Source organism: Coregonus lavaretus, assembly GCF_964263955.1.
Source record: "Coregonus lavaretus genome assembly, chromosome: 6".
NCBI classification, from domain to species: Eukaryota; Metazoa; Chordata; class Actinopteri; order Salmoniformes; family Salmonidae; genus Coregonus; species Coregonus lavaretus.
Genome location: NC_139993.1, coordinates 46,935,467 through 47,007,555, shown reverse-complemented (window position 1 = coordinate 47,007,555; position 72,089 = coordinate 46,935,467). Strand labels below are relative to the sequence as shown.

Here is a 72,089-nt window from a genome sequence, read left to right as displayed (position 1 = left end):
TCAATACAAATAGTCCGGATGGCCATTTGATTAATTGTTCAGCAGTCTTAAGGCTTGGGGGTAGAAGCTGTTAAGGAGCCTTTTGGACCTAGACTAGGCACTCCGGTACCACTTTCCGTGCGGTAGCAGAGAGAACAGTCTATGACTTGGGTGACTGGAGTCTTTGACAATTTTTTGGGCCTTCCTCTGACACCTCCTAGTATATAGGCCCTGGATGGCCTGAAGCTTGGCCCCAGTGATGTACTGGGCTGTACGCACTACCCTCTGTAGCGCCTTATGGTCGGATGCCGAGCAGTTGCCATACCAGGCGGTGATGCAACCGGTCAGGATGCTCTCGATGGTGCAGCTGTAGACCTTTTTGAGGATCTGGGGACCCATGCCAATTCTTTTTAGTCTCCTGGGGGGAAAAGGCATTGTCGTGCCCTCTTCACGACTTTCTTGGTGTGTTTGGACCTTGATAGTTTGTTGGTGATGTGGACACCAAGGAACTTGAAACTCTCGACCCGCTCCACTACAGCCCTGTCGATGTGAATGGGGGCGTGTACGGCCCTCCTTTTCCTGTAGTCCACGATCTTCTCCTTTGTCTTGCTCACATTGAGGGAGAGGTTGTTATCCTGGCACCACACGGCCAGGTCTCTGACCTCCTCCCTATAGGCTGTCTCATCGTTGTCGGTGATCAGGCCTACCTCCGTTGTGTCGTCAGCAAACTTAATGATGGTGTTGAAGTCATGCTTGGCCACGCAGTCGTGGGTGAACAGGAAGTACAGGAAGGGACTAAGGAGTGGGTCTAGTGTTACCGGGATGATGGTGTTGATGTGAGCCATGACCAGCCTTTCAAAGCACTTCATGGCTACCGACGTGAATGCTACGGGGCGGTAGTCATTTAGGCTGGTTACTTTCACTTTCTTGGGCACAGGGACTATGGTGGTCTGCATGAAACATGTAGGTATTACAGACTCGGTCAGGAAGAGGTTGAAAATGTCAGTGAAGACACTTGCCAGTTGTTCCGCGCATGCTCTGAGTACACGTCCTGGTAATCCGTCTGGCCTCGCGGCCTTGTGAAAATGGATTTAAGTTTGCCCGCATTAAAGTCCCGGGCCACTAGGTGCACCGCTTCTGGATGAGCATTTTCTTGTTTGCTTATGGCCTTATGCAACTCTTTGAGTGTGGTCTTAGTGCCAGCGTCGGTTTGTGATGGTAAATAGACGGCTACGAAAAATATAGATGAAAACTCTCTTGGAAGATAGTGTGGTCTACAGCTTATCATGAGGTACTCTACCTCAGGCGAGCAATACCTCGAGACTACCTTAATATTAGACATCGCGCACCAGCTGTAATTGACAAATAGACACAAACCCCCACCCCTCATCTTAACGGACGTAGCTGTTCTGTCCTGCCGATGGATGGAAAACCCAGCCAACTGTATATTATCCATGTCGTCATTCAGCCATGACTCGGTGAAGCGTAAGATATTACAGTTTTTAATGTCCTGTTGGTAGGATAGTCTCGAACGGAGCTCATCCAGTTTATTCTCCAGTGATTGCACGTTGGCCAATTGAATGGATGGTATAGGCGGGTTACCCCCTTGCCGACGAATTCTCACAAGGCACCCTGATCTCCGCCCCCTGTATTTCCTTATTTTCTTCATGCTATTGACAGGGATTTGGGCCTTGTCTGGGAGCAACATTATATCCTTCGCGTCAGACTCATTAAAGAAAAAATCTTTGTCCAGTTTGAGATGAGTAATCACTGTTCTGATATTCAGAAGCTATTTTCGGTCATAAGAGACGGTAGCATCAACATTATGTACAAAATAAGTTCCAAAAAAACACACAAAATAGCCCAATTGATTAGGAGCCCTTAAACGGCAGCCATCCCCTCCAGCGGCATTCTTCAAGCTACACTTTGTATGGTGTATCAATACACCCAGTCACTACAAAGATACAGGTGTCCTTCCTAACTTAGTTGCCGGAGAGGAAGGAAACCACCCAGGGATTTCATCATGAGGCCAATGGTGACTTTAAAACAGTTACAGAGTTTAATTACTGTGATAGGAAAAAACTGAGGATGGATCAACAAAATTGTAGTTACTCCACATTACTAATCTAAATGACAGAGTGAAAAGAAGGAAGCATGTACAGAATAAACATATTCCAAAACATGCTTCCTGTTTGCAATAAGGCACTAAAGTAGTACTACAAAATAAATGAACTTTATGTCTTGAATACAAAGCGTTATGTTTGGGGCAAATCCAACACAACACACCACTGAGTACCACCCTTCATATTTTCAAGCATGGTGGTGGCTGCATCATGTATGGGTATACTTGTCATCGGCAAGGACTAGAGAGTTTTTAAGAATAAAAAGAAACAGAATAGAGCTAAGCACAGGCAAAATCCTAGAGGAAAACCTTGTTCAGTCTGTTTTCCAACAGACACTGGAAGACAAATTCACCTTTCAGCAGGACAATAACCTAAAACATACAGTAAGGCCAAATATACACTGGAGTTGCTTACCAAGACGACATTGAATGTTCCTGAGTGGCCTAGTTACAGTTTTGACTTAAATCTGCTTGAAAATCTATGGCAAGAAATGAAAATGGCTGTCTAGCAATGATCAACAACCAACTTGACAGAGCTTGAATAATCTTTTAAAGAATAATGTGCAAATATTGTACAATCCAGGTGTGCAAAGCTCTTAGAGACTTACCCAGAAAGACTCACAGCTGTAATCGCTGCCAAATGTGTTTCTAACATTGAATAATTATGTAATCAAGATATATTAGTGTTCTATTTTTCATTAATCCTTTATAAATGTCAGAATTAATCTTCCACTTTGACATTACAGAGTATTTTGTGTAGATCGTTGACAAAAAAAAGTCAATTAAATCCATTTTAATCCCACCTGCGAACACAAGAATATATGGAAAAAGTCAAGGGTTGTGAATACTTCCCAAAGGCACTGTAGATATGATAATTTGAATATTATTAGCTAGGCCCTACAAGACTCCCCAAACATATCCCTGAGTGATACCGGGACAGCCTAGAGCTCAAACATGACATGGAAAAACACTGAGCAGCAGATGCCAAGAGCAGTGACATAGACTATAGTAATAGTGACAGCTAAATCACCTGTCTATTTCCTCATACAAACATCAGTTCTACCAACCAGACCGTTAGTATGCTTTACTGACTTTAGGTCTGAGTTCAGACAAGGCCCTAAATCCCACTTTAATTATGTTGACCCCCCCCAACGACACCCTGCTTGTAGTACTAAACAAGTGGGTGTAATTAAAAAAGGTACAATGTCCTTGGTGTAAGAGCAAGACAGACATATCAGATATGACTGGGGAGGAGTTAGGAGGAGCAATAGAGCATGATTTAGGTCTGTGCAGTCAGTAGGAAATGTGGGTAAGAGAGCTGTCTTTTATGTTTTTATGCTGCAATAACCTCTCATGGATAAAAGAGAAAAGGTCTCATAATTAATTGTTTAATAACCAGAGTACAGTGAAAGAGACTCATAAAACGAGTTAATGTCTACAGGCTGGGGGAATGGAAAACACTGTAACTGATGCACTCACACAGCCACATGACTGATGACGACACCAAACAAGCTCTTCAAAGGCTTGATTATTGTCTAATATGGATTCAGTGGGTGTGTAATTATTCAGTTATGAAGGGAGTCTAAGTTTAACACACACACACACACACACACACACACACACACACACACACACACACACACACAATGGCCTTTAGGGCATGCACAGGCCTCAGGACAAAGGAGATCACTGTTATTCAACAGCTAACAGAGCCAGTCTGAGTGACTACTCTCTCTGAGTGGCAGTGGTTAACTAGCAGCCTTAACCCACGGCCCAGGATAAATGAGGGTTAGACAGTGAGGGCCAAAACAGCTCTTCAGTAGTGAAGTCCTTCAATACAACCAAAAAGGGAGGGCTGATTTATACAAATCTTTCTAGATATGATCCGCATAATATTTATTGAAAAGGCTAATATATTTGCCTGTTGTCCAAAGAGTTTTACAGACACCACATTAAAAGGTAATGACCTATCTGAGACGTGTCAATATTAATTATCACACAGTTGACTTGAGTGTGTTCAGCCAAAACATACTGCCTGTCCAATGCCCAAGGGCTAGCTAGCATTTGTTTCTCAGGCCACATCTGTTTCAGTACAGTAATACGTTGACTTCTGTCTAAAGAGAGGAAGAGAGGCAAGTTGCACAAACTAATCTGGATGTGTCTGAACCTTCCTACCGAAACAAGAGCACTTTCCTGAGTGAGACCTAAAATGACAGGGGGCTGACAGGTCATTACTGCGCACAGACATCTGGCTTATTTCACTTCACTGACAGCAATCTAACAGTTAACAGAACAGGACAGTGAACTGATTAAATTCGTAGTGCAGAAGATCTACATTGTAGCGCGGTGGAAATTGAAAGGAAATGTTTCCGCTGCATATGTTGGCTGAATCTGAAATTACCTTTGAATTCAACCGCGCTACAACGCAGATCTTCTGCGCTATAGATTCAATTGAGCCCCCGACGTGATGTTATATCACTTACTTATCAATCACAATGTTCTATGAGTTGGAAAGGAACATGTTCCCTCCACAAATGAATGTGTCCCAGTTTCAGATTCAAGTCAAGCTGATCCATAATGTCGCTTGACTGTCCCAACCTCCAACCTACTATTATAGTATCCTGGGCTTTGGGTTACACTTAGGTGTGACTGTCCCAGCTGGCCAGCCAGGACGAGACCACAGGTTTTCCTTCAACCCCTGACCATCCAGTCAGACAGACTGTCATTAGCACAATATGTGGAGGGGCAGAGGGCCCATCAGGAAGAGATTGTTTGAATTCCACAGCCCAGTGCACTCATTATTGGATCCATTGCACTGTGAAAACACACATGTTAGTGACACCCCTTCACAGCACTTACTTAGCCATAGGATTTACAGCGGAAATGTGTTTGATTGAAAATAGAATATACAGGATTATACAGAGATCATAAAAATATAAAGGGTTATCCAACATTATCAGGTACTGTAATCCTATATAGAAATGAAGTATAAAAACACATGTATTTATTTATTTCTCACAGGGTAAAGGTCATCACACCAAAATTCACTGGAAACTTCATACCTTGTCCTTTGTGACCTCTCACGCCTGCCGTTGAATCATGAATAAGTGGACAGGTGATATACCCACACCTACTGGAATGTTCCATGGTGAAGCATTCGCCATAAACAATCCAAACACTTAAGCTAAACCTTACGGCACCTTGGGAAAAGATTTAGCAGGAATTGCAAGAGAAGACCTGTTATCCACAATCTTAGTAGTGGTATTTGAAAAAGTGCCCACACTAAACACAATCCCTTGCTAGAGCTAAGTCTACTGATCCAGCCTTCAGCAGGAGACTCTCATTCTGCCATATACGCAAGAAAACAAAAACAAAGCCAGCTTACCCTGCACTCTGTAGTTCCTAGGAATTTAAAGGGAGAAACAGGACGTGTTGACCAACATCTCTGTTCAATGGTAGTGAAAACTTCAGTCAGCAGCTCTTAGCAGCTCACCTGGTCCTAAGATGCCCATTGGAGAATTCGGTACAGAGGGTTGAAAAAACACCTGACAAAATGCTATCAGTAGCACACAACGTCTCTGTCATACATTCTCTATACCACCATGTTAGGAAGAGATGGTAATGTGATGAAGAGAACAGGGTACAAGTGCTTCCCCTTTGCCCATGCAGTGGCATTTATTTACAGTATATCTGAGAGGAACAAGCCAGCACTTTATACAGGCCATGCCAAATAACAAACAAGTTCAAGAATTATGATACACTAAACATGAAAAGAGATCGGCTGCTTCAAAATATGTAATATTTGTTTGATATAGAGGCTCCTGCTGACGCTCCTCCATACATCTATATTAATGTTGGCCAACTGACTGAATAATGCTAGTGTGCCAACTGAGAAACAACATAGGCATCAATGTATCAAGGTCATTTGATGGTAATTTAATGAAACTCACGGGACATTATACGTACAGTATGTGAAATAAATTGTACAAAACATGTTTTCCTGAGGGAATGGTGGGCTCAGTTACACACAAATACTAACATAATGTACAGAATAAGATAGTAATAAAGTGTGCTGCACCTTTTATAAGAAACATGGATAACTTTTGGCAAATGGATGTGAAACTCATCAACACAAGGATCCCTTGTGTGAATTCTGTCTGTCAACACAATCTCTCTCAACATACCGCAATTTAGATGGCACTTTAATCCAATCTCAAATGTTTGGTTCAGGTCCAGGAAAATGTACCGACTGTTGAGGAAAGCCAGCCAGGTTCCCATGGGGCCCAGATCAGATTTGGAGGAACACCCAGCTGTCAAGCCTGGGGTGAGAGGTCAAAGGTCAGATGGCAATGTTAGATTAACCTTGTCACAACGAACTGACGACATCTCTTATCATCACTGCTTCCAGGGGTTAACTAAAACACACCAGTCCTCCCAGGCAATCCACCTCACTCTGGACTTCTAATCCTACACCTGGAAACAACATGAGGGTTATTCATCATGTTTGAAAATAGTATGATTATGACTATTTCAGCTTTTACCTAGTAGCAATGTCTTAAATTACATACCAAACACAATCATCTGATCTTTATAGTGCAAACTTTCAAATGTTAGGTCATGATGACATGCTTATGAGCGCACATTTAAATATAAAGCACAGAGAGAAAGCATATAATGAAGAGAGGTATTCCAATTTCAACACAGTCTCAGTGTAGTCCCCATTTATTGATTTATCTTTACTGATGTACTGTTGTTCTTGGTCCTCCCAGACTGGGACTGTGTGTACCCTGTGCCCTCCCTATGTCTATGTGTGTACGCACAGGGGGCTGAGGGAAGGAGGGAGCTGTCTGGATTACCACAGGAGGAAGTGCAGTGTACCTTAGATAAATGAAGCTTACTCCCCCGCCCCCTGTTCCTTGGTGCCCCCTCACCCCTTTCTCTCCTGTACCCCCCCTGCGGTCTCCATATCTTCAAGCTTCTGGCTGGCAGGCTGTGGTGTCACCCCCAGGTCACACCAAGCCCACTGCCCGTCCTCACACAGTCTCCACACACACAGAGGCACATGTTTCCTGAGCAGCTGGGTGAAAGACGGAAGTGGTGGTGACCCACAAACACACCCATATGTGACACCTACCCCCTTCTCCACTACTCACCGTTAAACTGATAAAACTCAAGAATGATCAACCAAAAAATAAGAGAAGATATACAGCAGAGAATCAACATGTACAGTGCAGCAAATCCTCTTTACTTGTTGTCACCTGTTAATTTAAGTGGAGTACAGGCAGAGGTTTTTCACAATACCAAGAGTGTGCAAAGCTGTCATCAAGGCAAAGGGTGGCTACTTTGAAGAATCTCAAATATAGAATATATTTTGATTTGTTTAACACTTTTTTGGTTACTACATGATTCTATTTGTGTTATTTTATAGTTTTCATGTCTTCACTATTATTCTGCAATGTAGAAAATAGTAAAAATAAAGAAAAACCCTTGAATGAGTAGGTGTGTCCAAACTTTTGACTGGTACTGTACGTATTCACCCACTAAGTCAATACATGTTAAAATCACCTTTGGCAGCGATTACAGCTGTGAGTATTTCTGGGTAAGTCTCTAAGAGTTTAGCACGGTACAATATTTGCACAATATTTTTTGTTTTAATTCTTCAAGCTCTGTCAAGTTGGTTGTTGATCATTGCTAGACAGCCAATTTCAAGTCTTGCCAAGTTGATTTAAGTTAAATCGGCCACTCAGGAACATTCACTGTCTTCTTGGTAATCAACTCCAGTGTATATTTGGCCTTCTGTTTTAGGTTATTGTCCTGCTGAAAGGTGAATTTGTCTCCCAGTGTCTGTTGGAAAGCAGAGTGAACCAGGTTTTCCTCTAGGATTTTGCCTGTGCTTAGCTCGTCCTTGCAGATGACAAGCATACCCATAACATGATGCAGCCACCAACAGAAGAGTGGTACTCAGTGATGTGTTGTGTTGGATTTGCCCCAAACATAACGCTTCGTATTCAGGACATAAAGTTAATTTCTTTGCAAATTTTTTTGCAGTTTTTGCATTTTTTGGAATATTTTTATTCTGTACAGGTTTCCTTTTTTTCACTCTGTCAGGTTAGTATTGTGGAGTAACTACAATGTTGTTGATCCATCTTCAGTTTTCTCCTATCACAGCAAACTCTGTAACTGTTTTAAAGTCACCATTGGCCTCATAGTGAAATCCCTGACTCTCCGGCAACTGAGTTAGGATGGAGGCCTGTATCAATGTAGTGACTGGAAGTATTGATACACCATCCAAAGTGTAATTAATAATTACTTTCAAGGAGTGGGACTCTAACCTGGATGCTTATAAGAAATCCCGCTATGCCCTCCGACGAACCATCAAACAGGCAAAGAGTCAATACAGGACTAAGATTGAATCGTACTACACCGGCTCTGACGCTCGGATGTGGCAGGGCTTGAAAACTATTACAGACTACAAAGGGAAGCACAGCCGCGAGCTGCCCAGTGACACAAGCCTACCAGACGAGCTAAATCACTTCTATGCTCGCTTCGAGGCAAGCAACACTGAAGCATGCATGAGAGCATCAGCTGTTCCGGATGACTGTGTGATCACGCTTTCCGTAGCCGATGTGAGTAAGACTTTTAAACAGGTCAACATTCACAAGGCCGCAGGGCCAGACGGATTACCAGTATGTGTACTCCGAGCATGCGCTGACCAACTGGCAAGTGTCTTCACTGACATTTTCAACATGTCCCTGACTCAGTCTGTAATACCAACATGTTTCAAGCAGACCACCATAGTCCCTGTGCCGAAGAACACTAAGATAACCTGCCTAAATGACTACCGACCCGTAACACTCACGTCTGTAGCCATGAAGTGCTTTGAAATGCTGGTCATGGCTCACATCAACACCATTATCCCAGAAACCCTAGACCCACTCCAATTTGCATACTGCCCCAACAGAACAACAGATGATGCAATCTCTATTGCACTCCACACTGCCCTTTCCCATCTGGACAAGAGGAACACCTACGTGAGAATGCTATTCATTTACTACAGCTCAGCGTTCAACACCATAGTGACCTCAAAGCTCATCACTAAGCTAAGGATCCTGGGACTAAACACCTCCCTCTGCAACTGGATCCTGGACTTCCTGACAGGCCGCCCCCAGGTGGTAAGGGTAGGTAACAACACATCTGCCACGCTGATCCTCAAAACGGGGGCCCCTCAGGGGTGCGTGCTCAGTCCCCTTCTGTACTCCCTGTTCTCCCATGACTGCATGGCCAGGCACGACTCCAACACCATCATTAAGTTTGCAGACGACACAACAGTGGTAGGCCCGATCACCGACAACGATGAGACAGCCTATACGGAGGAGGTCAGAGACCTGGCAATGTGGTGCCTGGATAACAACCTCTCCCTCAACGTGATCAAGACAAAGGAGATGATTGTGGACTACAGGAAAAAAAAGGAGGACTGAGCACACCCCCATTCTCATCGACAGGGCTCTAGTGGAACAGGTTGAGAGCTTCAAGTTCCTTGGTGTCCACATCACCAACAAACTATCATGGTCCAAACACACCAAGACAGTCGTGAAGAGGGCATAACAAAGCATATTCCCCCTCAGGAGACTGAAAAGATTTGGCATGGGTCCCCAGATCATCAAAAAGTTATACAGCTGCACCATCGAGAGCATCCTGACTGGTTGCATCACAGCCTGGTATGGCAACTGATCGGTCTCCGATCGCAAGGCACTACAGAGGGTAGTGCGTACGGCCCAGTACATCACTAGGGCCAAGCTTCCTGCCATCCAGGACCTTTATACCAGGCAGTGTCAGAGGAAGGCCCTAAAAATTATCAAAGACTCCATCCACCCTAGTCATAAACTGTTCTCTCTGGTACCGCACAGCAAGCGGTACCGGAGTGCCCCCGCACATTGACTCTGTACCGGTACCCCCTGTATATAGCCTCCCTACTGTTATTTAATTTAATTTTACTGCTGTTCTTTAATTATTTGCTTTTTCATTTTTTTTACTTATCTAAGTAAGCATTTCACTGTAATGTCTACAACTGTTATATTCGGCGCATGTGGCAAATACAATTTAATTTGTTTGGATTTAATTTCACCATGAGCAAATTCAATGTCTGCTTTTAATAAAAAAATGTATCTACCAATAGTTGCTCTTCTTTGCAAGGCATTGGAAAACATCCCTGGTCTTTGTGGTTGAATCTGTGTTTAAAATTCATTGCTCAACTGAGGGACCTTACAGATAATTGTATGTGTGGGGTACTGAGATGAGGTAGTCATTCAAAAATCATGTTTTACTCCTGAACTTATTTAGGCTTGCCATAACAAAGGGGTTGAATACTTTTGACTCAAGTCATTTCACCTTTTAATTTTTAATGAATTTGTAAAAATTTCTCAAAACATAATTCCACTTTGACATTTTTGGGTATTGTGTGTAGGCCAGTGACACAAAATCTAAATGTAATACATTTGAAATTCAGGCTGTAACACAGCAAAATGTGGAAAAAGTCAAGGGGTGTGAATACTTTCTGAACTGTAAAAGCAGGTGAACTGGTTCTACTCTATTTGCAATTTTCTGGTGTTTTGTGGAGTAAAACTGAGCGGTGGTTCGAGCATAACACATCAACCCAGTTACCCATAGATAGACAGGCTAGAATTGTTTTTAAAAAATTTTTTGTGAAGCTTGTATTCCATTGCCGCTCCATGTTGCACACAACAAGCTTCCTTCCCCTGTCACAAGGGGATTTATGGCTGATTTAAGATGAATTTGTCAACCCTGCTACTTTATTTGTCTGTGCCTATGTATTATTGGATTCCGTTGCAGTGTAATTGCCAGGGATGTTTGTTTCCCCTGTGACTGTTTCGTTGATTGCTATTAGAGCGCATTTGTGTGTCAACGAAGGAATAAACTCTGTATTCGGTGATTACCCTCCTGCGCCTGACTCCTTTCACCACACTCACCACAGAATCACCCACCCGTTATGGAGTCAGCAGGAGAAGAGCGCATGCCTGGAGTTGTGGCACGGGTCCAGGAGCATTCCACGATGCTGGCCAGCTTGGGGGAAGCGATGGATCAGGTTCTTCAGGTCGTCCAACGCCTGGAGAGGAGAGGACCCGATCTGTCGAGACCAGCTGGCCAACCGGATCCAGCCATCTACACCCCAGCACCCGGAGGGATCCAGATATCCCGACCACCGGGAAAGCCCTGGAGTGGGCCAACGCGGTGTGGAACGAGGGAGGAGCCGCGTTGGAGGACTACAGGGAATTCGCTCGCCTCTTTCAGGCGGTCTTCGATCACCCGCCCGAGGGTCGAGATGCGGGTGAGCGGCTGGTCCACCTGAGGCAGGGGACGAGGACCGCGCAGGACTTCGCGTTGGAGTTTCGGACGCTGGCAGCGGAGTCCGGGTGGAACAAGCGGGCCCTGATCGACCATTTCCGGTGCCATCTGCGGGAGGACGTCCGACAGGAGCTAGCCTGCCGGGACACCATGTTGTCCTTCGATAAACTGGTGGACATGGCCATTCGTTTGGACAACCTGCTGGCAGCCAGAGGACGTCCTGATAAGGGTCTGCCCGTTTCCACCCCGGACGACTCGGATCCCAAGCCGATGGAGCTGGGTGGAGCTGCCGGCCGAGAGAGCGGAAGAGGACAGCGACAGTGCCACTCTGGTGGCACGACAGGACAGTACACCACACATCGTAGTCAACGTTTTTTGGGGGCGGCAGGCAGGGCACTCACGCCTCACCCCAGGTATCGAACACCCACACTTGTTCAGAGCCCTCTGTTGCACACTGTACCCTACCTATCCACTTTCCTGATCACATGGTGGTTCCCCAGTGTAAGGCGCTAGTCGATTCAGACGCAGCTGAGAACTTTATGGACAGGGCATTCGCACGCCGTCAAGGCATTTCATTGGTTCCCCTCTCCATTCCACTCCCCATCAGAGCACTCGATAGTCAACGATTAGGGTCCGGGTTTGTTACGGAAGTCACTATACCGGTCACCATGATCACCCAGGAGACTCATTGTGAGCAGGTAATTTTTTTCGCTAATTGAATCTCCTGCTTTCCCTGTGGTATTAGGTATCCCTTGGCTAGCACTCCACAACCCCACCTTCTCATGGCCGCAGAGGGCTCTCACGGGGTGGTCGCGTGAATGTCAGGGTAGGTGTCTAGATGTTTCCGTTGGTGCAACCACGGTGGAAAGTCCAGATGGTACCTCCACCGTGTGCATTCCCCCTGAATACCTCAATTTGGCGCACGCATTTTCCAAGATGCGTGCTACTAAATTACCACCTCATCGGGTGGGGGATAGCGCGATAGACCTTCGGGTAGACGCTGTACCTCCCAGGAGTCATGTGTACCCCCTGTCGCAGGCTGAAATGGAGGCTATGGAAACATACGTCTCCGAGTCCCTGGGCCAGGGGTACATACATCCCTCGTCTTCACCCGCCTCCTCGAGTTTCTTCTTTGTGAAGAAGAAAGACGGCGGTCTGCGCCCGTCCATTGATTATCGATTTAGTTATCCTCTCCCCATCATTCCTTCAGTGATCAAGTCAATGCATGGGGCGCGCTTCTTCACAAAGCTAGATCTCAGGAGTGCGTACAACCTGGTGCGTGTTCGGGAGGGGGATGAGTGGAAGACGGCATTCAGCACAACCACAGGGGCATTATGAATACCTGGTGATGCCCTACGGTTTGAAGAATGCTCCATCCGTCTTCCAGTCCTTTGTCAACGAGGTGTTTCGGGACATGCTTGGTCGTGGTGTAGTGGTCTACATCGATGACATCCTGGTGTATTCCGCAACTCGCGCCGAGCATGTGTCCCTGGTTCGCAAAGTGCTGGCCAGACTGTTGGAAAATTGCGTATGTTTTTCCAGCAGTCCGTCTCCTTCCTCGGATACCGCATTACCACCTCAGGTGTGGAGATGGAGGGAGATCGCATTTCAGCCATGCGTAATTGGCCGACTTCATCCATGGTTAAGGAGGTGCAGCGATTCCTTGGCTTTGCCAACTACTACCGAAGGTTTATCCGGGGCTTTGGCAAGGTCGCAGCTCCCATCACATCCCTGTTGAAGGGTGGGCCGTCCCGGCTCTGCTGGTCTGCTGAGACGGATCTGGCCTTCAGGAGACTGCGGGGTCTGTTCACCTCAGCTCCGGTACTGGCCCACCGCGATCCATCACTACCGTTCGTAGTGGAGGTGGATGCGTCCGAGGTAGGGATAGGCGCTGTCCTGTCCCAACGCTCGGGCACGCCACCCAAGCTCCGCCCCTGTGCCTTCTTCTCGAAGAAGCTCAGCCCGGCGGAGCAGAACTACGACGTTGGTGATCGGGAGCTGTTGGCTGTTGTCCAAGCTTTGACCATGTGGAGGCATTGGCTCGAAGGGGCGAAACACCCTTTCCTCGTCTGGACGGACCACCATAACCTGGAGTACATCCGGGCAGCGAGGAGGCTGAATCCTCGCCAGGCCAGGTGGGCCCTATTCTTCACCCGGTTTGATTTTACTCTATCATACATTCCGGGTACGAAGAACGTGAAGGTAGACGCACTGTCCCGGCTGTATGACACAGAGGAGAGGCCCAGAGACAACACCCCCATACTCCCGGCCTCCTGCATTGTGGCGCCGGTAGTATGGGCGATGGACGCGGATATAGAGCGGGCATTACGCACAGATCCATCTCCACCGAAGTGTCCAGCTGGGCTGCGGTACGTGCCTGCTCTTATCTGTGATCGTCTGATCTTCTGGGCACACACGTCACCTCCTCTGGTCACCCAGGTATCGGTCGTACAGTGCGCTGCTTGAGCGGAAAGTACTGGTGGCCTACCTTGGCTAAGGACGTGAGGGTGTACATCTCCTCCTGCTTGGTGTGCGCCCAGAGTAAGGCACCTAGGCACCTCCCAGCGGGTAAGCTACAACCGTTACCAGTTCCACAACGCCCATGGTTTCATCTTAGCATTGATTTTCTGACTGATCTTCCCCTCTCCCAAGGTAACACCACCATCCTGGTCGTTGTGGACCGCTTCTCCAAGTCCTGCTGCCTCCTTCCTCTGCCCGGTCTCCCCACGGCCCTGCAGACTGCGGAGGCCCTGTTCACTCACGTCTTCCGGCACTACGGGGTGCCAGAGGATATAGTGTCCGACTGAGGTCCCCAGTTCACGTCCAAGGTTTGGAAGGCATTCAATGAATGTCTGGGGGTCTCGGTCAGCCTGACCTCTGGGTTCCACCCCGAGTCAAATGGGCAGGTGGAACGAGTAAATCAGGATGTGGGTAGGTTCCTGCGGTCCTACTGCCAGGACCGGCCGGGGGAGTGGTCTGTGTTCCTGCCATGGGAAGATTATGCCCAGAGCTTTCTCCGCCTCTCCTCTACTAACCTAACACCATTCCAATGTGTTTTAGGTTAACAACCGGTTCTGGCACCGTGGCACCAGAGCCAGACCGAGGCTCCTGCGGTGGATGACTGGTTTCGGCGCGCGGAGGAGACGTGGGACGCTGCCCACGTTCACCTCCAGCGCGCCGTGCGTCGTTAGAAGGCCAACACTGACCGCCATCGCAGTGAGGCCCCGGTCTTCATACCGGGGGATCGGGTCTGGCTCTCGACCCGGAATCTGCCCCTCCGCCTGCCCTGCCGGAAGCTGAGCCCGCGGTTTGAGGGGCCGTTCAAAGTCCTGAGGAGAATCAACGAGGTTACGTATAGGTTGTTACTCCCCCCAATTACCGTATTAACCCCTCGTTTCATGTGTCTCTCCTCAGGCCGGTGGTGGTTGGTCCGCTCCAGGAGTCTGAGGTGCGGGAGGTTCCTCCACCTCCTCTGGACATCGAGGGGGCTTCGAGGCGTTGGGTGGAGGGCCTTCAGTACCTCGTGGAGTGGGAGGGGTACGGTCCAGAGGAATGGTGCTGGGTCCCGGTGAGGGATATCCTCGATCCCTCCCTGTTGCGGGATTTCCACCATCGCCATCCGGCTTGCCCTGCTCCGCTTCCTCCTGGCTGTCCCCGAGGCTGGGGTCGACAGGGGGGTGGGTACTGTCACGACTTCGGCCGAGGCTGCCTCCCCTCCTTGTTCGGGCAGGCTTCGGCGTTCGTCGTCACCGGAGTACTAACCACTGCCGCCCCAATCATCATCACAATTGTCTTGTCAATCACACACACCTGGTTCTAATCCCCTAATTAGTGTGTGTATAAGTGTTCCCTCTGCCTCCTTGTCCTTGTGGGTGATTGTTAATTGTGAGAGTATGTAGCTCGGTGGAGCTACTCATAACATTGTGTTGCCAGGGTAGATTTCCCCCCTGTGCCTATGTATTATTGGATTCCGTTACAGTGTAATTGCCAGGGATGTTTGTTTCCCCTGTGCCTGTTTCGTTGATCGCTATTGGAGCGTATTTGTGTGTCAACGAAGGAATAAACTCTGTATTCTGTGATTACCCTCCTGTGCCTGACTCCTTTCACCACACTCACCACACTTTTACTAAAGGAGCACAACACAAAAATATATACTATATAAATAAAGCCCCACATTTTCACTGCAAAATTTGCAGACAAAACACAATATTCAGGGGAATTTTTTAAAGAACACACAAATACACACGTAAGCATGAACACATGCACGCACAATCGCACACCCGCATGCAAACACACGTAAATACGCACACACATACCATATCATGTGTATTATTGACATATTGTGTCATGTGTTGGCACTTGGCCCTTGTAACTAGATCATGCTAGAGAAAAAGCAATGGAACTACCATGATACAATTGGGTGATTGTTTTTCCATCTTGGAAGAAGTATCATTTGCCTGAGGCTATTAGAAAACAAATTAGACTATTGTGCTGGAATGAGGACCTGGCCAGAATTCTACCCTTATGGAGAGACAGAGGGTGAGAAGGGAGAGGAATAGAGAAAGAAAAAAGAAGGGTGCAATACACTGTGCCTAATTGGACTGTATTGTGAGAGTAATAACGTATGAAAATCCCAACTGGGCCATATACAGATGTAGGATCTTAATTTGATCACCGTTGTTGCAGTACATTTCATATCAGACCAACAGTACAGTAGCACAATGGTAACTAGCTTTTCCCGTCAAAGTCCAGTCTCGCAATGATCTTCAAATAATGTCATGAAATATTACAGAAAATATTATTCTCCCTCTCTCAGCTGCTCTTTACTTTAAGCGACCACTCTGTCTCACAAACGTATTCATTCAACCACTCTGCTTCAATGGTGGGATTTCCTGTCCCTCTTATCAGATAGATGCTAGAACAATGGGCTCAGCCCACACAGTAACACGCACAAGGCCCCTCTGTCTGTCCGTCCACCGGCCTGGCCTGCTGGACGAGCCACTGTCCTTGCGGCGTTCCCCTACAGCCAGATGTCCCCCGTTGGACCCAAGCCAAAGTCCCTGACCATTCTGGAGCAGGAAACATGATTTTAAAAACAGATACAGTCCATGACTGTACACTAGTATGACTGTACACTACCATGGGGAGGAGATTGACAGTGACCTGAGGCATCACCTGCTCAGAGGATTGACACAGTGACCTGAGGCATCACCTGCTCAGAGGCTTGACACAGATGGCTGAGAATATGACCCTCAGATCTGTCAATCTAAATAAAATGACTCCACTACATTATTAAACTGGATCAAAAGAGAAGACAGTAATGTCCCAAAAATTAACTAAACTGCACACATATGAAAAGTCACATATTTCTAATACAAATCATGATTAACAAAACTCTTTTTTTATGGGTTTATTTGACTTATATTACAGTAACACAAGAGAAAGCAACACATTGAAAATTTGCACAACAAACAACTGTCTCTTGTAAAATAAATATACAACAAAATGCACAAAATAAACGTCTCTTTGATTAGGGTAAAAATACAAAGGTCCTAAAAGTTATAAAACAAGCATCATATTATAATCAACCGTTACAGAGTAAACTTGTTAGGGGTAATCAGACAATATTTTGGTTGTGCTGTCTTTAACAATGTGATGAATGACACAGATATAACCATGTAACTACTATGTTATTACTGTGTAATTACCTATTTTGAGGTCTCCAATTCCATTGGACAAAAGGTAGAATGAGCATTGCATTGATGTGAGTTATTGCCCTACAGCTCTACTCGTCCTCGCTTGTAATTAGCCAAATTAGACAATATTTGCCTTTGTCATGAAAGTACGAAGCGTTCCTGTTTGGGGCTGAAAACAAACTAGATTTTTAAGGCAACGCTATAAAAAAGCATTTGAAAAGAAATAACAAATGTTTTGGCTTGCTTGTAGAAGACAGCATGCGATGGTTAGCCAAGGGGAAAATGACACTACACACGGAATCATTAATTCCAAACAAAGACGTCTTCAGTAGTCACAAGAAAACAGAAAAACAAGCAGCTTACCTCCAAAGAAGAAGATGTACAGTATAGATTTAGTGGATGTATCTCTGTGTATCTATTTGTGATAGGACATTTTTTATATTACAGCATATCAGAGGTGTGCATTAAATATACCATATCAATAGAAAATAAAAAATAAAAAATAAAACATTAAGACGGCATCCACATTACTTTACATTGTATTCACACACATATTTACAAAGAGCTAGCTTTGGGAAGGAGACAGGGTTGAAAAGTGAGATAGGTAAATTTCCTACATTTCATACTGTGGCACCTACACATGCAGACACAGGGACGCACACATGCACACACTTTCAGTCCGTGCATTTCCAGGTGCTCTTCACAACAATATCTCAGTGTGGGAAGAGGGAAGTCCTAGTGATGGGAGTCTGAAGTGATACAGAGCTCTGGTTGAGAGATGGTGGAAGTGACACTTCCGTCAGAGGAAGCAGCTGGACACAAAGAGTAGAGGGAAGGCTAAGAAATCAGCTACTGATGGCTGGGATGGGAGCACTGAGGGTACTGCCCACAGGACTGTAGGGAGCTATAAGACATGTCACAGCCTTGTTTGATTAGACACCTCTAACATCTAACTTTCACATCTAACTTTCAATTGGCTGTTCATCTGAGCAGCATTTTTCCCATTGGCTTTTTCTCAGAACAGTTATTGGTTGTTGGTTTGTTCTGCAAGATCCACATTGGCATTTGAAACGAGCAAAATTGGCTTTTTACCTCAAAACAGAGAGCCTTCTTTAACAATCTGCATGAGTAGAAAGCATCCACTGGCTAATCACCCTTTCCCTTATACAGTATGCTCATCATAACCATGCACTGTTTGAACCTTCCCCATCTTTGGTGACAGTTTTTATACTAAAGACACCCCACAGTGATACGGCAATACCTGTCTGATGACACATGTAAACAAGGGTCACATATACTGTAAAGGATAGAAGAGGTGCTGACACAAGCAACATATTTACATATTTACAAGGATTCTCCAGCAAGCAACCTTTGCTGAATCTAAGCTAATGCTACCTCCCACATCATACACTTATTACTAGTCATACACAAGGTCAATATATACACATACAGTGAGGGAAAAAAGTATTTGATCCCCTGCTGATTTTGTACGTTTGCCCACTGACAAAGAAATGATCAGTCTATCATTTTAATGGTAGGTTTATTTGAACAGTGAGAGACAGAATAACAACAAAAAAATCCAGAAAGATGCATGTAAAAAATGTTTTAAATTGATTTTCATTTTAATGAGGGAAATAAGTATTTGACCCCCTCTCAATCAGAAAGATTTCTGGCTCCCAGGTGTGTTTTATACAGGTAACGAGCTGAGATTAGGAGCACACTCTTAACCCTCCCGTTGTCCTAGGGTCAAAATGACCCGCCACTGTGTTGAACCAACTTTATTTAATTTTTATATTTTGGGGATCATTTGTGAGAAGGAGGCAGTGAGACTTTAAAGAAAGTATCACTGCCTCCTTCTCACAAATGATCCAAAAAATATAAAAATTAAATAAAGTTGGTTTAACACAGTGGCGGGTCATTTTGACCCTAGGACAACGGGAGTGTTAAAGGGAGTGCTCCTAATCTCAATTTGTTACCTGTATAAAAGACACCTGTTCACAGAAGCAATCAATCAATCAGATTCCAAACTCTCCACCATGGCCAAGACCAAAGAGCTCTCCAAGGATGTCAGATTGTAGACCTACACAAGGCTGGAATGGGCTACAAGACCATCGCCAAGCAGCTTGGTGAGAAGGTGACAACAGTTGGTGCGATTATTCGCAAATGGAAGAAACACAAAATAACTGTCAATCTCCCTCGGCCTGGGGCTCCATGCAAGATCTCACCTCGTGGAGTTGCAATGATCATGAGAACGGTGAGGAATCAGCCCAGAACTACACGGGAGGATCTTGTCAATGATCTCAAGGCAGCTGGAACCATAGTCACCAAGAAAACAATTGGTAACACACTACGCCGTGAAGGACTGAAATCCTGCAGCGCCCGCAAGGTCCCCCTGCTCAAGAAAGCACATATACAGGGCCGTCTGAAGTTTGCCAATGAACATCTGAATGATTCAGAGGAGAACTGGGTGAAAGTGTTGCGGTCAGATGAGACCAAAATCGAGCTCTTTGGCATCAACTCAACTCGCCGTGTTTGGCGTTAGGAATGCTGCCTATGACCCCAAGAACACCATCCCCACCGTCAAACATGCAGGTGGAAACATTATGCTTTGGGTGTTTTTCTGCTAAGGGGACAAGACAACTTCACCGCATCAAATGGACGATGTACGGGGCCATGTACCGTCAAATATTGGGTGAGAACCTCCTTCCCTCAGCCAGGGCATTGAAAATGGGTCGTGGATGGGCATTCCAGCATGACAATGACCCAAAACACACGGCCAAGGAAACAAAGGAGTGGCTCAAGAAGAAGCACATTAAGGTCCTGGAGTGGCCTAGCCACTCTCCAGACCTTAATCCCATAGAAAATCTGTGGAGGGAGCTGAAGGTTCGAGTTGCCAAACGTCAGCCTCGAAACCATAATGACTTGGAGAAGATCTGCAAAGAGGAGTGGAACAAAATCCCTCCTGAGATGTGTGCAAACCTGGTGGCCAACTACAAGAAACGTCTGACCTCTGTGATTGCCAACAATGGTTTTGCCATCAAGTACTAAGTCATGGTTTGCAGAGGTCAAATACTTATTTCCCTCATTAAAATGCAAATCAATTTATAACATTTTTGACCTGCGTTTTTCTGGATTTTTTTGTTGTTATTCTGTCTCTCACTGTTCAAATAAACCTACCATTAAAATTATAGACTGATCATGTCTTTGTCAGTGGGCAAACGTACAAAATCAGCAGGGGATCAAATACTTTTTTCCCTCACTGTATACACAGGAACGTCAACTATAAGCTGAAGTCATAGTACCATGCTTATCGGTTCATTAGATTGAGACGTTTTGAGACTAAACCTACTGAATATCATTTCAACCATTGGCCCTAGAAATGTCTCTCCTTCACATAATCACCAAAACTGAATGTGAGGAATAATACTAACATTAACTCTTAAAAGATGCAACAGAAAAAAGGTCAGCTGAAAGCTTCATTACATGATGCCGACATCTAGAAAAATGTTCAATTTCAAGTACTTTCACTTCCAACGATAATTGTCTTTCAACCATTATAAATGCTACATGATTTATTTTGAGAAAAATAACTATATTTAAAACGAATAAACATAGTAATTCAGTTTAAAACATTGACAACGGAAATGTGAAACAAACAAAAACATTGTATGAAACGCATAAGATACGGTAACAGCAACATTGAAGAAAGTCCACTGAAAATAGCACTACTATGGAGCTATAAATTATAGTGTCCATTTCAAACAGCACATCAAAATTGATATACAGTAGTGACCTAGGAATGGTACCCCCTAAGGGGGCCAGGAGCAGAGGTTTCGAGAGGATCCTTCTTTAAGTCTCTGTCTGAAGGGGGAGGCTAATAGCTAGACATATGGTTGGGATAGGGTGTGGTGGGGTGTTTGGGACGGCACTGAACAGGCACTTTATGGGGCAGCCATCGTGGGTGGGGCCTTACACCCGGTGGACCCTGACCCCGGTGTCCGTCTCCCCCAGAAAGATGTCAACGCTGGTGCTGGCCAATAGGGGCTGAGTGGAGGCGTTGCTGCTGCCCACAGAGTTGAGAAGAAGGACGTTGGCATTCTGGGTCCCCTGGTCCACGCTGGTAACCTGTTGCCCCATTGTAACCGGAAACCTGGAGCTGAAGTTCAGATAAATCTACACAGAGAGAGGGAGAAACGGAGAGAAACAGAGAGAAAGAGAGTTCATACAATATTCTATGTAGTGCTGGCGGGGTGTTTTCATTGCAGTTCTGCTTACTGCGTGAGAAACATGCAGCGTGGTTAAATAAAGAAGGGGAAGGCGTGAGAAGAGAATACCTGCTCTGTGTTAGCTAAATCGCTCTATCAGATCTCACTGGCATATTTCAGGAGTGAGAGGTGAGCTGAGTTCATGAGGAGAGGCGTAAGTCATCATGACACAGTGAAAGAGGTGATTATGGCACAAGTGATCAATCCTATTCATCACTTCCTAACTGTCGTGTGACGTTCAGTGGGTACTGTGTGTGTGTGTGTGTTTGTGTGTGGGTGGCGCATGATGTGTGTGGCGTGTGTGTTAACTGCTAGTCTGACTGGGGTGGGGGGGAGCCCACAGACATGTTCTTTGTACTCTGTTTGGACTCCCTGTAAACTGTAAACCCCAAGGCATTTTTAACTTAAATACTAGTAGTAAATTGAACTCAAAGTCAATGAAAAGTAATTATTACACAAAATGGTCCCATCAACTTAAGTTATGATAACACATTTACTTTTTTCCCAGCATGCTCTACTGCAGGTTTGTTCATGTACATTGAGTGATTGATTGATTAATCTTATGCTACACAAAGATAAATAACATAAATTTTTCTAAACAAATCCAATAATTTAGTTAGATTTTTTGCACCCGTTACAGAAATGGTCCTTACAGTTTAAATGGTTTAGGTAGTCTCCTCATACTGTCGCTAACCCTGGCAGTCATTATGAATAGAAATTAAACATCACTTTGCAAGCCAGCATAAAGCGATTTGCAGATAGGGTTGCAAAATTCTGGTAAATTTCCCAGGTTTTCCAGAAATCACAAATGGGAGATTCCTGGAAATCCAGGATTTTCCCAGAATTTTTCAACCCTACTTGCAGGCCTGATGTGGCCTGTAAACCATGAGTTTCAGGCCACTGTATTAGGGAACTTACTTGGTGAAGGCCACAGGACTGAAAATGAACAAATTCAACAACCATGGGTCTCTGTCACTAACAAATACAGTCATGGGTGGCAATTCTACAATTCACGCAAAAAGGCAAGGCACACTAGGAAATTATATTGGAGGCATGGCTTAGTGGGGCCATTCCTCAAAATGTTCAAGCTGATACAACTCAACAACTCAACCCCTACAGGGTCACAGTGACTCCATCGGTTTGAGTAATGACTACAAAATCACTTTACGTAAGTGTACTTAGATATATTAACCCTCCCGTTGTCCTAGGGTCAAAATGACCCGCCACTGTGTTGAACCAACTTTATTTAATTTTTATATTTTTTGGATCATTTGTGAGAAGGAGGCAGTGATACTTTCTTTAAAGTCTCACTGCCTCCTTCTCACAAATGATCCCCAAAATATAAAAATTAAATAAAGTTGGTTCAACACAGTGGCGGGTCATTTTGACCCTAGGACAACGGGAGGGTTAAGTGCAACGGGTTTCCTCAAAATATTTGAGTAATGACAGCACATTGCTGTTTACAGTGTGGCCCTGTGACGCCCTGGGGCCTCAGGGAGATCAAAGGTAACATATTAACTCAGTCAAAACAACTAGATCAGTCCTTCTAACAGTCTGTGACCTGCCTCCCAACCAGCTGGAATGGCCTTATCAGATGACTGGTCAGCAGTGTTCAGCGGTTGGAACTCTGATTGTTAGGTGGTATTTTAAAAGGCAGCACTTCTGTCAGGTTTTTTCAAAGAGAGGTGGGGAGACAGAGTTAGAGGACTCACATTCTTCAACCATGCCCTTACAAAAGGCTAGGGCAGTAGGCTGACGCCACTGGGCACAGATGTCAACTCAATGTCTATTCCACGTTGGTTCAACGTTGATTCAACCAGTGTGTGCCCAGTGGGATGTTACTACAACATGATGGAAGGTAATATTTTATTGAATTTGTATAGTAGTTTGCTACAATTAAATACAGCAACATCTCAAGGTGGGACCTTTTGGTACTTAAAAAAAAGAAATCTCAAGAATATGGATTATGGAATTTACTGCTGGTAAACTCTAGTGAATACCTTAAATCCATAGTCTGTCAACATTTGTAAACAAGCAGGTTAGAGGAGTTCTGTGACCTACGTGTTTGGTGGTGTCTGACAGCTGTTGTTCGATCCTCTCCACCACCTTGCTGAAGGAGTGTCTCTTAAAGGGGTTCGAGTCCCAGCACGACTTCATTATCTCATACCTGAAACCACAACACACATATTTAGCACAGACGCAAGCATGGCACCAAGCACATACACCTGTTACCTCCCTTATCTCTCCCCCCTCTCTTACAAAATGACACTTAACATACTTTACATGCTTTTCTCTAAGTGTAGCCTTCTGAAAATGGAATGTATGTAGCTAACGTCTAATAACGCATTCAATAATAATGTAGCTTTTATGGTGAAGTTTATGGTGAAAGTAATAAAATCTGCAATCTGCTTAAATCCCACATATTCACACCCCTGCATAGTACACCCACACCCACACACTCCTACTCTCTTTCTCTTTCTCAAGATACTTAGACACACACACACGCACTCACACGCACACACACGCACTCACACGCGCACACACACACGCACACACACGCACGCACTCACACGCACGCACACACACACACGCACACACACACTCACATTTCACTCGGTGCATACTCTGGTGCATCCATTCTATATCCTTCCTTAATCATTTTGTAGAACTTTGAGTCCACAGGCATCCCAGGATATGGACTGCTTCCTGTAGGCCATGTAGAAAATAAGATAATAAAAATCAATGAAAACACAAACACGGACAGGCACTCGCAAACATGGACACACACACACACACACACACACAGAGAGGATAATGTGGACATATGTACCGAGTGAGAAGATTTCCCAGAGCAAGATGCCATAGGACCACACGTCACTCTCAAATGTGTACACACACTCAAAGATGCTCTCCGGAGACATCCACTTGACTGGGAGGCGAGCCTGCATGGAACACAAACCATCACAACCAGTCTAATACATCAGATGCACTTCATGTATTCAGAAAATGCATCAAAGCAAATCTCTTGACATCCTTGAAGTAATCCATCATCTCCATCACTTCAGCTGTCTACAGCTGTGAAGGGTGGAGAACCAGAGAGAGCAAATAATGATTGCAGATGCTGTTGATTAATCTTGAATAAAGGAATTCATAAACACACACTTGTCAGAGTGCACATTACAATGTCAGATCCATCAGATATACACTGAGTGTAAAAAAAAACATTAGGAACACCTTCCTAATATTGAGTTTTAAACTCAGAACAGTCTCAATTCGTCGGGGCATAGACTCTACAAGGTGTCGAAAGCGTTCCACAGGGATGCTGGCCCATATTGACTCCAATGCTTCCCACAGTTGTGTCAAGTTCGTTGGATGTCCTTTGAGTGGTGGACCATTCTTGATACACACAGGAAACTGTTGAGTCTGAAAAACCCAGCAGCATTGCAGTTCTTGACACTCAAACCGTTGCGCCTGGCACGTACCATACCCCTTTCAAAGGCACTTCAATATTTTGTCTTGCCCATTCACCCTCTGAATGGCACACATACACAATCGATGTCTCAATTGTCTCAAGGCTTTAAAATAATTATTTAACCGGTCTCCTCCCCTTCATCTACACCGATTGAGGTGTATTTAGCAAGTGACATCAATAAGGGATCATAGCTTTCACCTGGATTCACCTGGTCAGTCTATGTCATGGAAAGAGCATGTTTTGTACACTCAGTGTACATACATACTGTACTTCACATGCCATGGAATTGGACATCCAGTACTATCCCATCATGCCCCCAGGCTCATAGCTGACACTGGTTTTGAGAGACTTTATATAAATACTGTGCCTGTGCTTGACTATTCCATTGATGGTTTTCACTGCTAAATATCCATGGCTGTATCTATAACTCACATTGAGATCTCCAGTAGTGAGTGATGGGCCAGACTTACATTGCCTTTGACTACATAGTTGGAGTCTGTAGTGATGTCACGGGCCAGGCCGAAGTCACAGATCTTTGCCACTCGCCCCTGGGTCAGCAGAATGTTCCGGGCAGCCAGGTCTCTGTGGATGCACTGAACACACACACACAAATAATAAAACATAATGTAATGTAATAAGATAACATAAGGTAACATTAGATAACATAACACAGTTAAACACTACTAATAAATTGTGACAGTAAATTTCCTTCCCCTAATCTGTTTCACACACACTGATTGATACAGAGCTTGGCTGGAGTCTGGTGTCCGCTTGCCTTAAAGGCTTATACATCTTTCAGCAGCATGCTCAAACATGCATTCTGGACCTGTTGACCAGCTATGGCAATGTGACCCTGGCAGCGTTTGGCAATAAAGAAGATGGAACTAATGTGTGTGTGTGCAGCTTAGTGTGTGTCTAAATGTAATCTGATACATAGAACAAACAATACCAGTGGAAAGAGTGCTTTTCTTGGTCTACATGAATGTACAGTACTTACAGAATGAAAATATTTAGAGAATGGTTGGAAATTTACATGATCTACCATCATGGATTTAACTATCTGGATTTAATTGCAGAGTGAAAATAGACCTGTTGTTTTGAATAGCTAGTGGTGAGGGCTTTCAGGAGCTATATTAGGAGAGGAGAGCTTCTGTGAGGAAATTAAGGGCTTACATTTTTGGAAGCCAGGAAGTCCATGCCTTTGGCCACTTGATAGGAGAAGCTGAGCAGATCCTCAGTGTCCAGAGAGAGACTGTCCTCATGGAGCATCTCACTCACAACATCAGGCTCACTACTGGAACCACCTGAGAGAAACATAGCAATAGAGCAAGATAATTAGAGAGATGCATAGAGGGAGCAACATTGTCTATTAAGGAAGCTTAACTATGTATAGAGGGAGATATTGCAGGTTGTATAAATTAGCTCTCTAAAATGATATACAGTACCAGTCATAAGTTTGGACACACCTACTCATTCAAGGGTTTTTCTTTTACTATTTTCTACATTGTAGAATACCAGCATCATGAGGAATGCTTTGTCAACAGTCAACAGTCTTGAAGGAGTTCCCACATTTTCTGAGCACTTGTTGGCTGCTTTTCCTTCACTCTGTGGTCCAACTGTCAAGGCGTCAGTGTAATGCGGTAGGCGAAGTCAGGCGCAGGACACAGAGCTAATCAAAAGGCGTACTTTACTCGTAGGTAAAAGAATGAACAACAACCTCCACGCAGGGAGGGAACAAACCTGCACACTAACGACAACCAAAACATGAACAAACACGCACAACACACAGTGTGAGACAGAGGGTTAAATAGGGAAGACATAACTACATGATGGGAAACAGGTGTGACCAATTAAGACAAAACAAGTCGAACAAAGATACATGGATCGGTAGCAGCTAGTACTCCGGTGACGATGAACGCCGAAGCCTGCCCGAGCAAGGAGGAGGAGCAGCCTCGGCTGAATCCGTTACAGTACCCCCCCCCCCCTTGACGCGCGGCTTCGGCCGTGCGCCGACCCCGGCCTCTGGGACGCCCAGGAGGACGCGGAGCAGGGCAAGTCGGATGACTCTGGTGGAAATCCCGCAACATGGAGGGAACGAGGATGTCCCTCCTAGGGACCCAGCACCGTTCCTCCGGACCGTACCCCTCCCACTTCATGAGATACTGCAGGCCCCCCACCCAACGCCTCGAATCCAAGATGGAACGGACCGAGTACGCCGGAGCCCCCTCGATGTACAGTGGGGGCGGAGGAACCTCCCGTACCTCAGACTCCTGGAGTGGACCAGCTACTACTATAGACATATTTTATGTATCATTAAGGCAAATGTAGGGAGATGCCAAAGGTAAAATATAATAAACATGTTTGATATTTTATAATCCAGATGCATGCTTAAATAAGGAATATAGCCAATGCAGTATGTAACTGTGCTTTAAATGAATGTACAGTATGTATATTCTTTTTTAACAAAGGGCCTGAGCCTCGCAACTAATAGAATGAGAGGCTTCATATAGAAAAAGCATTCATTACCTTTTGGAGTGGACCATGTGTGACAGCTGGACGTTGAAAGAGAAGGGTGGCGCATAACTAAAATAGGTTAGGAATTTGTCATAAGGGGAGTAACTGTGTATGCCATGTAAGCATGTTTGTGCATTTGTGTGTGTATAAAAGGGATCTCTAAGCCAAAGAGAGACAGTTGTTCGATGGAACTGCTCGGCTTTTGTTATTAGATAATAAAGTCTAATTTTTGGATTCACAAGCTCCAGTTTCTTGAGAGATATTTTTGAGTTGACTACTTTTGAGTCAAATATTTCTACCACACTACCGGCCTGAGGAGAGACACATGGAACGAGGGGTTAATACGGTAATTAATAGGAAGCTGTAACCTATAACAAACCTTGTTCAATCTCCTCAGGACTTTAAATGGCCCCACAAACCGCCGACCCAGCTTCCGGCAGGGCAGGCGAAGGGGCAGGTTTCGGGTCGAGAGCCAGACCCAGTCCCCCGGTGCATACACCGGGGCCTCACTGCGGTGCCGATCGGCGCTCGCCTTTTGTCGCCTGATTGCCCACTGCAGGTGTACATGAGCAGCGTTCCAGGTCTCTTCTGAGTGCCGAAACCACTCATCCACCGCAGGAGCCTCGATCTGGCTCTGATGCCAAGGTGCCAGGACCGGCTGATAACCTAACACACACTGGAAAGCCGTAAGGTTAGTAGAGGAGTGGCGGAGTGAGCTTTGGGCCATCTCTGCCCAGGGGATATAACCCGACCACTCCCCCTGCTGGTCCTGGCAATAGGACCTCAGAAACCTACCCACATCCTGGTTAACTCTTTCCACCTGCCCATTACTCTCGGGGTGAAAACCTGAGGTAAGGCTAATCGAGAACCCCAGACGTTCCATGAACGCCCTCCAGACCCTTGAGGTGAACTGGGGACCCCGATCCGACACAATATCCTCAGGTACCCCGTAGTGCCGGAAGACGTGTGTAAACAGGGCCTCAGCAGTTTGTAGGGCTGTAGGGAGACCTGGCATAGGAATGAGATGGTAGGACATGGAAAACCGATCCACAACGACCAGGATCGTGGTGTTCCCTTGTGAGGGGGGAAGGTCCGTCACAAAATCCACTGATAGGTGGGACCACGGCCGTTGTGGAACGGGTAGGGGTTGTAATTTCTCTCTGGGCAGGTGTCTAGGTGCCTTACACTGGGCGCACACCGAGCAGGAGGAAACATAAACTCTCACGTCCTTGGCTAAAGTGGGCCACCAGTACTTCCCACTAAGACAGTGCACTGTCTGAACGATGCCAGGATGACCGTTCTGGGAACCTGGTCTGTAAGTGAGAGTAAACACAAAACGTGTGAAGAACATGGCCCACCTTGCCTGACGAGGGTTCAGCCTCCTCGATGTACTCCAGATTACGATGGTCAGTCAAAATGAGAAAAGGGTGTTTAGCCCCCTCAAGCCAATGCCTCCACACCTTCAGAGCTCCCGGTCCCCCACATCATAGTTGCGCTCCGCCGGACTGAGCTTCTTAGAAAAGAAAGAACAGGGGCGGAGTTTTGGTGGCGTACCCGAGCGCTGAGACAGTACAGCTACAATCCCAGCCTCGGACGCGTCCACCTCAACCTGGAATGCCAAGGAAGGATCCGGATGAGCCAGCACCGGAGCCAAAGTAAACAGGTCCTTCAGATGCCCAAAAGCCCTGTCCACCTCAGCTGACCATTGTAGACGCACCGGTCCTCCCTTTAGCAAGGAGGTAATGGGAGCCGCTACCTGACCAAAGCCCTGAATAAACCTCCGGTAGTAATTGGCAAAACCCAAGAATCGCTGCACCTCCTTCACCGTGGTTGGAGTCGGCCAATTACGCACAGCCGAAATGCGGTCAATCTCCATCTCCACACCTGACGCGGACAGGCGGTGTCCTAGGAAGGAGATGGATTCTTGGAAGAACAGACATTTCTCCGCCTTCACATACAGGTCATGCTCCAACAGTCGACCAAGCACCTGACACACCAGGGACATATGCTCGGCCTGTGTAGCGGAGTATATGAGAATGTCATCAATATACACCACTACACCCTGTCCATGCAGGTCCCTGAAAATCTCATCAACAAAAGATTGGAAGACTGAAGGAGCATTAATCAAACCGTATGGCATGACGAGGTACTCATAGTGCCCCGAGGTGGTACTAAATACCGTCGTCCACTCATCTCCCTCCCGGATACGCACCAGGTTGTACGCGCTCCTGAGATCCAATTTCGTGAAGAAGCGTGCCCCATGCAATGACTCCGTCATGCTCGCAATCAGAGGTAATGGATAGCTGTATTTTACAGTGATCTGATTTAGACCACGGTAGTCAATGTACGGGCGTAAGCCACCATCCTTCTTCTTCACAAAAAAGAAACTCGATGACACAGGGGAAGTGGACGGCCAAATGTATCCTTGTCTCAGAGATTCGGTGACATATGTTTCCATAGGCGCCGTCTCTTCCTGTGACAGAGGATACGCGTGACTTCGGGGAAGCGCAGCGCCTACCTGGAGGTTTATCGCACAATCCCCCTGTTGATGGGGTGGTAATTGAGTCGCCTTCTTTTTACAGAAGGCGAGAGCCAAATCGGCATATTCAGGCGGAATGTGTATGGTGGGAACCTGGTTTGGACTTTCCACCGTAGTTGCCCCTACGGAAACACCTACACACCTCCCCAAGCACTGGCTTGACCATCCCTTGAGAACCCTCTGTTGCCATGAAATAGTGGGGTCATGAGAAGTTAACCAGGGAAGCCCCAACACCACTGGAAATGCAGGAGAATCAATCAGATATAGACTAATTATTTCCTCATGCCCCTCCTGCGTCTTCATCCATAGTGGCGCTGTGACCTCCCTAATCAGACCCGACCCTAAATGGTGACTATCTAGGGCATGTATAGGGAAGAGCACATCAACTGACACAATAGGAATCCCTAACCTACGGGTAAACTGACGATCAATAAAGTTCCCAGCTGCGCCTGAATCTACTAGCGCCTTATGCTGGGAATGAGAAGAAAACTCGGGAAATACAACATTTATACACATATGTGCAACAGGGAGCTCTGGGTGAGTTGGGTGCCTACTCACCTGAAACGGTTCACCAGTGCGCTGCCTACTGCCTCGACTCCTTGAAGGCCCTCCTCAGCACCGACCAGCAGTGTGTCCTCTGCGGTCACAGTTGGTGCAGGGGACGGCCCCTCTACCGGTCTCCCTCATAGCAGCACCTCCGAGCTCCATAAGGGTAGGGTCGGAGGTGCTGGGGGATGGAATGGACGGCCCCTGATCTGGACGTCCACGGGTGGCCAATAGGTTATCCAGTCAGATTGACATATCCACCAGTTGGTCCAGGTTTAGGTTGGTGTCCCTGCAGGCCAATTCCCGACGAACGTCCTCCCTTAATCTGCAACGGTAGTGGTCGATGAGGGCCCTCTCATTCTATCCTGCGCTGGCAGCCAGAGTCCGAAAGTCCAGCGCAAAATCCTGCGCGCTCCTCTTCCCCTGTCTGAGGTGGAATAGACGCTCACCCGCCACTCTCCCCTCTGGTGGATGATCGAATAGCGCCCTAAAGCGGCGGGTAAATTCCGCATAGCTTACAGTTGCGGCGTCTATTCCCCCTCACTCGGCGTTGGCCCACTCCAGCGCTTTACCGGACAGACAGGAGATGAGGGCGGACACGCTCTCGTATCCCGAGGGAGCCGGGTGGATGGTTGCCAGGTAGAGCTCTACCTGGAGCAGAAAACCCTGACACCCGGCAGCTGTACCGTCATAAGCCCTCGGGGGCGAGAGCCGAATCCCACTGGACCCAGATGGTGAAGAGATGGACATCGGTGTAGGTGGTGGTGTAATGGAAGGAGGTATAGGGATACCTCCACTCTCCCATCGCTCCATAGTATTAACTACTCGTTCCATAGCGGTGCCGAGAGCCTGGATCATGGCCGCTTGTTGTTGGACGCGTTCCTCCATCGATCCGGCTGGCCTTGCTGTACCTGCTGACTCCATGTTATGGTGCGTGTTTCTGTCAAGGCGTCAGTGTAATGCGGTAGGCGAAGTCAGGCGCAGGACACAGAGCTAATCAAAAGGCGTACTTTACTCGTAGGTAAAATAATGAACAACAACCTCCACGCAGGGAGGGAACAAACCTGCACACTAACGACAACCAAAACATGAACAAACACGCACAACACACAGTGTGAGACAGAGGGTTAAATAGGGAAGACATAACTACATGATGGGAAACAGGTGTGACCAATTAAGACAAAACAAGTCGAACAAAGATGCATGGATTGGTAGCAGCTAGTACTCCGGTGACGACAAACGCCGAAGCCTGCCCGAGCAAGGAGGAGGGGCAGCCTCGGCTGAATCCGTGACACCAACTCATCTCGATTTGGTTGAGGTCGGGGGATTGTGGAGGCCAGGTCATCTGATGCAGCACTCCATCACTCTCCTTATTGGTCAAATAGCCCTTACACAGCCTGGAAGTTTGTTTTGGGTCATTGTCCTTTTGAAAAACAAATGATAGTCCCACTAAGCGCAAACCAGATGGGGTGGCGTATCGCTGCATAATGCTGTGGTAGACATGCTGGTTAAGTGTGCCTTGAATTCTAAATAAATCACAGACAGTGTCACCAGCAAAGCACCCCCACACCATCACAACTCCTCCTCCATGCTTCACAGTGGGAACCACACATGCGGAGGTCATCCGTTCACCTACTCTGCGTCTCACAAAGACACGGTGGTTGGAACCAAAAATCTCAAATTTGGACTCATCAGACCAAATGACAGATTTCCACGGGTCTAAGGTCCATTGCTCATGTTTCTTAGCCCAAGCAAGTCATTTCTTATTATTGGTGTCCTTTAGTAGTGGTTTCTTTGCAGCAATTCGACTATGAAGGTCTGATTCTCGCAGTCTCCTCTGAACAGTTGATGTTGAGATGTGTCTGTTACTTGAACTCTGTGAAGCATTTATTTGGGCTGCAATTTCTGAGGCTGATAACTCTAATGAACTTATCCTCTGCAGCAGAGGTAACTCTGGGTCTTCCTTTCCTGTGGCGGTCCTCATGAGAGCCAGTTTCATCATTGTGCTTGATGGTTTTTGCAACTGCACTTGAAGAAACTTTAAAAGTTCTTGAAATGTTCCGTATTGACTGACCTTCATGTTTTAAAGTAACCAATATACACAAGCAGTCAGGAAAGCAAAGGCTAACTTTTTCAAACAGAAATTTGCATCCTGTAGCAATAACTCCAAAAAGTTTTGGGACACTGTAAAGTCCATGGAGAATAAGAGCACTTCCTCCCAGCTGCCCACTGCACTGAGGCTAGGAAACACTATCACCACCGATAAATCTACAATAATCGAGAATTTCAACAAGCATTTTGCTACAGCTGGCCATGCTTTCCATCTGGCTACCACTACCCCGGCCACCAACTCTGCACCCTCTGCTGCAACTTGCCCATGCCCCCCCCGCTTCTCCTTCACACAAATTCAGACAGCTGATGTTTTGAAAGCGCTGCAAAATCTGGACCCTTACAAATCAGCTGGGCTAGACAATCTGGACCCTTTCTTTCTAAAACTAGCCGCCGAAATTGTCGCAACCCCTATTACTAGTCTGTTCAACCTCTCTTTCATAACGTCTGAGATCCCCAGAGATTGGAAAGCTGCCGCGGTCATCCCCCTCTTCAAAGGGGGTGACACTCTAGATCCAAACTGCTACAGACCTATATCCATCCTGCCCTGCCTTTCGAAAGTATTTGAAAGCCAAGTTAACAAACAGATCACCGACCATTTCGAATACCACCGTACCTTCTCCGCTATGCAATCCGGTTTCCGAGCTGGTCATGGGTGCACTTCAGCCACGCTCAAGGTCCTAAACGATATTATAACCGCGATTGATAATAGACAGTACTGTGCAGCCGTCTTCATCGACCTGGCCAAGGCTTTCGACTCTGTCAACCACCGCATTCTTATTGGCAGACTAAATAGCCTTGGTTTCTCAAATGACTGCCTCGCCTGGTTCACCAACTACTTCTCAGATAGAGTTCAATGTGTCAAATCCTGTTGTCTGGACCTATGGCAGTCTCTATGGGGGTGCCACAGGGTTCAATTCTTGGGCCGACACTTTTCTCCGTGTATATCAATGATGTCGCTCTTGCTGCTGGTGACTCTCAGATCCACCTCTACGCAGACGACACCATTTTGTATACATCTGGCCCTTCATTGGACACTGTGTTAACAAACCTCCAAACGAGCTTCAATGCCATACAACACTCCTTCAGTAGCCTCCAACTGCTCTTAAACACTAGTAAAACTAAATGCATGCTTTTCAATCGAACGCTGCTGGCACCCGCCCACCCGACTAGAATCACCACTCTCGACGGGTCTGACCTAGAGTATGTGGACAACTACAAATACCTAGGTGTCTGGTTAGACTGTAAACTCAACTTCCAGACTCACATAAAGAATCTCCAATCCAAAGTTAAATCTAGAATCGGCTTCCTATTTCGCAACAAAGCCTCCTTCACTCATGCTGCCAAACATGCCCTCGTAAAACTGACTATCCTACCGATCCTTGACTTCGGCGATGTCATTTACAAAATAGCCTCCAACACTCTACTCAGCAAATTGGATGTAGTCTATCACAGTGCCATCCGTTTTGTCTCCAAAGCCCCATACACTACCCACCACTGTGACCTGTACGCTCTTGTTGGCTGGTCCTCACTACATGTTCGTCATCAAACCCACTGGCTCCAGGCCATCTATAAATCACTGCTAGGCAAATCCCCGCCTTATCTTAGCTCATTGGTCACCATAGCAGCACCCACCCGTAGTCTGCGCTCCAGCAGGTATATCTCACTGGTCATTCCCAAAGCCAACACCTCCTTTGGCCGCCATTCCTTCCAGTTCTCTGCTGCCAATGACTGGAACGAATTGCAAAATTCTCTGAAGCTGGAGACTCTTATCTCCCTCAATAACTTTAAGCATCAGTTGTCAGAGCACCTTACCGATCACTGCACCTGTACACAGCCCATCTGAAATTAGCCCACCCAACTACCTCATCCCTATATTGTTATTTATTTTGCTCTTTTGCACCCCAGTATCTCTATTTGCACATCATCTCTTGCACATCTAGCATTCCAGTGTTAATACTATTGTAATTATTTTGCACTATAGCCTATTTATTGCCTTACCTCCATAACTTGCTACATTTGCACACACTGTATATATATTTTCTGTTGTATTTTTGACTTTATGTTTTTTACCCCATATGTAACTCTGTGTTGTTTTTATTGCACTGCTTTGCTTTATCTTGGCCAGGTCGCAGTTGTAAATGAGAACCTGTTCTCAACTGGCTTACCTGGTTAAATAAAGGTGAAAAATAAATAAAAATAAAAAATAAATAAATGATGGACTGTCGTTTCTCTTTGCTTATTTGAGCTGTTCTTGCCATAATATGGACTTGATCTTTCACTAAATAGGGCTATCTTCTGTATACCACCCCTACCTTGTCACAACACAACTGATTGGCTCAAACGCATCAAGAAGGAAAGAAATTCCACAAATTAACTTTTAAAAAGTGCATTCCAGGTGACTACCTCATGAAGCTGGCTGAGAAAATGCCAAGAGTGTACAAAGCTGTCATCAAGGCAAAGGGTGGCTACTTTGAAGAATCTCAAATATAAAATATATTTTGATTTGTTTAACACTTCTTTGGTTACTACATAATTCCATTATTTTACAATGTAGAAAATTGTACAAATAAAGAAAAACCCTTGAATGAGTAGGTGTGTCCAAACTTTTGACTGGTACTGTATGTGATAATTATCAATGAATATAAAAGTGGATGTCTTGCCTGCTTTGCGTATCGAGCGTCTCTTCTCTGAGAAGAAGCCATTGGGCAGGACACCAGCGACAGAAGGCCTCATATCCATGTAGCCATTCCTGCTGTCTCTGCGAGGAGGAAATAAGCAGTCTGGTCTCAGTTCAGTTGCCATCAAATACTACACATAACTACTACACACTAGGTAAGAAATACTCCCTTATATAAACATTTATGAATCTCCAGAGACATTTACATTTACTGTAAGTATGTTTTCTCAATAACAACAAAGAGTAGTCAGTTTAAAGTGTAGACTTGTCCTGCCTTATAGACCATGAAAGTACTGTATGCTTAGTTAAATTGGGGAATTTTCCAGTGGGTGGGAGAACAACGGCAGTGGTATTTACTTTTGTGAGCAGGTGAGATGACACAAGCAACAGTACATATATACAGTACAAAGTGTGCAGTGAGAATTACAGTATATACCACCCACACCCAACTACCACCCTCTCCTTGTAAACCTAATGAGTCCACACTGACCCAGCTGACCCAGCTGTAGCTGTCTCCCTCTGCAACATTACATTCCTGTAGTAGCAGTCCTCCCCTAGCTTGGCGCAAAAGAACGTCTCCCTCTTCCTCCTCAGAAAGTTGAGGAGGTCACCGAAGCAGCAATACTCTGTGATCACCAGGGTTGGGCCTAAAGACATGGAGACAAATAGCCATGGTCAGTCACATGAAAGTCCTCCACGTAGAAACAACACACTAAAGACAAACAAAGACAAACAAAACACCATGAAATATAGACACCCCAAAATGAGTACAGCAAGTTTCAGGAGCACCACTCCTACAAGTACAGCAAGTTTCAGCAGCACCACTCCTACAAGTACAGCAAGTTTCAGGAGCACCACTCACTCCTACAAGTACGGCAAGTTTCAGAAGCACCACTCCCACAAGTACAGCAAGTTTCAGCAGCACCACTCCTATATCATAAAACATTTATACACTGAATAGTAAACAATTATAATGCCCAACAAGCAATGTTCCCTCAATTTTTGGGAGGCACTGATCAAATTTCTGGTCTACTGAGTGCAAACTTTAACGTTGTGAAAATTCTGTGCAACTTCCAAGGCGCGTTTACTCTGAACACTGAGGTTGTACCTGCTTTAAGTTACAGTTTTAACAGTGGCCAAGTAGGCTACTGTGGCTATTTGATCATAATGTAGGCCTACCAGAGTGGCCTACCATTAAAAACAATGGAGAAAATGCATCCCATATTATTTTAATATGTAAATAGCTGTTCTATCACTCAGCCTTCAGTAGTAGCCAATATAATATAATATGCCATTTAGCAGATGCTTTTATCCAAAGCGACTTACAGTCATGTGTGCATACATTTTTACGTATGGGTGGTCCCGGGGATCGAACCCACTACCCTGGCGTTACAAGCGCCATGCTCTACCAATTGAGCTACAGAGGACCACGATGTGTGGTGTTCAATGTGGGCCTACATTCCATGAGACTTTAAAAAAACAAAACATGCAATGATTGAAATTAACCTGTTTATCCACTAGTCCTTCAGACAAGGTGGTGACTGGAAATGTTGTTGTGTTGTTTGATGCAAGAAACCACTTTACAAAATAAAATGTATTATTATTCCCATACCATTATTAAAGAGAATCAGACAAATTATGCTACCCTCTGCCTATTGGCTACTTAGCTTATTCAAGCCTGTCTAAAAATACAACACTACCCCTTTAAGACAAAACAAAAAGCTCTCCAAAGATGTCTAGAAATGTACACGTTTTGTGCTCTGCACCTGTACGCAGCTTAGACGGATCATTGCCAACAAGCCATATAATCATTGGTGATAAAAGGGAGGACTGTTCAGATTATTACTGTATCTCAAAAACCTCTGCCAAACTTAGTTTCCAGTTACCCACTCCCTTCAGATTGATAGTAGCATAGATTAGAATGAGAATAAACACTACAGTCCTCCAGACATACTGCCCCTTACCTCCAACAGTACAGGCTCCCAGCAGGTTGACAATGTTCATGTGGTTTCCCAGGTAACTGAGAACTTTCAGCTCTGACATCAGAGCCTCCTTCTCTGTGGCATGGGCACTGGCTGTGGAAACAACACCAGAACATGATCATTTAAAAGTGCTTTAAAGTCATCATCAAAGAAAACATCATAGGAAATATAGCCTCTGGCTAGTTTGACATGCTACAGTAGCTCAAACACCTCTGGCCGCTGTTGGTGTAACAATCATACATACACTACATGACCAAAAGTATGTGGACACCTGCTTGTCTAACATCTAATTCCAAAATCATGGGCATTAATACGGAGTTGGTCCCCCCTTTGCTGCTATAACAGCCTCCACTCTTCTGGGAAGGCTTTCCACTAGATGTTAGAACATTGCTGCGGGGACTTGCTTCCATTAAGCCACAAGAGCATTAGTGAGGTCGGGCACTGATGTTGGGCGATTAGGCCTGGCTCTCAGTCGATGTTCTAATTCATTCCAAAGGTGTTTGATGGGGTTGAGGTCAGGACTTTGTGCAGGCCAGTCAAGTTCTTCCACACCGATCTCAACAAACCATTTCTGTATGGACCTCGCTTTGTGCACGGGGGCATTGTCATGCTGAAACAGGAAAGGGCCTTCCCCAAACTGTTGCAACAAAGTTGGAAGCACATAATCGTCTAGAATGTCATTGTATGCTGTAGCACTACGTTTCCCTTCACTGGAACTAAGGGGCCTAGCCCGAACCATGAAAAACAGCCCCAGACTATTATTCCTCTTCCACCAAACTTTACAGTTGGCACTATACATTCGGCAGGTAGCGTTCTCCTGGCATTCTCTAAACCCAGATTCGTCTGTTGGACTGCCAGATGGTGAAGCATGATTCATCACTCCAGAGAACGCCTTTCCACTGCTCCAGAGTCCAATGGTGGCGAGTTTTACACCACTCCAGACGACGCTTGGCATTGTGCATGGTGATCTTAGGCTTGTGTGCGGCTGCTTGGCCATGGAAAACCATTTCACGAAGCTCCCGAGGAACAGTTATTGTGCTGACGTTGTTTCCAGAGGCAGTTTGGAACTCGGTAGTGAGTGTTGCAACCGAGGACAGACGATTTTTAGTGCTACGTGCTTCAGCTCTCGGCGGTCCCGTTCTGTGAGCTTGTGTGGCCTACTACTTCGCGGCTGAGCCGTTGTTGCTCCAATACGTTTCCACTTCACAATAACAGCACTTACAGTTGACCGGGGCAGCTCTAGCAGGCAGAAATTTGACGAACTGACTTGTTGGAAAGGTGGCATGTTATGATGGTGCCACGTTGAAAGTCACTGAGCTCTTCAATAAGGCCATTCTACTGTCAATATTTGTCTATGGAGATTGCATGGCTGTGTGCTCAATTTTATACACCTGACAGAACCGTGTGTGGCTGAAATAGCCAAATCCATAGGGGTGTCCACATACTTTTGTATATACAGTGCATTCGGAAAGTATTTAGACCCCTTCACTTTTTCCACATTTTGCCATGTCTAAAATGGATTTTAAAATTTTTTTTCCCTCATCAATCTACACACAATACCCCATAATGACAACGCAAAAACAGGTTTTTCGAATTTTTTGCTAATTTATTAAAAATAAAAACTGAAATATAATATTTACATAAGTATTCACCCTTTACTCAGTACTTTGTTGAAGCACTTTTGGCAGCGATTATAGCCTTGAGTCGTCTTGGGTATGACACTAAAAGCTTGGCACACCTGTATTTGGGGAGTTACTCCCATTCGTCTCTGCAGATTCTCTCAAGCTCTGTCAGGTTGGATGGGGAGCGTCGCTGCACAGCTATTTTCAGGTCTCTCCAGAGATGTTCGATCAGGTTCAAGTCTGGGCTCTGGCTGGGCCACTCAAGGACATTCAGAGACTTGTCCCAAAGCCACTCCTGCATTGTCTTGGCTGTGTGCTTATGGTCGTTGTCCTGTTGGAAGGTGAACCTTCGCCCCAGTCTGAGGTCCTGAGGGCTCTGGAGCAGGTTGTCATCAAGGATCTCTCTGTACTTTGCCCCGTTCATCTTTCCCTCGATCCTGACTAGTCTCCCCGTCCCTGCAGCTGAAAAACATCCCCACAGCATGATGCTGCCACCACCATGCTTCACTGTAAGATTTCATCCATACGTGATGCTTGGCATTCAGGCTAAAGAGTTCAATCTTGGTTTCATCAGACCAGAGAATCTTGTTCCTCATGGTCTGAGAGTCCTTTAGGTGCCTTTTGGCAAACTCCGAGCGGGCTGTCATGTGCCTTTTACTGAGGAGTGGCTTTCATCTGGCCACTACCATAAAGGCCTGATTGGTGGAGTGCTGCAGAGATGGTTGTCCTTCTGGAAGGTTCTCTCATCTCCACAGAGGAACTCTGGAGCTCTGTCAGAGTGACCATTTCTTATTGGTCACCTCCCTGACCGATGCCCTTCTCCCCCGATTGCTCAGTTTGGCCAAACTTCTTCAATTTAAGAATGATGGAGGCCACTGTGTTGTTGGGGATGTTCAATGCTGCAGAAATGTTTTGGTACCCTTCCCAAGGTCTGTGCCTCGACACAATCCTGTATTGGAGCTCTACAGACAATTCCTTCGACCTCATGGCTTGGTTTCTGCTCTGACATGCACTGTCAACTGTGGGACCTTATATAGACGGTAGTGTGCCTTTCCAAATCATGTCCAATCAATTGAAATTACCACAGATGGACTCCAATCAAGTTGTAGAAACATCTCAAGGATGATTAATGGAAACAGGATGCACCTGAGCTCAATTTTGAGTCTCATAGCAAAGGGTCTGAATACTTATGTAAATAAGGTATTTCTCTTTTTTCTTTTTAATAAACTTGCAAACATTTCTAAAAACCTGTTTTTGCATTGTCATTATGGGATATTGAGTGTAGACTGATGAGGAGAAAAAACTATTGAACCCATTTTATAATAAGGCTGTAACGTAACAAAATATGGAAAAAGTCAAGGGGTCTGAATACTTTCTGAATGCACTGTATAGTGTACATCACTGCATACACCCACACAAACATACAAACAAACATACACACACGGTCAGTAGCTAGTCAAATACATTTAGTCAAATATCCAGGTGTTTAGCACTCATAATTAGGGGCAGGGGTTCACTCTGACCGTGTGACCTGACCAGGTCTGATCAGTCAGATACTTTAAAATACACACATCTGTCACCAAAATATGTCTCTTTTTATTGCTATATCAAAAAAAAAATCATAGTTTGTGACCTCTTACGTTTGAGCATTTTGACCGCCACTGTCATCACTGTATCAGCTTTGGACATTCCATAAGCAGTAGCCTCCACTACCTTCCCGAAGGCTCCAGAGCCCAGAGTTTTCCCTGCATGGAAACACAGACAGACAGAACAATGTTACTCCATCCTGTTCCCCTCCCACATCCTGACTCTGCCACCTGTTACCAGGTTTATCCTGCAAGGGCGGGGCCAGCAGACACCAGGACATGCAGGATCCTGTTTGGGGTGGTTCGGAGAAGAAAAAAACACCTCCAAAATGTAAACAGAACGTTTGCTTAGAGGGAGGGGTTGGTGTTCTTTATAAAAGAAAACAGCTACATTAAATACATCATGCAGTTAGTGTAGGCTCAGGGCTAATGTAAAAGTGTAAAAGTGTAACCGGTGAGCAAATAGAGTGTAAATCCATCATTATGAGACAGGACCTTGGGATAAGGCATGATGTCACAACAAAGATACATTGGCTGGCTCCAAATACCAAAACAAAAGAGACTTATTTCAACACCTGCTGCTATCGATTGATACACATATAAAATAGACCTAGATAATATTAAAAACAAACTGTACATCATACAGTTCTGGATTAGAGATGATACATATACTGTAAGAGATGTCTTGGTGATTAACAGTGCTTTTCCTGAGTGTGATGAAAGCATAGGAACTCACCAAAACGCAGTTTGTCCCGGGGGAACTCCCACTGGTGGTCGTATGGGAGCTGGGTAGGGTCAATATACACATAGTTGTTTCCGTGGATACCTTCAATTACTTTCCACTGGATCTGGTATTTGGGTTTCTTTGAGGCCGGCAGAGAGTTATATTAGGATAAGTACAGGGGACACCATTAAACTCACATCAATCATGGTACTTCATCACAGAGTTTATTGACCTCTGTGAGTTATTGCTGAGAAGTTTTTAAAGGTGAGCTAGTGTACCTTATCTTTGCCTATGACTTACTGTGTGTAATTTGCCAAGTTTACACACAGGTGTGTAACCCGTTGTAGAAGTGGCTGTGATGTATGAGAAGAGGTGAGTTTGGGTAGTTACCTGAGTAGAGGTAGTTACCTGAGTAGAGGTAGTGAGTTTGGGTAGTTACCTGCAGGTACTTGTAGAAGAGCACTATGAGGATGAGGGTGAGGAGGGTGGTTGCTGACACTATTCCAATCAGCAGAGGGGTGAAGAGCTCATGGGTAACTGTTCTCTCTGCAGGGACACACACCAGAGAGAGACATACATACATTATCAGTGTAACGTTAGAGATAGATATATAACAGATAGATAGATTACAGAGAGAGATATCAGTGAGGAGCACTGATAGACAGAGATCAGTTTTAATGTTTGGCAACATATTAGCCTTTTAGCATTGTAGAGTGCAGTATCATATACAGTGGGGAAAAAAAGTATATATTCAGCCACCAATTGTGCAAGTTCTCCCACTTAAAAAGATGAGAGAGGCCTGTAATTTTCATCATAGGTACACGTCAACTATGACAGACAAAATGAGAAAAAAAAATCCAGAAAATCACATTGTAGAATTTTTATGAATTTATTTGCAAATTATGGTGGAAAATAAGTATTTGGTCAATAACAAATGTTTCTCAATACTTTGTTATATACCCTTTGATGGCATTGACACAGGTCAAACGTTTTCTGGAAGTCTTCACAAGGTTTTCACACACTGTTGCTGGTATTTTGGCCCATTCCTCCATGCAGATCTCCTCTATAGCAGTGATGTTTTGGGGCTGTCGCTGGGCAACACAGACTTTCAACTCCCTCCAAAGATTTTCTATGGGGTTGAGATCTGGAACTGGCTAGGCCACTCCAGGACCTTGAAATGCTTCTTACGAAGCCACTCCTTCGTTGCCCGGGCGGTGTGTTTGGGATCATTGTCATGCTGAAAGACCCAGCCACGTTTCATCTTCAATGCCCTTGCTGATGGAAGGAGGTTTTCACTCAAAATCTCATGATACATGGCCCCATTCATTCTTTCCTTTACACGGATCAGTCGTCCTGGTCCCTTTGCAGAAAAACAGCCCCAAAGCATGATGTTTCCACCCCCATGCTTCACAGTAGGTATGGTGTTCTTTGGATGCAACTCAGCATTCTTTGTCCTCCAAACACGACGAGTTGAGTTTTTACCAAAAAGTTATATTTTGGTTTCATCTGACCATATGACATTCTCCCAATCCTCTTCTGGATCATCCAAATGCACTCTAGCAAACTTCAGACGGGCCTGGACATGTACTGGCTTAAGCAGGGGGACACGTCTGGCACTGCAGGATTTGAGTCCCTGGCGGCGTAGTGTGTTACTGATGGTAGGCTTTGTTACTTTGGTCCCAGCTCTCTGCAGGTCATTCACTAGGTCCCCCCGTGTGGTTCTGGGATTTTTGCTCACCGTTCTTGTGATCATTTTGACCCCACGGGGTGAGATCTTGCGTGGAGCCCCAGATCGAGGGAGATTATCAGTGGTCTTGTATGTCTTCCATTTCCTAATAATTGCTCCCACAGTTGATTTCTTCAAACCAAGCTGCTTACCTATTGCAGATTCAGTCTTCCCAGCCTGGTGCAGGTCTACAATTTTGTTTCTGGTGTCCTTTGACAGCTCTTTGGTCTTGGCCATAGTGGAGTTTGGAGTGTGACTGTTTGAGGTTATGGACAGGTGTCTTTTATACTGATAACACGTTTAAACAGGTGCCATTAATACAGGTAACGAGTGGAGAACAGAGGAGCCTCTTAAAGAAGAAGTTACAGGTCTGTGAGAGCCAGAAATCTTGCTTGTTTGTAGGTGACCAAATACTTATTTTCCACCATAATTTGCAAATAAATTCATAAAAAATCCTACAATGTGATTTTCTGGAATTTTTTTCCTCAATTTGTCTGTCATAGTTGACGTGTACCTATGATGAAAATTACAGGCCTCTCTTATCTTTTTAAGTGGGAGAACTTGCACAATTGGTGGCTGACTAAATACTTTTTTTCCCCACTGTATGCTACATTGTTGTCTTTCAGTGATCACACAAAAGTAATCATATTATTTGAATCGAATTGTGTTTTCTGTATTTTGTTAATTATTTTTTATACTATTTATTACCTATTTCCTTAATTCCCATTATAGTTGTACAGCATGTAGTAATGCTGTGCAGCATGACGTGATACTGCTGCTGCTGTTGTTGTTGTTGTTATGTATAATTTCTGTATAATGAGTCTTCTGTTCCTTTGTGTAGCGGTTTGTGGTGTGTTATTGTTTTGCTAGCTCTGTACACTGGAGTGTAATAAGCTCTTTAGCCATAAGAGGCTTTCTCTCCATTTCAAATCATCTGAGAATGCAGAGTATGCAGGAACTAATCGTCTGTAAACCTGTCAGTGGCTTTTAAAGCTTTCCCTCCATCCCTATTTTATTTCCCTACAGCTCGCTGGCTCCCTGGCGGGCTGCATCCAAAATTCCCACAACGTCTAAACACTCAGTGCGGCCAGGACTCCCACTGTGCGCCAGACTTCCCTGCACGTCTCCAAGCGTCTGTCCTACTCTGCCGAGAGGAGAGCTAAAGCCTGGGCACATGCTCCCACAGGTCTGTCCTGCCTGGCTACACACACTCCTCGTCCATAATGCCCACCAACATGCCCATTGTGTCCAGGCAGCTACCCCTCCTCCTCTACACCATACCAATCTCATCTTCATACCCACGCCAAGACAACTCTCTTCTCACTCTTGCTTCAAGTGCAGTCATACTCCACTATCGCATCCCACAGTATATAAACAGGATGTTCTAGATAGCTGGATTTGTGGTCCAAAAGTACTCTATGCCCCTACCACTGATGACCATTTCTGCCAGTAAGTGATGACACATTATCACACACGTTTGTTGTATCTCGCTCTGCCTATGTTTACATAAGAGACTCCAGGCCTATATCAATGTTTAATCTTGAACCTCTATCAATGGGTAAGATCTATGTCAAAATCCAAGTCTTTCATAAACATTCAGATTAACCAAATTGAGAAATCCTTTGCGTTGAACTGAGGAGTTTGGGTGAGTGTTGATGGTGCGTATAACTTAAATGACCTTGATCCACATAAAGAGAAACAGCTGTAACTCTGCATCTTTTTTTTAAAATTTATTTAACCAGGTAGGCCAGTTGAGAACAAGTTCTCATTTACAACTGCGACCTGGCCAAGATAAAGCAAAGCAGTGCGATAAAAACAACAACAACAACACAGAGTTACACATGAGATAAACAAAAACATACTGTCAATAACACAATAGAAAATCTATATACAGTGTGTGCAAATGTAGTAAGTTATGGAGGTAAGGCAATAAATAGGCCATAGTGCAAAATAATTACAATTTAGTATTAACACTGGAGTGATAGATGTGCAGAAGATGATGTGCAAATATAGATACTGGGGTGCAAATGAGCAAAATAAATAACAATATGGGGATGAGGTAGTTGGGTGGGCTAATTACAGATGGGCTGTGTACAGGTGCAGTGATCGGTAAGCTGCTCTGACAACTGATGCTTAAAGTTAGTGAGGGAGATAAGAGTCTCCAGCTTCAGAGATTTTTGCAGTTCGTTCCAGTCATTAGCAGCAGAGAACTGGAAGGAGTGGCGGCCAAAGGAGGTGTTGGCTTTGGGGATGACCAGTGAGATATACCTGCTGGAGCGCATACTATGGGTGGGTGTTGCTATGGTGACCAATGAGCTAAGATAAGGCGGGGATTTGCCTAGCAGTGATTTATAGATGACCTGGAGCCAGTGGGTTTGGCGACGAATATGTAGTGAGGGCCAGCCAACGAGAGCGTACAGGTCACAATGGTGGGTAGCATATGGGGCTTTGGTGACAAAACGGATGGCACTGTGATATCTCAGGTTAGACATAATGGGAGAAGGAATGAGCTGTCTGACCTGAATGGCCTTGGTGACCCTGGGTTTATCTGTACCAATTACAGATGGGACGTAATGTAGTTCATGTAATGTAGTCTAGTTAGTACTGCATTAATTACATTCATTTGTGAATTTTTCATATTGAGTATTGTCTATAAAAGCGTTTTCTAATGAGAGACGCCTGAATGGGATTGCCAGATTGTAGAGGAACAACAACCAACCACAGACACCTTCCAGTCACTGTGTCCTCTTTAGGTTTGTTGACACTGTACTTAACTCTAATCCCAAAATAGGGATATCCTAGGGATTAACACCAAACACATCCATTTAAAAACACACGGACAGACTAGCTGACGCCAAGACCACCTTAACACCCCCAAGCCCCCCAACAACTCCCAACTCTTGTGTATACTGCTTGTGTGTGTATGTGTGTGTGTATGTGTGGGTGTGCGAGAGAGAGAGAAATAGTCCAATGTTCACAATCACAAACACAGCTATCAGTTGATAAGGAAGGCATCAGTTTATTAATGTATATCTGGGCCAATATGAAAAAGACTGAATGCTAAATTCCAGGGAATGGGACCAGAGAGATACATTGTCTGAGCTGGTAGAGTCAGGAGAGTGAGATGTCTGTGTTTTTCTCATTGAGCCTACAAAGTGTTCTGCTTGAGGTGTGACAAGGCAAGGCTATGCAAAACTCACCTCTTAAAAACAACAAATTTTTGCAGGGTGTATGTGCGTGTGTTTCGAAAGTGTTTAGCCAGGAGTAATTGCTGACACACACACAGTCATGCCCACACGTACCAGGATGATGAGCTTCCACCCTATCACAGAGGTATAGACAACACCCTCCCAGTAACTGTGTGTGTGTGTGTGTGTGCGTGTGTGTGCGCGTGCGTGCGTGAGTGCGTCACCACAACTCACCACTGATAGAGAACAGTGTGTAGTCCTGCTCTCCCTCCACGGTGGCCACACACTCCAGCGTGTGGAATCTTCCCGTGGTGATGTTCAGCCTGCTCTCCACCTCCGTCTTCCCAAAGGAAGGACTCAACAACGTCACCGTGACAATGTCCTGCTCCTCCTGAGTGGCGTTCATCTGGTGGGAGCACCTGAGGGGGACAATGGGACAAACTGTCTACCAATCTAGTGTGACTGCATTTGGATGTTGTTTTCAGTAGCTTTGAGTCCATTGTTTCATGTGGCTCTAAACACAGCAGTTATTGTAACATGAATGAATGTTCTGTTATGAGTATACAAACGGGAAACTAAGGGTTCACATTAGATCATGGACATCTAAAAGTTAGGAATTTTTGATTGGGATGCAGGTCATTTAGAGTCAACCATCCCCTCTTTCCCCTATTATGTTCACCATGAGTGCCCTTCAAAACAACAGCCAGGTACAGAGAGTCTTTGGACAGCACTGGGGCATGACGCATACGAGCATACATTGGTCTTAAATCAATGTTCCCAGAAAAAACATCACTGTCCCAGGCTAAATCAATTCATCCCCTACCATGCCAGTCTTCCAGACCAAACTAAAGGAACCCCTACAATCCTCCACATCAGCATCAACTAAAACAACAATACCTTAGAGGTACACGAAGTCCACAGAGTGAAACATTTGTAATCCAATATCATCAAGTTACATTATGATGCCAGCTGTAATGTTGAAAGGGAAAAGGCTGGGGATTTGTCTGTTGTTTAAAGTAGAGCACAATGATTGGAAGAAGCAGAGACTGCCCCAAGCAAGGCTCCACATTCCACAGCACCATACCACAAACAGCAGCTGTTTTCTACATACTGACAGGCCACAGGCCCCGCCATGTCACACTTAAAGAGCTTCTCGAGTGTATGTGTGTGTTAATAGTCTAATAAAAAGCTGGAGCTAGAGAACATTATTTTGTGTGGAGGTGCTGACTAACGGCGAATAAACTGCAAGCTATAAAAAAAGTATGAAGAGAGTCGCACACTCTATATACAAACTCGCAGTAATTTACTGGGTATAAATTACTGAGGGTTTATATATAGCGAGAGTGTGCGACTCTTTATTTATTTGTGTGTGCCAATAAAGTTGGATGTGTGGGCCAATACAGTCTGATTTTAAACATTGAAGCATTCCAAAGACATTCCATACCATCACCTAGTGCCTTAAGTATACAAACAAATCAAATAGACATGTCAAGGGTAACTGTAAGCATGTTTGTTTGAGTTGGACAGCTCTCTAAGTTGATTTGATCCTAATTGAAAGTGATTGGATAATGATTAGCCAATTGCCTCTGACTCGTTACCAGTGTTTCCTGGTAACGAGTCAGAGGCAAACCCTGATCACATGAGGGTAATCTCACTTCAGTCCACCAACAAATCACACATGTCCAATCCCACTTCTGTTTATACTCTGGGAAGGTCAAGACAATTAGACCATTTTGAATCCCTCTTACTAAGGTCTGAAAAGACGTCTTCACAAATTAAATCAAATTATATTGGTCGCTTACACATATTTAGCAGATGTTATTGCGGGTGTAGCAAAATGCTTGTGTTCCTAGCTCCAACAGTGCAGTATTTTCTAACAATACACCATAATACACACAAATCAACGAATTAAGATACAGTACCAGTCAAAAGTGTGGACACACCTACTCATCCAAGGGTTTTTCTTTATTTTTACTATTTTCTACATTGTAGAATAATAGTGAAGACATCAAAATGATGAAAAAACACATACAGTGAGGGGAAAAAAGTATTTGATCCCCTGCTGATTTTGTATGTTTGACCACTGACAAAGAAATGTTCAGTCTATAATTTTAATGGTAGGTTAAAAATCCTACAATGTGATTTTCTGGAATTTTTTCTCTCTCTGTTTGTCTGTCATAGTTGACGTGTACCTATGATGAAAATTACAGGCCTCTTTCATCTTTTTAAGTGAGAGAACTTGCACAATTGGTGGCTGACTAAATACTTTTTTCCCCCACTGTAAGCAAGAAACGACAGTCCATCAATACTTTAAGACATGAAGGTCTGTCAATCCGATCTCTGTGTGTGTTTCCCACCGTGAAGCATGGAGGAGGAGGTTTGATGGTGTGGGGGTGCTTTGCTGGTGACACTGTCTGTGATTTATTTAGAATTCAAGGCACACTAAAACAGCTTGGCTATCACAACATTCTGCAGCAATACGCCATCCCATCTGGTTTGCGCTTAGTGGGACTATCATTTGTTTATCAACGGGACAATGACCCAACACACCTCCAGGCTGTGTAAGGGCTATTTGACCAAGAAGGAGAGTGATGGAGTGCTGCATCAGATGACCTGTCCTCCACAATCACCAGACCTCAACCCAATTGAGATGGTTTGGGATGAGTTGGACCGCAGAGTGAAGGAAAAGCAGCCAACAAGTGCTCAGCATATGTGGGAACCTTCAAGACTGTTGGAAAAGCATTCCAGGTGAAGCTGGTTGTGAAAATGCCATGAGTGTGGCTACTTTGAAGAATCTCAAATTCAAATATATTTTGATTTAACACTTTTTTGTTTACTACATAATTCCATATGTGTTATTTCATCGTTTTGATGTCATCACTATTATTCTATAATGTAGAAAATAGTAAAAATAAAGAAAAATCCTTGAATGAGTAGGTGTGTCCAAACTTTTGATTGGTACTGTATATAGAACTATTAGGAAGATCAAGGTCAGAGGAAGAAATAACGGGTTTCATTGCCAAAATCCTGAATTCTCCCTTTTAGTCATTACAGTTCAATTTCTAAATTCCCTCGATCTATCAACACAGTCCAATCATAGCATGTCATTGCGAGTATGTGTGTGTGTTACCCCAGTGATCTCACCTCATATAAGGCTGTTCGCAGTAGTACCAGGTGATCTGTGGGGCGGGGTATCCCTCAGCTACACATCGCACCTGTCCATTTACTGGGCCATCATGAGATACAATCTCTGGTTTACCTGACAGGAGCAGAATGTTAGTGTTGTATATGTGCCAGGCGGGGATACTTAGCATGTAAATCAACTGTAATGCTCTGGGTTACTGTAGTTGGGGCGAAAGAGGTGTTGGGCTTTAATACATACGCTGAATGGTCTGTGAAAATCTAGTCATAAATGCCATATCATGTTAATGATTAATTACATCATATTGACAGTATGCAGAAGTCTCTGACTGCCCATTTCCCAACATAATGTATGCGTGGCTCCATGGCATCTTTAGAGAATATAATGCTACGACTTACTGATAACGTAGACCGAAAATGACTGATTGATTGTTGCATCATCATTGGAGGCATAAAAGGTGTAGACTCCACTCTCTGACATTTTCAAACGCACCAGCCTGAGCTCACTGTTGTACCTGGTGATTGAATCAACATTAACAACAAAAATTTAAAAAACAACTGGTGTTAATGCAGCTGATTTATTGAAGTAAACCACCTCATGATCAACACAATACCAGGCTTGGTTCAGAAACTGCCGCCTCATGATTCTTTACCACCTGAAAGCCAGTTATTTATCCACAGTTCAACTGGACAGTACTCCAGCACACACAAAAAGCCCAGAGGCACTAATTAATTTTTACTGAATTTCTCAGGCAGCTCTGGAGTGTGGTAAAGTAGAGCCAGGGAAAGGCTGGGTGTTGCATAAAAGTGTAATCATCTCTCAATGACCCAGGGCCAGTTAGGAACCAAAGGTGTTACATTTCATTGAGAGGGTGTAATGAACACATTCATCATGTGGTAGGCCCAGGGCAAGAAGAGTGTGTTTATGTTAGATTTGTGCGTGTGTGCGTGTGTGTGTGTCAGATTTTCCATTAGCCGGTAATTGCCGGATTTTGGCTGATAAAATAAATTAACAGCTGATTATTTATTTGTTATTCCGGCCAAATTCTCTGGGGTAGCCCTGTGGCTGAGGAGAGAGAGAAAGCGAGAGGAGCCTTGGTCTAGGCTACTGTTGATTGCGAAGATGGAGGCCTTTTTCATTGAAGTAAAACAAAAGTTAGAGAGTACGCCTTTAGTGAAAAGCCTACAAGGCAGGGCTCCAGACTGCGATCATTTAGTTGCATTTTGCGACCCTTTGACTTGGCTGTGCAAGTAAAAAAAATTAGCGCAGTCTGGAGCATCTGTGCGGGCTGCACATTCATTTACCTCACTAAAAACATCCTATTTTTTAGGAGGCTAAAAACATGATTTGTTCAAACAGTAAAGTTCATTATCCCCATGATTCCTGTAATGAAAGTGTCTGCCTGCCTGCCCCTGTACCTGTTTCGCTGGGATCTGTTTCTGTGTTCAGCGAGCCACTCTCTCTCTCTCTCTCTCTCTCCTTTCCCGGGGAAAAAAAAAGCTCAGGGAGAAAGAAAAGTGTTCTGATTGTATAACATTTGAATATACAATTGCTGGGCAAACACAGCTATCCTGTTCTCACAGATGGAGAGAATATGTTCTCAGCTTTCTGTAGGTATACTTTTTATTTTTATCTCAATGCGCATTGGCCATTGGGAGTGCATAGGCCTCATTGGACAATAGGCTACAACAAGTTTTTTTGGACATTGTCACGGTTTCGGCTCGGGCAGGCTTCGGCGGTCGTCGTCTCCGGAGTACTAGCTGCCACCGTTGTATGTTTCGATGTTCGTTTGGTTTTGTCTTGATGTTGTACACCTGTTATCGTTTAGCGTTCCTTATTGTCCTATAAGTTATCGTTGGGTTTGTCATGTGTTGTGTGTGATTGAACTTGCTGTCGTGTATGTCTGTGCTTCGTTCTCTCCTCTGTGTTGGAGAAGTTCCCGCACGTGTTTGTGCGTTATTGTTATTTTGTTAGATTTTACGCCTGTGTGCGTAATCGCTCGTATCCAAGCTCTTTTGACTCATTTTGAGTTTTGGTTCACTAAAGTCTATTGGACTAAGTTCCTGCGTCCTGCGCTTGATTCCTGCACCACACCTTCACAGCACACCTTCTGACAGACATTAAATGTACTGTTAAATTAATACATGGCTACTATGAGTGGGTATTATCTTTAGAGTTAGTGATCTAGCTAATGTGTTTTGAGTGTTTCCACTTCCTCAGGTGGTGAATTAGCCCCAAATAAATTAGCCTATGATATTAGAGCACATAAAGATGCAAAAAAAAATGAAAATTCTGGAGCTCTATTTTAAAAGTAAGATATAACAACAATTGCATCATTGTCTACCTACAATGCATGACAATCACTGGATTAGTAGTCTATTACACTGTGAATTACTTTATAATCATGGGCTGGTGCCACCAGGGGAACATTTTAATCTGGAGCCCTGCTCAAATGGGAATGTCCTCCGTATGGAAATGTTTTAATATTGTAGTAAACAAAGATGAGAAGAATGTTGTCGCGGCCAAATGTAGGCTACTGTGCAACTCGTTCTTCAGGTAGGAAGCAATTTTTGAACTTTCCTTGTTTATTGTAGGCCTATTTATTAACCCAAACCAGTTCTTTAAAATATGCTAAATGTGTTTTGTTTCAATCTGTTGAGACATTTTCGTTGGCTAAATTAAGTTAGATCTGTCTTTTTAATTGTGTGCTCCGTATTTAGTTTAAGATGGGTTATAAGTAGGCATGTTGTAAAATAAATATAATTAGCCTATTTCTGTCATTTGTTGGGTATGGTAGGCACTAGCCTTTCTTGGTAATTGCTGCAATATAGCCTGTTCAAAACTTTTGTGAAGGTTTAAACCCGTTTGCAAGTGTGTTGTTTCATTCTGTTGAGCCATTTTCTTTGGCCAAATTAAGTTCCAACTGTAATGTTGTGTTTACCGCAATATCATTTATCCTGTTCGTATTTTCCCGAAAAACAATGGCTTGACTTACTTTTGATATTACTCTAATAAAGTTTAGAAACGTTTGTGAAGATTTGGTGTGGTTTGGCTATTAGCCTAATATACTGCAGGCCTATGATATGAAGGCACTGCGCACCGGTGCTCCAACTGACTCCGACAGCTGAACTTGAGGTGAGGAAGAATGTTTTAGGCCTACCAGAATTACTCCTATCATATAACAATATAATGCTCATCTTTCAAAAACATATTTGAATCGAAAATTTACGAATTAGCCTCTTTCTGTATGCCTATATCTGTATAGCAGACACAGTAACCTATCAGACAAGTACAAATAAATTCATGTCAGTGTCTTAGCATGCCGCCAGCATATCTCTATCGCTCAGGGGCTAGGCCTAAGCTTCTCTTCCTTTATATTATTAAAAAAACATTCATATAATACAGTGGACACCTAAGCCAATAGACCTACCCAGCAAACAGGGGACGTCCTGAGGACATTTGGCAACATTCCCACTATGTCCCTTAAGGGTTTCGGCACAACATTATCCCACTGATGTTCTGGGAATGTTCTAAGAATGTTAAGTGATGGTCCCAAGGGAACGGTCTCTGGGGGACCTTCGTCTAGTTCCCTGTAAGTTCACAGGACGTCACTGAGGACCATGTCAGGACTTTTTTAGGACGTTCTCAGGACTTTCATTTTACTAGTCCTTAGGAAATCGCGTAATAGTCCCAATGGAATGTTCTCTGAGGGACCTTTGTTTAGTTCCCTTGAAGTTCCCAGGATGTCACTGAGGACCATGTCAGGAATATGGCAGGATCTTTTTAGGACATTCTCAGGACTTTACTAGTCCTTAGGATGTCGCATGATGGTCCCAAGGGAACGTTCTCTGGTTTGTTCCGGAGACGTTTTTCGGACATTGTGTCATGGTCCCCTGGAGGTTCTTGTCACGTGATGGTCCCAGTTGTCCCAAACCATTATAAGTAAAGTAAATGGTATGGGGTTTTTAAGGTAAGTGGTACACTGTTCAGCTAAAATAGTGTAGAATCTTTAATCAATGACAATATGATTACATTTGACATGATCACTTAATATTTACTTTTCAATATGACCCCACCTGAGATTTGAACTCACTACCTCTGGATTTGGGGTATGCTGATCTTTCTGCTGCACAACAATTTTTTGGAAATCCCCTACACATTCATTACCTATAATACATCTCTGCACTTAGCAAAAGAGTGCCATCTGCCCTGCTATTTTAGTTATCAGATAATCTGACTATTCTCTCATTGATTTCATTTCCTTATTTCGGCAATTTGAGTTTGGGTTTTCAGAATGGTTGTCTAATGTTGATGGGGAAAATTATTCTGTTTTAATGTTACTCCTGAATCACTATGATAAATGTAATAGTTTTTCTTCAGTGTATTTATATTTTAGTATTATTATTATCTCCTTTTTCGATCTTGTCTCATTGCTGCAACTCCCCAACAGGCTCGGGAGGCAAAGGTCGAGTCATGCGTCCTCTGAAACATAACCCGCCAAACCACGCTTCTTAACACCTGCCTGCTTAACCAGGAAGCCAGCCACACCAATGTGTCGGAGGAAACACTGTTCAACTGACAACCGAGGTCAGCCTGCAGGTGCCCAGCCCGCCACAAGGAGTCTCTAGAGCACGATGAGCCAAGTAAAGCCCCACCGACGACACTGGGCCAATTGTGCACCACCCTATGGGACTCCCGATCACGGCCGGTTGTGATACAGCCGGTGATCGAACCCGGGTCTGTAGTGACGCCTCTAGCACTGCGATTCAGTGCCATAGACCGCTGCGCCACTCGGGAGGCCTCTTCAGTGTATTTTTAACAGAGATGAGATTTACTTTGAAGTGCTAAGTGTAGGAATAGACCTACAGGTGAAATCAGTCATTAATACAGACATCGTGGAATAGCAGGAAGCTTGGAATGCTGTGAACCAAGAGGTTGTGAGCTCAAATCCTAGATGAAGACATGTTAAATAATAATTACAGTAGGAATAAACATACACAATGTAATCAAGTTGAAAACACTGCATGTTAAAAGCACTGTGTGTGTTTGTATGTGTGTCCCTAGCATTTCCAAAAGAAAAAGAGCAGTGACTGGATCAGTGGTTCACCAATCAGGGCCTTGATGGTCATGGCAACAGTAACAAAGGATGATGAGTAATGAAACTAGGGTGCGTGTGCCCTGGTTAAAACTAATATTTTTTGTGGGAGAACGTTTCTTTGCGACCATCAGATGATGTCCCCGGGACAAACTGGGAACTAGACAAAACCTTCAACGGACCATGACACAACATCCCAAGAATGTCCTAAATACTTCCTCAGGGATGTCCTCGTGACCAACCGGGAACTAGACAAAACCTCGAATCAAAAATCTAATCAAATCAAATTTTATTTGCCACATGAGCCAAATACAACAGGTGTAGACATTACAGTGAAATGCTTACTTACAAGCCCTTAACCAACAATGCAGTTTTTTAAAGAAAAATGTAAAATAAAAAAGTCTTAATTAAGAAAAATAAAAAATAAAACCAAATAGCTAAAGATCAGCAGTAAAATAAAATAGCAGTAGGGAGGCTATATACAGGGGGGTACCGGTGCGGGGGCACCGGTTAGTCGAGGTAATTGAGGTCATATGTACATGTGGGTAGAGTTAAAGTGATTATGCATAAATAGTCAACAGAGTAGTAGCAGCGTAACAGAGGGGAATGGGATGGGGTTGGGGGGGGGGGGGGGGCAGTGCAAATAGTCCGGGTAGCCATGATTAGCTGTTCAGGAGTCTTATGGCTTGGGGGTAGAAGCTGTTGAGAAGCCTTTTGGACCTAGACTTGGCGCTCCGGAACCGCTTGCCGTGCGGTAGCAGAGAGAACAGTCTATGACTAGGGTGGCTTGAGTCTTTGACAATTTTTAGTGCCTTCCACTGCCTGGTATAGAGGTCCTGGATGGCAGGAAGCTTGACCCCACTGATGTACTGGGCCGTACGCACTACCCTCTGTAGTGCCTTGCGGTCGGAGGCCGAGCAGTTGCCATACCAGGCGGTGATTCAACCAGTCAGGATGCTCTCGATGGTGCAGCTGTAGAACTTTTTGAGGATGTGAGGACCCATGTCAAATCATTTCAGTCTCCTGAGGGGGAATAGGTTTTGTCGTGCCCTCTTCGCGATTGTCTTGGTGTGTTTGGACCATGATAGTTCGTTGGTGATGTGGACACCAAGGAATTTGAAGCTCTCAACCTGTTCCACTACAGCCCCGTCGATGAGAATGGGGTCGTGCTCAGTACTCTTCTTTTTCCTGTAGTCCACAATCATCTCCTTTGACTTGATCACATTGAGGGAGAGGTTGTTATCCTGGCACCACACGGCCAGGTCTCTGACCTCCTCCCTATAGGCTGTCTCATCATTGTCGGTGATCAGGCCTACCACTGTTGTGTCGTCGGCAAACTTAATGATGGTGTTGGAGTCATGCCTGGCCATGCAGTCATGGGTGAACAGGGAGTACAGGAGGGGACTGAGCACGCACCCCTGAGCGGCCACCGTGTTGAGGATCAGCGTAGCAGACGTGTTGTTACCTACCCTTACCACCTGTGGGCGGCCCGTCAGGAAGTCCAGGATCCAGTTGAAGAGGGAGGTGTTTAGTCCCAGGATCCTTAGCTTAGTGATGAGCTTTGAGGGCACTATGGTGTTGAACGCTGAGCTGTAGTCAATGAATAGCATTCTCACGTAGGTGTTTCTCTTGTCCAGGTGGGAAAGGGCAGTGTGGAGTGCAATAGAGATTAAATCATCTGTGGATCTGTTGGGGCGGTATGCAAATTGGAGTGGGTCTAGGGTTCCTGGGATAATCGTGTTGATGTGAGCCATGACCAGCCTTTCAAAGCACTTCATGGCTACAGACGTGAGTGGTACGGGTCGGTAGTCATTAAGGCAGGTTATCTTAGTGTCCTTGGGCACAGGGACTATGGTGGTCTGCTTGAAACATGTTGGTATTACAGACTCAGTCAGGGACATGTTGAAAATGTCAGTGAAGACACTTGCCAGTTGGTTAGCACATGCTCGGAGTACACGTCCTGGTAATACGTCTGGCCCTGAGGCCTTGTGAATGTTGACCTGCTTAAAAGTCTTACTCACATCGGCTACGGAGAGCGTGATCACATAGTCATCCGGAACAGCTGATGCTCTCATGCATGCTTCAGTGTTGCTTGCCTCGAAGCGAGCATAGAAGTGATTTAGCTCGTCTGGTAGGCTTGTGTCACTGGGCAGTTTGCGGCTGTGCTTCCCTTTGTAGTCTGTAATCGTTTTCAAGCCCTGCCACATCCGACGAGCGTCAGAGCCGGTGTAGTATGATTCAATCTTAGTCCTGTATTGACTCTTTGCCTGTTTGATGGTTCGTTGGAGGGCATAGCGGGATTTCTTATAAGCTTCCGGGTTAGAGTCCCGCTCTTTGAAAGCGGCAGCTCTACCCTTTAGCTCAGTGTGGATGTTGCCTGTAATCCATGGCTTCTGGTTGGGGTATGTACATACGGTCACTGTGGGGACAACGTCATCGATGCACTTATTGATGAAGCCAGTGACTGATGTGGTGTACTCCTCAATGCCATCTGTGGGTGGAGTAAAGCTGGTCTAGAGTTATTTTTTTTATTTTTTTCTCTGGTTGCACATTTAACATAGAAATTAGGTAGAATGGATTTAAGTTTCCCTGATTAAAATCCCCGGCCACTAGGAGTGCTGCCTCTGGTTGAGCGTTTTCCTGTCTGCTTATGGCCTTACACAGCTCATTGAGTGCTATCTTAGTGCCAGCATCGGTTTGTGGTGGTAGATAGACAGCTACAAAAAATATAGATGAAAACTCTCTTGGTAAATAGTGTGGTCTACAGCTTATCATGAGATACTCTACCTCAGGCGAGCAAAACCTTGAGACTTCCTTAGTATTAGATTTTATGCACCAGCTGTTGTTTACAAATATACACAGACCGCCACCCCTTGTCTTACCAGAGTCAGCCATTCTATCTTGCCGATGTAGCGTATAACCCGCTAGCTGTATGTTATCCATGTCGTCGTTCAGCCACGACTCAGTGAAACATAAGATATTACAGTTTTTAATGTCCCGTTGGTAGTATATAGTCTTAGGTCATCCAATTTGTTTTCAAATGATTGAACATTGGCTAATAGGATTGATGGAAGAGGCAGTTTGCTCGCTCACCGTCGGATCCTTACAAGGCACCCCGACCTATGTCCACGATATCTCTGTCTCTTTGTCATGCGAATGACGGCGATTTGGGCCTTGTCGGGTGTCTGTAGAATATCCTTCGCGTCCGACTCGTTGAAGAAAAAATCTTTATCCAATACGAGGTGAGTAATTGCTGTCCTGATATCCAGAAGCTCTTTTTGGTCAGAAAAGAAACATTTTGTACAGAATAAATTAAAAATAACGCGAAAAAACACACATAATAGTACAATTGGTTAGAGGGCTGTAAAACGGCAGCCATCTTCTCCGGCGCCATTCTGATCTCCGGCGCCCATGACACAACGTCCTGATGACTTTAGGCGACCATTTTGTGACGTCCTAACAACTCATTATTGTTTCAAAGTATGCATGCAATGCCCTGATGCATTTAGTGCTGAAATCTCAGACAGCTGAACCGTGAGGTGGATCATTATTATTTTAGGAAAGTAAAAACCAATAAAACAATAGGCTAAAGTTTTGCATATGCTACAGATCCAAACGCAAGGAATAGTGTTTTTATAATTAGTTATAGGCTGTTTTTAAGGACACATAAATGTGGCTAATTTGGCCAATATATCTAATTTATTGATGTCACTGGCTGCGTGGGTGGATGGCCTAATGGGTTACGCACCCAATGCATATGGATGACAGGTCAATTTCTTTCATGTCTGATAAATTAAATCTTACCGGTCACTTGTCCGGTACCAGATTATCCTAACAGAAACCCTGGTGTGTGTGCTTGCGTGTGTGTATACCTGTGTTGGTGGTTCTGTGTGGTGATGACAAAGTCGGAGGTGTTCCTCAACTGCTGGCCTGAGAAGCTCCAGGAGAAGGTGTGTGGTTTGGGATAGGCCTCCATGTCCACACGCAGGGACAGACTCTCCCCAGCACGCACACGCACAGTACTGTTATCTGACGGAGCCAGGTTGATGAAACCTCTATCTGGAAGACATACAACAACCCACAGGTCAGACACACTGACAGTCACCCACATGAAAATACCTTTGAATCTTCTTAACAAAACCACTCCATTTCCACTTTGGTTTTCCAATGAGTGTTGCAATAGTTTCACGTTATGGAAATACATAATATAACCCATTCAAATTGAGAATTTCAATATAGATCAGCAGTACACTGTAATGCCATATACTCACCATAGACGTCCAGCCAGATTGACTCAGAGCTGATCCCCTTCTCATTCTGGCCCTCACATCGATATCTCCCAGAATCCTGTGTCCCGACAGAGTTGATGTGGAGTGTAGCGCTGCGGACGTGTGTGATGGGCTCAGTCAGGATGCGTGAGCCATTCTCCACTGCCGGTTGCTGTGGAGACGAAGCCCACACGGCATCCTGTCAATCAACACCCAGAGATCTATAGAGATTAACCCTGTCTGGTCTGGGCCGCATTCCTTCCCTCCCCGGGCAGGGGGACAGGAGGGCTTTCCTCTCTCTCACACATACACACACACACACCCCTCAGGACCCTGAGACGCAGTAAACATACACACACAGCCAACTGAACATCACACTAGTTTCTCAAGATACTGATGTTTCAGACTTGGAGCATTTTGGACTCTCTAGCAAACGTTCTTCTGAGCTATTTCTTATAAATGTAAAAAATCTAATAAAAAAGACATCTAACTTTTGCTCTATTCCAATAAAATTCCAATCTCTTCCAGTCAGTCTATTGGAGAGCTGTCCTCTAGGTATCCCTCTAGCCTCCCTGGCCAACCCCCAGAGAGAGGGCAAAGGGTTCTCACCGTGCCGGGCGGAGCGGCCCACTTCAGCTTGATGTCTCCGTTGACGTTGGTGGTGCTGCAGGTCAGGGTGAGATTCTGGCCCCGCGTCAGGACCACCCTCTTGGGCCCCTGCATCTCAATCATAGGAGGCACATCTGGGACTGAGTTAAAAAATGGAGAATATAAAATAAACTATATCACTGATACAGTACTTCACATCCCAGAACACAAACACAGGAGTGAATGTGCGAGTGCCTACATGCGCAGATGCACGCACAGTTAATGTTATATTACCTGGTCGCACAGTCAGATCATAGTTGTGTGATTTAACGAGGGCACCGCCCAGTCTGCCAGTGCAGATGTAACAGCCCTCAAAGGCCTTCTTAGTGTCATAGATAACTATGCCCCGCTCCAGGCTGGCAGCATAGTGGAGACCATTAGGGAGGGCACTGCCATGGCACGGCTCCAGGCGCAGGTTGACCACTCCCGGGTCGGTTGCTAGGCAGGGGATGGAGGCACTGTCTCCCGCACGAGTCAGGATACTGAACACTATGGTCTTTCTAAAGGCATTATCAGGATCTGCCAAAAACAAACAACTTTAAATCAACAGTGTGGTATGAAAACAGCCTCAAGTATATGGAACGATGTCCAGAGTACTGTGTGTATAGTTCTGAGAGAAGAGATTAGGAGATTGTGCTAATTATGTTATTCAAACATGGAGACAGATCCAGTTGGATCTTTAGCTAATAATCAATCAATCGCTGACACACATACACACATGCATGTGCACACACAAACTGAAGGCACTTTCCAAGAAATAAGCAGTTCTATCCAGATGTACTGCCCTATGGTCATGGTACTAGTCCAGGTAGTGTTGAAGATCCAAAGACTGATCCAAATACCAATCAATCCAGTAAACACCTTCATGCACAAACACACCCACACACAGTTTCCCTCTAAAAAAAGGTTTTATCACTTCCTCAAAGAAATGTTTACAAGCCTCTCTGAGATCAGACAAAAAAACGTTACCTTTCTCGCTTACAAACTTTGTCCCACCCCCTCTTTCTCTCTTTTTCATTCACTTACTCACTCACTCACTCACTCACTCACTCACTCACTCATACCCTTATACCAGTGGTTCTCAATCCTGGTCCTGGGGACCCAAAGGGGTACACATTTTTGTTTTTGCCCTAACACTACACACCTGATTCAAATCATCAACTCGTCATCAGGCTTTACCAGGCAGAACCACTGCCTTATACACATAAAAACTCTCACATACATGCCAACACAGGCACACAGGGCTATGAATGTTGAGTCAGAAACACACACACACACACACCTTTGACGTAGACGTAGACAGAGCTCTGCTCTCCGGTTCTCTCCTCCAGACAGATGTATCGGCCCATGTGGCCAGGCTGAGCTCTGGGGATTTTCAGGATGGACGCCCCATTAGTCCGCTCCTCACCCCTCAGCTTGGGACGGTCCTCCCGCTGCCATTGCACCACCTGGTCACCCTGGCAAAGCAGGCTGAGGGGGGCGTTGAGTGGAATGACCAGGTGGAGGCCTCTGGGGGTGATGGTGGGTCTGGCGCTGCCTGTAGTAACATGGTTGGGATGGTCATTACAGTATTGATCAAACAGGCTCTGGATATCATACACATAGTCACTGAAAACGTAATCATAACACGTCACAGTCCTCACTCAGAGCCATATAACACATAACATAAAGGCTGCAGCACAGACATCATAACAGTTAGTTTCCAATAGACCTTGATCAGTTTCTTTAGGCTAATGACAATTCAGTTTTATATGGGAGGCTTTCACTAAATTGTGTTTAGGTGGATTAAGGGTGAAGAGTACAGGTATGATTAACAAAATGGAGTAAATAAGTAAGAAGGAGAAGTACCTTTCTTTAACAGCAAAGAGTGCACTGCAGGTACTTCAACAGTAATACTAGGCTAGAAATCAGAGGAGGCTGGTGGTAGGAGCTATAGGAGGATAGGCTCATTGTAATGACTGGAAGGGAATAAATGGAACGGTATCAAACATATCAAACATATGGAAACCACATCCATTTCATTTATTCCATTCCAGCCATTACAATGAGCCCGTCCTCCTATAGCTCCTCCCACCAGCCTCCTCTGCTAGAAATGTACGTCAATACTGAGGATGGGTAGACAAGAGCCTCAGAGCTTGTTTTGCATGCACTTTGATAGTAATACCAATCATTATCATAGCACTCCTAGCAATATATTGACACCACTTTATGACTGAAAAATGACAGGTGAGTTATCGCTTTGGCAAAGATGTAAAACGATGCACCATGTACAATTCTTGGCACAACTTGAAATATACCTGCAGCAATATCAGCATGGGAGGAGTGTCATATTCATTTTGCCTTGAAGGCCAAACAAGTTATCTCCCGTCCCATTCCTTATGTGCCCTTCGGCTCTTAACCCAACATAAATATTTGTGTATGAAATAGTCAACTAGAACACTTTAAATATAACCTAAATAAAATTTGGCAGAGGATGGGTTAGAACAGTGGAAAAGAAAAAGAAACCACAGGCACGCAGCACAAAATAAACTCCACCTTCAGAGCAGACAACCCCTGCACAGGTGAGAAGCAGGCAGAACTGGCCTACCTGGGCTGTGTCCAGGACAAACACACACCAGGTACAACATACTGTGTGCTGCTCTCTTTAACAGACCACCAATCAGCCAAAACCCACCATGCAAACCAACCTGGACTCAGAGCATTTCGTATTATTCTGTATGTAAATCTGAGACACCCAATTTGGCATGATATGTTACGTTTCATATGGTACGTATTAATTTGTGGATGTCCATCACCCATTTAGTATGATATGTTACGAATTACAATTCGTATTACAGTACCAGTCAAAAGTTTGGATATACCTACTCATTCAAGGGTTTTTCTTTATTTGCACTATTTTCTACATTGTAGAATAATAGTGAAGACATCAAAACTATGAAATAACACATATGGAAAATGTAGTATCCAAAGAAGTGTTAAACAAATCAAAATATATTTTATATTTGAGATTCTTCAAATAGCCACCCTTTGCCTTGATGACAGCTTCGCACTCTTGGCATTCTCTCAACCAGCTTCATGAGTTAGTCACCTGGAATGCATTTCAATTAACACGTGTGCCTTCTTAAAAGTTAATTTGTGGAATTTATTTCCTTCTTAATGTGTTTGAGCCAATCAGTTGTGTTGTGACAAGGTGGGGGGGGGGGGGGGGGGGGGGGGGTATACAGAAGATAGCCCTATTTGGTAAAAGACCAAGTCCATATTATGGCAAGAACAGCTCAAATAAGCAAAGAGAAATGACAGTCCATCATTACTTTAAGGCATGAAGGTCAGTCAATACGGAACATTTCAAGAACTTTGAAAGTTTCTTCAAGTGCAGTCGCAAAAACCATCAAGCGCTATGATGAAACTGGCTCTCATGAGGACCGCCACAGGAATGGAAGACCCAGAGTTACCTCTGCTGCAGAGGATAAGTTCATTAGAGTTACCAGCCTCAGAAATTGCAGCCCAAATAAATGCTTCACAGAGTTCAAGTCACAGACACATCTCAACATCAACTGTTCAGAGGGGACTGTGTGAATCAGGTCTTCATGGTCGAATTGCTGCAAAGAAACCACTACTAAAGGACACCAATAACAAGAAGAGACCTGCTTGGGCCAAGAAACACGAGCAATGGACATTAGACCGGTGGACATGTGTCCTTTGGTCTGGAGTCCAAATTGGAGATGTTTGGTTCCAACCACCGTGTCTTTGTGAGACGCGGTGTTGGTGAATGGATGATCTCTGCACCGTAAAGCATGGAGGAGGAAGTGTTATGTTGTGGGGGTGCTTTGCTGGTGACAATGCCGGTGATTTATTTAGAATTCAAGGCACACTTAACCAGCATGGCTACCACAGCATTCTGCAGTGATACGCCATCCCATCTGGTTTGGGCTTAGTGGGACTATCATTTGTTTTTCAACAGGACAATGACCCAACACACCTCCAGGTTGTGTAAGGGCTATTTTACCAAGAAGGAGAGTGATGGAGTGCTGCATCAGATGACCTGGCCTCCACAATCCCCCAACCTCAACCCAATTGAGATGGTTTGGGATGAGTTGGACCACAGAGTGAAGGAAAAGCAGCCAACAAGTGCTCAGCATATGTGGGAACTCCTTCATGACTGTTGGAAAAGCATTCCAGGTGAAGCTTGTTGAGAGAATTGAGTGTGCAAAGCTGTCATCAAGGCAAAGGGTGGCTATTTGAAGAATCTCAAATATAAAATATATTTTGATTTGTTTAACACTTTTTTGTTTACTACATGATTCCATCTGTCTTATTTCATAGTTTTGATGTCTTCACTATCATTCTACAATGTCAAAAATAGTATAAATATAGAAAATCCTTTGAATGAGTAGGTGTGTCCAAACATTTGACTGGTGGTGTATATGTTACGAATTTGCAAAAAGTACAATATGTAACACATTTTCAAAACGTGTTATATATTACACATTTTCAAAATGTGTTATATGTTATGAATTTGGAAACTTACAATATGTTACGAATTTGCTCAATGAACGATATGTTACGAATTCTAGCTAGGTGGCTAATGTTAGCTAGCTCGCTAACGTTAGATAGGCTAGGGGTTAGGATTAGGGGTTAGGGTTAAGTTTAGGAGTTAGGTTAAAGGATTAAGGTTAGGGTTAGGGGAAGGATTAGCTAAAAGTGTTAAGGTTAGGTTAAGGGTTAGCTAAAAGGGTTAAGGTTAGGGTTAGGGGGAAGGGTTAGCTAACATGCTAAGTATTTGCAAAGTAGTTAAAAAGTCGTAAGTAGTTGAAAAGTTGCTAATTAGCTAAAATGCTAATGTTGTCCGTCATGATCTTCAAACTCGCAACCTTTGAGTTGATAGACGTTCAGGCAGCAGGTTAGGTGAAGGGTTAGGTAAAACTGTTAGGGTTAGCTAACATGCTAAGTAGTTGCAAAGTAGCTAAAAAGTTGCTAATAAGCTCAAATGCTAAAGTTGTCCGTGATGATATTCAAATCGCAACCTTTGGGTTGCTAGATATTCGCGGTATATGCCCACCCATCCACCCTACTTTCGTTTTTGCCTTAAGCAATCTTCGTACGTAACCATATGAAATGTAACATATCATCATAAATGGAGCGTCTCGGATTTATGTACAGAATAATACGAAATGCTCTGAGACCAGGTTGTGCAGATTAATCCCCCCTCCCTGCACTCCACTCTACAGAAGAAAGCATTCCTCTATTTCAGGAAGCATCACTTTACAGGATAACTGACATTATTTATCTGTCTTTGCCTGTTTTCAAGTGGGTGTTTTTTGGATTGATTCTTCAACCATGTAAGCAATCACAAGCAGTGATAGACCTACCACTCACAGCTCCATACTGCTCAATAAAGCTTTAAATTAAATCTATAGGTGAGGCATGCAATTATAGGTGTGACATTACATTCACAGGCGAGGCATGTTGTAAATTGTGTCAAATATGTTTTATATGGTACATGAAGCCCTAACACCAAAACACCATTACAAGGCTTAAAAAACAGAGTTTGAACGCAAATGTTGATATAAAAATTGTTGATATAAAAATGTATGACAAAAGCCTCTCTGTATTGGCTAGGCTAATGGTCACAAAAAATATATAAAACGCCACAGGCCCACAGTAGGTCTATGCAAAACCAATTCTTAGAAAATGCCACTGCTTATTTGCCTACTTCCAAAGAATTCCTCTACATTTCCATAATGACAGTTATATGCTGAGATGACAAGAGATGACAAGCACAGCGCTTATCTGCGGCAATGACTCGAGGCTCTTGGAAAATAACAAACCATTTAGCGAGCCTATCCAAATAGTCCTACTAGACTATTGAACTAACGTTCCCAAATCATATAGTAGAAACTATTCCTAATTGTAATGTCTAACAAACATTTTTTAGCCTACAACGAGGTCACTTATCAATCTGTTCATAAATAAATCGCTGTTTATTTACTTTTTGCCAATGTCTCCGTGCTGTGCCCGGTCCACTAGATGAATTATTGAGATGAACGCAACCTGATGCTGAGCACACAAATATCTAATTTCCTCATTAGGTTTCAGTGACTTACTCAAAATGTAAAGGTACAGGTTAACCAACAGGCTATCTCTACGTCCTGAACGATCGGTGTTGCCAAAATCATAAACTATACAAAGTTCAAATCTGCTGAAAAAGGTGTAGGCTAGGCTACAATACAATTCTTAACTGAATAGAAATAACATATTTATAGTCCACAAAAAAAAGAACAAATAAATAATAATGAACAAAACAGTTTCAAAAAATCTATTTAGTATAGTGACCAAGGTGATCATGTTCGTGAAGTGTGATCAATCACCACTATGTGGTTAAAATATACTTCTGTAAAACAACAACTAGCCTCACAACTGTTGGCAGAGAGACTATGTTGACCAATATTATGTCTTACCTGTTTGGAAGGATAACTGTATCAAGACAGAAAACAGTACCCAGTGGTATTCCATTATTACAATTCCATCTATATTGTAGTGCGGTGCCAATGTCTACCATAAAGCGCTCCCGCTTGTAAATGTCGCGGATTGTTCGGCAGTTCAGTGAAGGCTTAAGACATGCAGTTGAACGTCTTAAACGCACAATACAGCGGGGTATTGTGTTGAAGTACTAGGATCAACTGGTGGTGATGTTGTGTTGAACTGCGTCCATAGAGGTCGTTCGTGGGCAGGGGAGGGTGCGGGTTGTGTGGCATCAACAATAACAAGTATTTCAATCACATTCAATGCATGCCAGAACATCAAAGCAATACTTTGCATTGGAAGAATAGCTGCAGGAAGTAGGGGTGCTGAGGGTGCTGCAGCATCCCCAGATTATAAATATTATTTTTAATAATAATACATATTATTTGAAATAAAAAAAAAAATTTCTCACAAAAGTAGTTCACTGGACCTTTACTAGTATTAGCAGACCGATATATACATATCTTTTCAGCATCTCTGCTTTGGTAAAAAAGGTAGTTGTATAATTAAGAGCAGTATCTTGCAGGATTCAATAGTTGGAATTGTAAGAGTTGTTGCCCTGTCCCTTTCTCTGCAATTGTCATTATAATGGAATCCAGAAAAACAAAACCCTGTCCTCAAATATTTACATCAAAAGGTGCAAAGTTATGGGCAAAGACCCAAAACATCCACATCAAATCAAATATTTTTCTTGATCAAATAACATGGAAAACAACCACTTTCTGTGCAGTATTAATTTACCATCCTTACAAACCACTTAATGTAAATGTACATTACTGTATTGTACATAGGCTGGTCGTCTAGGTTTGTACCTGTAGACTTTCCAGTTGCACTGGATAAGAGTATCTAATAAAATGGAAAAGGAATACATTATAATTATCTGTACAAAACAGTTAATCTGATAATTATCTGCCGGGGCGTCAGGTAGCTTAGTGGTTAAGAGTGTTGTGCCAGTAACCGAAAGGTTGCTGGTTCTAATCCCCAAGCTGACTAGGTGAAAAATCTGTCGATGTGCCCTTGGGCAAGGCACTTAACCCTAATTGCTCCTGTAAGTCGCTCTGGATAAGAGTGTCTGCTAAATGACTAAAATGATAATACTTGTAGAATTTAAAAATACTTCCAGGTTCTTGAAATGCTTTGCAATTGCTACTTATTTCTATGTGAAAACTGAAGTGGTCTAGACTCAAGTTACAAATGCTGGTAAACACTTAAATACATTTAGTTTACATTTTTTTCACAGAAGTAGTGCACTGGGACTTTACTAGTCCTGCATTAGCACACCCCCAAAGTGCTTCCCATGGCTATGGTTGGAAGCCCTGAGGATAAAGTCCACCAATAGTTGATGTGACAGATTTATAGTAGACCTAATGGTTAGTAATGTGTATGCAATATTTGAGTATCAGTGGCCTAATGAATATATTTTAGTTATTGAGTTTAACATTTATGGTGAGTTAACAGATTTCAGTATATGCCAATTTTTTCAGACTGGGAAAAAAATAAAATAAGTTTAACCAAAAATATACACTACTGTTCTTAATGTTTTGGGTCACTTAGAAATGTCCTTGTTTTCGAAAAAAGAAAAGCATTTTTTTTGTCCATTAAAATAACATCAAATTGATCAGAAATACAGTGTAGACATTGTTAATGTTGTAAATGGCTATTGTAGCTGGAAACGGCTGATTTTTTATGCAATATCTACATAGGCGTACAGAGGCCCATCATCAGCAACTATCAGTCCTGTGTTCCAATGGCTGTGTTTGCTAATCCAAGTTTATCATTTTAAAAGGCTAATTGATCATTAGAAAACCCTTTTGCAAGTATGTTAGCACAGCTGAAAACTGTTGTGCTGATTAAAGAAGCAATAAAACGGGCCTTCTTGACTAGTTGAGTATCTGGAGCATCAGAAATTGTGGGTTCGATTTCAGGATCAAAATGGCCAGAAACAAATAACTTTCTTCTGAAACTCGTCAGTCTATTCTTGTTCTGAGAAATGAAGGCTATTCCATGCGAGAAATTGCCAAGAAACTGAAGATCTCGTACAACGCTGTGCACTACTCCCTTCACAGAACAGCGCAAACTAGCTCTAACCAGAATAGAAAAAGGAGTGGGAGGCCCCAGTGCACAACTGAGCAAGAGTGTCTAGTTTCAGAAACCTTACAGGTCCTCAACTGGCAGCTTCATTAAATAGTACCAGCAAAACACCAGTCTCAACGTCAACAGTGAAGAGGCGACTCCAGGATGCTGACCTAGGCAAAGTTGTGAAGAAAAAGCCATATCTCAGACTGGCCAATAAAAAGAAAAGATTAAGATGGGCAAAAGAACACAGACACTGGACTTTTTCTTTGCCGTTGAAAAACATCCCCACAATGGTGGAGTGCTGCAGAGATGGTTGTCCGTCTGGAAGGTTCTCCCGTCTCCACAGAGGAACTCTGGAGCTCTGTCAGAGTGACCATCGGGTTCTTGGTCACCTCCCTGACCAAGGTCCTCCTCCCCCTATTGCTCAGTTTGGCCTGGCGGCCAACTCTAGGAAGAGTCTTGGTGATTCCAAACTTCTTCCATTTAAGAAATGTTTTGGTACCCTTCCCCAGATCTGTGCCTCGACACAATCCTGTCTTGGAGCTCTACGGACAATTTCTTCGACCTCATGGCTTGGTTTATGCTCTGACATGCACTGTCAACTGTGGGACCTTATATAGACAGGTGTGTGCCTTTTCAAATCATGTCCAATCAATTGAATTTACCACAGGTGGACTCCAATCAAAGTTGTAGAAACATCTCAAGAATGACCAATGGAAACAGGATGCACCTGAGCTCAATTTCTATTCTCATAGCTAAGGGGCGGAATACTTATGTAAATAAGGTATTTCTGATTGCTTCATTTTTTACATTTGCAAAAATTTCTGAAAACCTGTTTTTCGCTTTGTCATTATTGGGTATTGTGTATAGATTGATGAGATTTTTTATTTATTTAATCCATTTTAGAATAAGGCTGTAACGGAACAAAATGTGGAAAAAGGGAAGGGGTCTGAATACTTTCCGAATGCACTGTATATTACAGTGAGCATGTGTCAGAATCCAGAATATAAATATGTGGTGTGTACAGGACAGGTACAAAACAGGTACACAGGTACATTTCTTACAACCATACTTACAACCTAAACTTCAGCTCAGCACAGATGACTTGAGTGCAGACGCCTTTGCCAGGTCAGGTGGCTAACATACTATGACCATCTCATACAATTAACACCCTTTAGAGTCCCGCAGATGAACGCTCATGTCATCAACCATCGATTCGCTGTGACTATTCAAACTAATCTTTCTCCTAATTAATTTCTCAATCAAATATGCTTCATGCCATTGGAAAAGACAGCTTGTTTGCAAACAGTATAATCAATTAAGGCCTATCTATTGATGTATCAATTGGATGTATCAGATATTACAGAATAGGACCTGTTTTAAACACTTTTAAGATATGACATACATATATTGCTGTTTCATAAATGTTTTAAACAAGTCATTAATGAATATAATTAACTAGAAAATGACATTTTCTAAAGAAAATGTGTGTGCCTGCTAGTCTTGAAGTGTTTATCATTGTGAAATAGTAGTAGTGGAGGTAGTGGTAGTGAGGAAGTAATCAGGGATTGACCTTAAAGGGGAAGTTCACCCATTTCTACATTTGGCCATATTTTCACCTTTGCTGTGCTTATAGTTGATCCCCCAAACCGTTTTTTGATATGTTGTTGTTACAGAGAAAATTGGTAGACACATTTTGCTGAGTCATCACTTGCCATTGACTGTATATAGCCTTCCTACTGTTATTCTATTTTACTGCTGCTCTTTAATTATTTGCTATTTTTATTTTTTAATTATTTATTTTTAACTTAACACTTTTTATTTTTTTCTTAAAACTGCATTGTTGGTTAAGGGCTTATAAGTAAGCATTTCACTGTAAGGTCTACACCTGTTGTATTCGGCGCATGTGGCAAATTAAATTTGATTTGATGTGATCAGAAAAAGTGTCTAAAGCATGTTAGAAAATGCTATAAAACACTCCAAACCAACTCATATTACATCAGAATCCCATTCTGAATGATTGCTCTGCACTTCTTTTTTTTAATGTTCCACTGTCCCATAAATCCATATTTGCATATTTTTGTTGTTGATGTTGTAAACAACAACAAAATCATTCAAACATGTGCTGTACGTTACAAACTAATTTAGAGGAGACACATACTTAAGATGAAGCACCTAGAGTCTACAGTCTAGACACATTACAAAAAATATGCTATGTCCAGTTCCTCATTCAGACCTTGGGGGTGTAAAGTTTTTAAATTGAAAATCCATCCAGCTTTAACAATTTAACAATTAACAATTCAAGGGCAGTAGTGAATCCAAATACTTCCCATTGAAGCCTATGGAGCTTTTATGCAAATATAAAATGGTTATAGTTCAAAATGATAAATTATATAAAAAAGATTTCTACAAGCAACCTATGTTTGAATGGCGTTTCTAGCTTAAATGGTTGAAGACTAGTTAAGGCGACGGCCATTGAAATGCATTGGGATTTATACAAATATGGTTGTAGTGTGAAAAGTATTAGTAGTATCAAAAAAACTGCACATTTTAAAGTTGTTATGGTGTTGCTAGCTTTTACGGTTTTGGCGCTACAGGTGCCAGCGGAAGGTAAATAATAAGAAGTATGTCGGATTTCTAAAGTTTTCCTTGCTTTCAAGAAGCACACCTAATTCAAGTAAAGACATTTCTTTACTGGAAGTTAAACGATTGAGGGGACATTGACCCTGCCCACTATCCCCCCTAAAACAGAGCGTCTACTGTGCTTCTTGCCACATATGCTTGTCCGCAGGGTCCAAATAAAATAACAACTATTTTTAAACAAAGCTAACATGTCCCATCTTCTCTCCCATGACCCTTCCAGTCCCCACAGCCTGCGTGTGTGCAGCGTGTGTGTGTGTGTTTTGGTTAGAGAGAGGGAAAATTAAGAAAAAAAGACAAAGAGATATAACAAGATGATGTTGTAACTGAACACCATGGTAGTCAGTCTTGTAGTGATGAATACCAGTGATAATGGATGGCTAGTTCATTCCTCTAGTCTAGTGTATGAAGGATTCAATGGCACCCTGACATTCTCTATTGACCCCACATTGATCCTTAGCAACAACGTCATAGGTACAGTAACATTAAAGCTGTAGACACATACTGTATGCACTGCATTGTGATGTTGATGCTATGGATAACATAATAACAGCACTCTGCAAGCTGCACATGGTTGAAATGGAAATAAGGGGAGATGATGGGGTCGAGTTGGGTGGTGGGGGTTGTTATAGGTTGTGAATGGGATTTAGTGGACATCCCCCAAGGAGCCTCCTTTCCCGTTTGTCCCATATCAGTGGCTGTGAGTCTTTGCTCCTCTCGCCTGTCCAAACACTTTTAGAGGAGTTTGTGTTCCGCACACCCTCTCACAACTCAACAGACAAAAGAGGAGAAATAGAGAAGGAGAAGGACAGGAGGTTGGTGTTAACAGAACTTCTCATCTGCAGTAACAGACAGACACCTATAGTTGGAACTACTACTCAAACATTGGGAGCAAGCTTCTCCCATAAATACTGTAAAAATGTGTGTCACTCTCTTGGTTGGAGACAGAGTAGACAACTCAACTGAAAAACCCATTGTGCAGATTACATTATAGTCATTTAGCAGACAATCTTATCCAGAGCAACTTATAGTTAGTGAGTGCATACATTTTTTTTTTTCATACTGGTCCACTGTGGGAATCGAAACCACAACCCTGGCGTTGCAAGCGCCATGCTCTACCAACTGAGCTACACGGGACTATGGTTAGTGTGGTCTCAATGCGATAGGGAAAAATAATTGTGGGAAACAACATATAACCTTTAAAGGCCATGAACAGTCAAAATCATGTTTTTCATGAAATTGGATGATATTTGGATGAAACCAGATCAATGTATGATGACCAAAGTATGAAAAATGACTGTTGCTTCTACATTGATAAAGTTTGATCATAAAGTTACTGGTCCCCTCCCCCATGTCAAACACTTGGATTCAGGAGGCGGGATTATTAAGGGGATAACTGTCATTTTAATACACCAATGGTAACATGATATTCTCTTACATCATTTAAGTAAGTACTGCCATGTAATCATCATCGGAGAAGGCGTGATTGCGGAGGGGTGGTTCATCTACAATACTGGTGCCAAAATTTGACTGTAGGGTGTCAGCAAATATAATTTAAAGTTTACACTATTCGTCTATGGCAAAG

General features: G+C 44.0%; 1 protein-coding gene across 1 annotated transcript; it reads right to left on the bottom strand.

Moving 5' to 3' along the window:
• Positions 1–20,431: 20,431 nt before the first annotated feature.
• Positions 20,432–65,948, bottom strand: LOC311131465 (mast/stem cell growth factor receptor Kit-like). Its single transcript, XM_084164479.1, has 21 exons — positions 65,725–65,948; positions 60,549–60,803; positions 59,501–59,785; positions 59,228–59,367; positions 58,622–58,817; positions 58,223–58,409; positions 49,654–49,769; positions 49,258–49,372; positions 46,348–46,532; positions 41,639–41,745; positions 41,212–41,338; positions 40,530–40,634; positions 37,250–37,360; positions 35,776–35,932; positions 35,269–35,366; positions 26,071–26,201; positions 25,368–25,490; positions 24,256–24,367; positions 24,032–24,131; positions 23,487–23,592; positions 20,432–21,333 (listed from the first exon to the last, which is right to left on the bottom strand). The coding sequence occupies exons 1-21, from the start codon at positions 65,777–65,779 to the stop codon at positions 21,130–21,132; spliced, it is 3,015 nt and encodes a 1,004-aa protein (XP_084020605.1). The 5' UTR covers positions 65,780–65,948; the 3' UTR covers positions 20,432–21,129.
• Between the last annotated feature and the right edge of the window lie 6,141 nt (positions 65,949–72,089).

Excerpts from the sequence above, each read along its gene's own strand:
- LOC311131465 (XM_084164479.1), bottom strand. The coding sequence starts at position 65,779 with ATGGAATACCACTGGGTACTGTTTTCTGTCTTGATACAGTTATCCTTC. Across the intron at positions 58,410-58,621 it reads AATCTGGCTGGACGTCTATG|ATAGAGGTTTCATCAACCTG; the intron begins GTGAGTATATGG and ends TATGTCTTCCAG. Across the intron at positions 25,491-26,070 it reads ACTTCCTGGCTTCCAAAAAT|TGCATCCACAGAGACCTGGC; the intron begins GTAAGCCCTTAA and ends GTGTGTGTTCAG.